General features: G+C 36.6%; 2 protein-coding genes across 3 annotated transcripts; one reads left to right on the top strand and one right to left on the bottom strand.

Annotated features, from left to right (window-relative positions):
- Positions 1-2,580: 2,580 nt before the first annotated feature.
- DNAAF10 (dynein axonemal assembly factor 10) lies at positions 2,581-35,152 on the bottom strand. The gene is made up of 8 exons (XM_044663393.1): positions 34,910-35,152; positions 20,532-20,632; positions 19,114-19,244; positions 17,863-17,964; positions 9,600-9,715; positions 9,080-9,214; positions 7,070-7,167; positions 2,581-3,586 (listed from the first exon to the last, which is right to left on the bottom strand). The coding sequence occupies exons 1-8, from the start codon at positions 35,090-35,092 to the stop codon at positions 3,379-3,381; spliced, it is 1,074 nt and encodes a 357-aa protein (XP_044519328.1). The 5' UTR covers positions 35,093-35,152; the 3' UTR covers positions 2,581-3,378.
- A 382-nt stretch (positions 35,153-35,534) lies between these two features.
- On the top strand, positions 35,535-50,963 carry PNO1 (partner of NOB1 homolog). Of its 2 annotated transcripts, XM_044660697.1 has the most exons (7): positions 35,535-35,766; positions 37,742-37,891; positions 42,366-42,449; positions 42,696-42,756; positions 43,467-43,584; positions 49,149-49,219; positions 50,372-50,963. In XM_044660697.1, exons 1-7 carry the CDS (start codon positions 35,560-35,562, stop codon positions 50,437-50,439), a joined length of 759 nt encoding a protein of 252 aa, XP_044516632.1. In that variant the 5' UTR covers positions 35,535-35,559; the 3' UTR covers positions 50,440-50,963. The 2 variants fall into 2 exon arrangements, with proteins under 2 accessions (XP_044516632.1, XP_044516633.1); XM_044660698.1 differs by lacking the exon at positions 49,149-49,219.
- The last annotated feature ends 3,215 nt before the right edge of the window (positions 50,964-54,178 follow it).

Consider the following 54,178-nt stretch of genomic DNA (forward strand, 5'->3'; position numbering starts at 1 on the left):
TTATTCTCTTTGACTGTTTTGAGTTAACATTTGTGAAAGGGAACTCTTTATTCTCTTTGTCTATTTTGAGTTAATACTTGGTTAATAGTAACTTAAGTAACCTTACTTAGTACCTCACCAGACACTAAGTAAAAGTGTTCAGGAGCTTTGCAGCCCATTCAAAACAAGTCATTTGGGAAATTGTGAATCCTTTTGATGAGAGTTTACCTCCAGAGGATGAGAAGTGGATCCCGAAAGACACTGCCCACCCTGGGCAGTGCTAGATAATTTGAAAAGCCGTGATTGGTCCCTATGAAGAGGGGAAGGGACAAGAAGTCACTATAAAAGCCCTGAATTTCTGGGGCTAGAGATGAGCTTCAGGAGTCATCCTCGACAGGTCATCCTCAACAGATCACCGTCTTTAGCTCGAACTGTCTCTTGGAGGGAACTTGGGTGAGTGAACCGCTGGCTTTCCTTTCCTGACTTCTGGAGAGAGAGAAATTCCAGAGGAGGGTTAAAAAGTCGTGCCAGGCTGAGTTGAGTACCAGAGAAATATTTAGTGTGATAGGCTAAATATCTTCTCTACCCTCTTTTTGTATTTCTTGACTTTCACTCTCTCCACCTATTTTACAAATAAAAACTATTGAAAGTCATTTGGCTTGAGCTATAATATTTTATATCGGTGACCGCCATATTATTTATAATTTTCATATATTTTAGGCAAACCCTTAAATTTCTTATATTCCTCTCAAGCTGGAAATCAGGCTTTTTTTGAGTGAGGTATGGCAGAATCCATATATTTCTGCTCATTCCATCTGCCTGCAAACCATATTTAGATAATCATTGGAGATACGTATCTTAGATGGACACAAAAATCTCAGACTCGTATCCTTAATAGTGACAGGCACAGAGCAGTTGTTTAAAAAATACTTGATTATTCAATCAATCAAAAGTATAAACTAGGTCTGAAAAATCCTTAATCAGTTTTAGGAATGACAAGGTTTCATCATTAGATGAAACTGGGTGATGACAGAAAAGAAGCATTTGGGGATTGGTTTGGTTAATTGGGGATTGGTATATGTATAGGTACATATGTGTATATATATATACATATATACTTATATATATATATGTGTGTGTGTAAATATATATGCAATATATGTATATGTGTTTACACACACATAGTTTGTAAGCTTGGATGCCAGCAATTGTTTTTGGAAGCTTCCCCAAAGGACTAGAAACATTTTAGAGTGTTTCACTTGAAGAAATGGGCAGTGAGGGATAAGGGGCATGGGAGCCAGGGAAGTGAACCACAGCAGAGTGTTACACTTACTCCTTCCCACTGATTAGGCAATGAAATTGTAAATTTAGAAAAGAATTGGAGCTCTTTGGAACAGCTTCCATTGCAGCACACCCCAGAAGCTCTGTCTGATGGCTCTATCTGCATCAAGAGCTGAGACACACAGAACAAATTAGACATAGCAAGGAAAAGCAGATTCAGAATCCTACAGGACCACAACTCTCCGAGCCCAAAAGAAAGCTACATCTATGGGGAACTTCATGAGGATTCCCCAAAGGGAGAACAGGATTTCCAGTGATTGGGATTTGTCAGTCTAACCCTCAAAATCTTTGCCCATTTTTCCCAGGGACCCTGTTTGTGAAAGGGTAGAGTAGCCCGAATTTTGGAACGTTTCTTTAACAATTGTTACTCTACCTATTTAGTGAATGACTCTTTCTGAAAACTAAGTATGGCTGGCTAATTGAAAATCAATGGGGAACTCATCAGTTGGGGCAGCCTTTGAGTAACACTACTAGAAAACCTTAGCTCATCAAGCTGGTGGTTCCTAGAACCCTGAAGGAAGAAGCAGTCATTGCTCTCTGGGAAGCTAACCTCTGAGGCCTGCAAGAATGAGGAAAGTGAGCCTTGAAGGATTCTTATACATGTAAAAACTAGATTAAAAAATTAATAAAGGCAAAAGCTACTGCTTAATAGTAGCTAAAAATAAGTATTCTCTGCTCAAAAACTGGCTGCCTTAATTCCAACCCAACACTAATGAACTATTCTAAAGAAGCTGATTATCTGGATAACTGAAGTATCTCCTATGAAGGAAAAACAACTATTTTTGATGGGTGTTTTCTTATAATGTGACATGCTTTCTTGTAGACAGGAGTTATGTGCAGATCCCACCAAATCTTTCCTAGGATCACTGTTATAAATATTGATGATTGCTCTGTAATAAAATGATGGGAGGGACAAGGTCCTTGGGTCTTGTTATGGACACATCCTGGATGGCTGTGTGACCTTGTTAAAAAAGTCACTGGACCTCTTAGCATCCCAGGAAAGCCTCCTAAGATTTATACATTGCCCTGAAGGTGTTGATCTGTGTTAGTTGGTGGGAATTCTTCACCATAAGCTAAAATAAAAAGAGAACAGTTTTCCCCAACATTAAGTAGTTCCAAGATATTCAAGATAGTAGACTTCTTTAATTAATTTTTACTCTTTTTCTGAGTAGTATTCTTCACTGTTTGTGCCTACCAGCATATCTGGTAACTTACCCCCTTACTATTATTAAGCTGATATTCAGGATCATACAGAGTCTCTTTACAATTTAGAAACTGGAAGTTTATTTATATATAAAATATATAAAAAAGCTTTGCCAAAAATCAACAGTCTACCCACACTTCATAATCTTGTACATCTTCAATAGTCATAAATGATTATAATAAAACAATGGAAAAGTCTTAGAAACATAAATGAAATCCTTATCTTTCAATAATAAGAGTAATTTTGTTAAATTTTGAAAAGTGATTTTTGCAAATCATAATGCTTTAGAGTAGATTTTAAGAGAGCATTGATGAGTAAAAAATAATCGGTTGGTTCTGGGTCTAATAAATACTGCAAAGAAAGTGACACTGAAATGCCAGAGTGAATATGTTTACTAAGGTTAATTTATGGCAATTTTCAAAGCAAATTCTTTTAAATAGATGATTTACAGTACAATGATGTACACATCACAGTGAAGTACAGTTGTAAAGAAAAACTGGAAATATAGAACACATTAAACAGAGGCAAAATTATAAAAAAATAGAGATGTTTTGTTGGAAATTTAAAAAATGCATTGCTTTGATCCAAAAGCAGTTCATTCAAAGAGCCCTACCACTTTCATGCTCTGTAGTAGCAAGTGAAGGCTCAGTCAGGTAAAGAAAGCATCGCTCCTTGGATTCCACATCCCCAAATCCCAGGCCACATTTCATGCTGGTTTGCATTTTGGGTACCAACCAACCTCAGCTCTGTTCAGTGAGCACCAGCAGACAGAAACAGAAATGTCATCCTTTTACACAAACATCTTAAATTCTAAGATGTTTCCCTGGAAAGTTCCAAGGTCCAAAGTTCTTAGATCAAACTTTATTGAGTTTTGTAACAATAAGCACTCTCACTGTTTGATCAAATGCACTGCAGACACAGAGACCCCTTTTGTCTGGGCTCCAATCCAAGCTGGAAATGGGTTGTGTTGACAGTGTTACATTCTGCAGCAGACTGACTGAACCTGCTACTCCCATCTCCACACCCTCAGAATCCTTCTTTGAACGTTGAACAGGGTATTCACTGGAAAGAAGACCAAAGTGAAAGTGTTAAGAACCTAAAAACAGGTGGAGTTTATGGCATTCACTTACACACATAGAAAAGCAGAGCACTAAAGAATTCCTTGACCTATTCACTTCAAGAAACTTTGGCATCTGGAGGCCTACAAAGGAAGATTCAATCCCCACCCTCAGCCAAAAGAAACTTTAGTAAAACATGTTTAAAGGGCATTCTGATCCTACAAATGCATGTCTTACTCTGACTGTTCCTTAGAGGCTATTTCCATACACCCTGTGCAAGGATGCAATTCTGAAATGCAGAAGTGACCCAGTTACTGAAGGCCAGCCTTAACACTCTGCCCAATGGAAATGATTTCTGTTGGGTTCGTTCCAACTCTACAAGCCTGATATGGAGACCTCTTGACTACCTTCTGCTATTCCTTTAGTTTGCCATGGCCTCGAGACCCAATCTCAATTTCTTTGTATGATTTTTTAAAAAAATCCTTATCTTCTATCTTAAAATCAATACCGTATATTTTTTCCAAGACAGAAGAGAGATAATGGGGGTTAAATGACTTGCCCAGGGTCACATAGCTTAAAGTGTTTGAGGTCAAATTTGAACCCAGGACCTTCCATCTCTGGGATTGGCTCTCAATCTATTGAGTCACTTAGTTGCCCCCTCTTTGTATAATTATTGACAATTTCCAGAGGTATGAACTTAGAAGACTCTTAGGTAAAATATTTTAAAAGATTATAAAAGTACTTTATTTGGAATTTAATTGGAGATATGGAGAAAAAAGTGATTTTGCTTCTAAATCTATTCTTCTGGCTAAGTTCAAAGTTACTAGTCAATACAAATTTATTCATCTTTGGATCATCTCCAAGTTGTGTAGGTGTCAACTATTTTTTTTCTATCAGAGGTTGATGGAGGCAGCATGATTAAGAGTCACATAGCAAATCAAAAATGGAGCAGGAATAGGTAGGGAAATAACCTCAATGCTCTGTCTTAGACCATATTGCTTCTCATTTTAATTAAAAGGAATAAAACATTCAGATGAACAAATCGTTTAAGTGGAAAACCCTTTGCTTAAGTGTCTATTGGCAAGAGCTGCAGCTGTTAAGTATTTAAAAGATCACATAAAGATGAAAAAAAAAACTTCTCTCCATTATCCATTAAAGTTTTTATGTGACTCATTAATTTTAATCCATTCTCATCAGTTAGACATTAATGGTCAAGGGCAAAAAAGCTCTGTGTATTGGGGAACATAATTTGGGGCCCAAAGTCCCACAGTTCTGTTCTCTACCTAGAGATGAATAAGTAGTGATGGATCCAAATTTGAAGTCATTAAATAGAGAAAAGACATCTATATAGAAAATGCCTTTTAAGTTAGATCAAAACTTAATTCAAGTCTCAAAGGTTTTTTCAAATCTCTAGAACCATTTCTGAAATTATGTGTAAATATGTTTATAAATACATCTAATACAACGTATAAACAAAACATGTATATTAAATATGTATGTATGTCTAGTTGTATGGTATACACACAAATATAGTGTAAAAGGCAGCATGGCATAGTGGACCAAAAGCAGGGGAGCTCTGGAGTGAGGGCCCCGTCTCTGACCGGAGACCAGTGCCCAGACTGTGCAATGGCCCAAACAACCACAACTGCGGGTGACTAAGACGTGGCTGTTTCCTCATTTGTAAAATGAGGGAATTGGATTAGATGGTCTTTAAATCAATGGAGGGAATTTCTAAGACCAGAATACTCAACAAAAATAAAATCAGTCTAGACTATTTCTAAATGCACAGTCTCACACCCACACATCTGTGTGCTGAAAACAGCAGATGATGAGTGCCCAGGGCCTGTGACTCGGGAGCCGAGCATGCGGGTGAGAACAGGGAAGGGCAGCGAAGAGGCCGACCTGATTACACCACCTCACTGTAGCCAGCCCGTGCTGAAGCTCCTGAGCTTAGAGCACGGCCCAATGCCCAGGCCTCTGCCCAGGGACACGCGGAACAGAAACGGACAGAAAGGGAGAGCCAGCCAGGTAACCAGACCCTGCAGAGACGCGCAGCTTTGCCACAATGAAGTCTTCCCCGTAGTCCTGCTCTTCTTTCTATCATGAGCTGCTAGGCTACTGCAGTTTACATAGGCATATGGCATGATTAATTGTAGCTTCTTATATTTCTAATCAAGTGTAATTCATACTTTTAAATCCAATTGTCATTTCCCAGACATTTCTGAGGCAATCAGAATGCTTACAACCTAGAGCAAACACAATTTCAATTTGGGGGAAAAATTATTTGGATTTTTGGCTTATTCTTTTCTATACAAATAATTCAGGCTAGTTTAAGCAAAACTAGTTCAGAAGCCTGGTCTTTCCTCTCTAGAATGAATTCCTGACTTTCCTATTCCCCCCACCTTACCTATATTCCTTCTTCCTCCCCCTTTAAGAGCCATCTAATCTGGTTCAATGCTCAGCAAGGGAAGGACAGCTGACTCTAACCAGTGAGAGAAGGACATGGGATGAAGGTCCAAAGAAGAGGGCAATTTAGCAAATCCTAGTAGTACTTATTTAATAAATCTGCTTGTCATTTAGCAAGCACATCCAAAGCTTTCTGTTCGAGCTTTCAAGTGCAGGCAACTACAGTTCTCATCTATGGGGGAAAATGATTTTGCTTCTAAATCTATTCTTCTGGTTAAGTGATTCAGAGGCAACTTTAGCTTTATTTCTGTCCCTAACCTTGATTGATCTGACAAGTACTTTCCAATTGCCACACTGCTTTTCAAAACTACTTCTAGCTTTTTATACTACTAATCAAACCTTATTTTTTGAAATACTGATCATTTCTTATCAAATTATCAATTTTTTTCATTTTGCCTTGGGCCAAATTTTAGAAAAAAAGATTTTTCTTCTTCCAAGTTTATTTTGCTTAGCTAAGGGCATCAGAAACAGTTTAAACTTTCCATTCTTATAAGGCTTCATTGAAAGGCTGCTGACAATAGAATTATTTGGTCTGGTTACTAGGGTGAAGAATTAAAATTAAAAGAATAAAAATGCCATTTTCTATGGTTACATATCCTTAAAATCTCATCACATGGGAATTTAAAGTTTATTTCTTGCTGTCAAAATAAAAAAAGCTAACAATGGTGATTATTAGATTGTGAAAAAAAATTGTTCCTTGCCATATGAATGTAGGTGGTACATAATCTGATCAAACATAATTCTATATCTTACAAGTCCTTTACTCCTTCAGGTAAAAGCTACCTTTGTGAATATAAGATGAATAATTACATATGTAAATGAAATGTAGGGGCATTAACATGTACTCAGCAAAAGGAAATTCCAGATTATGTTAAAAGGTACTAAACTGAATGAACAAATACAAAAAGGCTCAATTTGTTTTTATTTCATGTTCATAGACAACCTAAAAAAAAAACAACACATTCATGTCAAGGAAACAAAAACCAATCTGAATAACATGCATTAAAAAAAAAAGACTTACTACTTCCACAGATGAAGGCCCCCTGCACCTCCAGCGGTCATAAAGATCTCTCTGTTCTGGGGCAGGTGTCGGACTTGCCACACAGTAGATTTATGAGCCTAAAAAGAAACAATCATATCACTAGTTACAAATTAAAATGATAAATAAGAACACACTTTAAAAAGAATTCTACAAATATAAGTTTTCATAAACTGAAACTGGTCAGTTTTTTGGAATGTAATTAAGATGCTTTACTTTTTATAATGGTTGGCAGTTTTGGTAAAACTTTTTCATCATATCCTTTAAAAAAAAAGTCATCAAGAAAATAGGAAAATGAAGTAGCAATCATATAATACAGTGAAAGGACAGTCCAATTTTGAGATGAAGGATCCTAGCTCTTTTAATACCTGTGTGACCCTTGGCAAATCATTTAATCTTTCTGGTCCCCAAATTTCTAATGTGTAAAATGAAGGTACATAACAGACCATCTCTAAAGACCCTTTACTTCTAAATCTGTGATCATTTAATAATAAGAAATATTTTATAACATTGACATCAAGACATGGGATCAACACAGGTTATGCAAACATAGTTGCCATTCTGGAGATATATTTTTAATTATGTAATTTTCTAATCCATGTAATAATGAATTGCATTATAATTGGATTCTATTTTTTTTTTAAACCCTTACCTTCTGTCTTGCGGAGTCAATACTGTATATTGGCTCCTAGGTGGAAGAGTGGTAAGGGTAGGCAATGGGGGTCAAGTGACTTGCCCAGGGTCACATAGCTGGGAAGTGTCTGAGACCAGATTTGAACCTGGGACCTCCCGTCTCTAGGCCTGGCTCTCAATTCACTGAGCTACCCTGCTGCCCCCCCCCCCCCCGGATTCTATTATTTTTAGGAGGAAAGCTTAAGAGATTTTAGAAAGAGAAAGCTGTTGTAATACTAAATGTCCTTTTCCACTTTTCACAGTGCAATATAATTCACTTATCTTTTAATGGATTTAAATATTTAACTATTATTAACACACAATATTTTAAAAATTTATTTAGTGTAATGATATAATGAGTTCATAAAATAACACACTTTAGATAGGTTGTTGTCTGGAAAAACTGCAAGACTTGGAGTCCAAAAGAGTGAAGGAACTCTGTTTTCAAAGGGTTACAGACAAAGATGGAGAAGGCCAGCATGGACATCTAGGTCAGTCCCTTGTGGGAAATTAAGGCCTAGCAAGGATGAATGACTTACACAGTCACACAGGCTATAAAGTGGGAAAGCTGGTATTTGATAAAAATCTGAAAAAGATCAAGGTCCCATCTTTTTCTGTGTGAATGTAACCAAGCCATTTTCTTACCCTCTATTCCTTATCTATAAAACAATAATAAAAAGCTCTCAAATATGGTTGTTATGAAGGAAGAAAAGAAAGGTTTGTGAAAACTGTAAAGCACTATAGAATCTGAAATATATTATCATTACTACATTAAACATATTTTTGCCTATCTTTTAATTAATATCTCAAAAAAGAATAACCTCTTTGGGTAAAAAGTAGATAATTAAATTCTCTTGTTTTGTCATCATTTTAATACCATATGAATTGTTCAAATTTTAAAATGAAAAACATGGTAATTTATAAGATAGTAGAAGCTCTTTATGTGCAATTAAAAAAAGCAAAAACTGATCAATTGAGAGAACATTAGCAGTTTTTAGCACTTTTGAAAATAACCTGTAAATCAATCCTAACTTTCCTAATGCTGTCCTGGCCAATACCATGCTCCTAGGCACTCAGGATCAAAACCTAGGTGTCATCTTTGACCTCTCACTGTTTTTCACCTTTTATATCCATGTGTTTAAATAAATGCTTAAAGGTTATATCTGAATATGAGAAATCTACCTGCCTACCACTATCTATAAAACAATGTCTTCTTCAAAAAGGCCTGGAAGAATTTCAGAGTCCAACTGAGAAGTTATCTTCTTCAATCGAAATATAAAAGAACTCATTTTTAACAAAGATATTTCCTTCATACTCTACCTTTTCTGAAACAGATGCAAACCCTTTGGTGGGATGCTGCGTTCTCATGTCAAAAACATGGAATTTTCCTTCTAGTGATGTTGCTACTAGTTTATTCATATTGATGTCTTTCCTGTCAAACTCCACACTACAAACCTAAAAATCAAGAGTACATTCGTGAGGATGTCAGCATTAATATTTAGATAATTTTCTCAAAATGAACAAAGCTGCCTCCAAGTAATGAGCCAACAAGTCTCCATTTTATTTTTTTAACTAGTACAAAAGGCTCTTTTCCTTGTAAATTTTCTTTTCACACAATTTTTGATGCTGTATTCTTATGAACACAGGTAGCATCCTTATTTGTAGAGTCAGTGAACCTTTGAATCAGAACACAATTCTGGAACTTACAATGGATGAAGTGAGGTTATCCACATTTAAGGCTTTGTGCTAAAGGGGTTTTTTATGTGTGCCCTTTTCCAGCTCAGTGGCAGACATGGTTGTATAAAGATTCTGTGAAATGACCATGAGTAATATACATTACCCCATTTTTAATATTTGTTTCCCATCTCAAAGACATCTTTTTCAGATCAAATAGTTTAACATCCCCATTGTCATAGCCAGCACATACAACACGTTCCTCTTGATTGTAAGCATTGCCTGGAAATAGACATATAACATTTCAATTTACAATCATTATTTTACTAAAATGCTTCTACAAATTGTCCTTTTAATACAGAACTGAATGTTGACCTCCACAGAAACATAAACATGTAAACACAAGGAATCTCATTTTAATAATTTAGAGAAGTTATCAAAATGGATGAGGTGCATTCAACATTAGAGGCAAGTTCAGGAATATACAGCATTATTTATTTTTTACTTGCCACCTAAAGTAAATGTTAGGCATTTATAGAGCTAATATCAGACATTCTTCTGGTCCTAATTTCTTGGAGTCCAAGGAGACAGATACTGTAGTGCCAGTGTTTATCTTTTTGGCTATGGATATATTTCATGTCTATCACATTTGATTAAAATGATCTTATATATTTTTTGAAAATGCTATTTGTAATTTGAGTATTTTTTTAAGTGGGGGGTATAGCGGGGAGGGAAGGGAAAGAATGCAAAACATTCTCCCAGGTTTTAGTCTCTGAATTAGACTGAAAAGTAACTAGATAAATGATGAGACATTCTGGATCGTATATTGAACAACCATTTCTAAACTCTTCTGGTGAGTTCATATAATAATTCATAGTGCTTGACAGATGCTTGGAGGCTGAAATTAAAGAAATCTTTAACCACCAACTGCTTCTTGCCCAGGAGTTCATAGCTGTCATTGTTATTCATCCTTACTTTTTGAAAAGGACCAATGACATCATAAAGTGATGACTTGAGTGTGAATTGGATTTAAGTGAGGCAGAGTTACACAAAGTCATTAGCCTCAGTTTCTCTTCCAGATTAACTGAAATCCGGTGGCAAGACAAAAGTCAGGATGACTGGTGATGGCCCAGAATACACTGGATGACAACCACAGCATCCTCCATGTGTGACCAAGGCCTAAGCACTCCACATGCCTACTTCAGCTGCCTTCATGGCCATTGGAACAAACTGCTCTCCTCTGCCCATTCCATCAGGAGAAATCTTCACAGGCTGGGGGAGATGTCTCCCTAACTCACCAGAGGGGTTGAGGTTTGTTAGCCTCCCTTAACACCTGGTTTAGTTCATCTGCTGAGATGGTTTTACCAGGGTGTGGCCTCTAAGAATGCAGCTTCTTGGAAACAGATGAGAGCCAGGTGGCAGGCAGGAACCAAAGGTGGATGAACAGTCCTGAAAAGAGCTCAGCAAGTCCTTACACCTGAAGTGTTGGTCCTCCCTGCAGATCTTAGCCTTTATAATACAACAGTATCAGCATAATAGGGAGCAAGTACTTTTACTATCAAGGCTTCCTCAAAAATTCTAGTTAACACTTCATCAGCCTAAATTTTATTAGGAATACTTATCTTTATCCTACAATACTACATATGCTGTGCCAAAAGAATTTCTTCATTAAAAAAGAACTGACTACTAAATGGTGATCTTAAGAACATGTGCATAACAAATTTGTCTTTCAGTTAAGTGTATTCATATCTGCAAAAAAGTGTTAGTTTGAATTGTGCCAGATACAGAAAGAACTATTGTTCACTGTTAACTGTTAACAAGCCACTTATTCTTTAAGTTAACATACTTGAAGTTAAGCCTATATTTTGTGAGTAAAATAATAAAAGAAATTAAGTAGAATAGCAAGTTCATTTTTTTATGTTATTTTTCTATTTTTTTACTTGTAATATTCTTTTCTTTTAATTCCAAATACTCTCCTTCCCTTTAACCTCTAAACTACTTATTGAGAAGGTCAGCAATATATCATGTGAAACCATGCAAAATATTTTCATATTAGCCATGTTGCCAAAAAAGAAAGCAAGAAAAATAGAGAAAGTTAAAAAATTATATTTCAATTTGTACCCAGAGTTCTATCTTTAGAGGTGGATAGCATTTTTCATCACAAGCCCTTAAATTAACTGTCTTGGACCATTGTACAGATTAGATTAGCTAAATCTTTCACAGTTTATCAGTATTACAATATTATTGTACTAACAGTAGTGTGTAATGATTTCCTGGCTCTGCTTATTTCACTCTGCCTCCGTTCATATATGTCTTCTCAGGTTTCTCTGAAACCATTATGCTCATCACTTCTTATAGTGTAATAGTACAGTCTTCTGCCATAATCATATGCTATGACTTGTCCAGCTATTCTCCAATTGATGGGCATCCCCTCAATTTCCAATTCTTTGCCATGACAAAAAGAGTTGCTATAAATATTTTTGTAAATTTGGTCTTTCTCCTTTTTTCTTTAATCTCTTTGGGATATAGAGTTGTGGTATAGTTAGGTCAAAGAGTATGTGTAGTTTTATAGCCCTTTGGGCATATTTTCAATTTGTTTTCCAGAATGGACTAGTTCACAATTCTACCAATAGTGCATTAGTGTCCCAATTTTTCCATATCTCCAATCTAATAGGTATGAGGTGATATATCAGAGTTGTTTAATTTATATTTATCTAATTAGTAGTGAGTGATTTAGAGGATTTTTTCATGTGACTACTGATAGCTTTGATATCTTCTTCTGAAAACTGCCTATTCATATCTTTGACTATTTATCAACTGGGGAATGGCTTGTATTTTTATAAATTTAGCTCAGTTTCCTATATATTTGAGAAAGAAGGTATTTGAAAGAGAAACATGGAATAAATTTTCTGCTTTCCTTCTAATTTTGCCTGCTTCAGTTTATGTGTGTGTGTGAAAACTTTTAAATTTCATCTAATTAAACTTATACATTTTACTTATCGAGACCCTTTTTATCTTGTTTGGTCATAAGTTCTTTCCTTCTTCATAGATCTGACAGATAAAATTTTCCATGCTTCCTAAATTTGCTTATATTTCCCTTTATATATAAATTATTTTGATTATCTTTCTTTGTATTTAGGTGAGATGTTAGTCTATGCCTAGTTTCTGTCAAACTGCTTTCTGGTTTTCATAGCAAATTTTGTCAAATAGTGAGTCCTTACCCCAAAGGTTTGGATCTTTGGGTTTGTCAAACACTAGGTCAAAATATTACCACCATGTATTGTATTCTTATCTATTCCACAGCTCTACCACTTTATTTTTTAGACAGAACCATATTGTTCTGATGATTGCCACTTTGTATAGTCTGAAATTCAGGACTACAAGGTTTCCTTATCTCACAAATTTTTCTACTGATTCCTTTGATGTTCTTGATCTTTTTTTCTTCCAGATGAATTTTATTACTATTTTTTTTGAGATGTATAAAATAATTCTTTGGTAGTTTAATTGATATGGCATGGAATAAGTAAATTTAGGTAGGTAGAATTGTCATTTTTATTATATTGGTTCAATTGACCCATGAACAATTTATATTTCACCAGTTGTTTAGATCTGACTTTATTTGTGTGAAAAATGTTTGTAATTGGGTTCAATAGTTTGTGAGTTTGTCTTCGTAGGTAAACTCCCATATATTTTATATTGTTTGCAGTTATTTTAAGTGGAATTTCTGTAACTCTTCAATCTCTGCAACTTTGATGAAGTTGTTAATTATTTCTAGTTTAGTTGATTCTTTACAGTTCTACCATCATGTCATCTGCAAAGGATGATAGTTTTGTTTCTCCATTGCCTATTCTTATTTTTTCAATTTCTTTTTCTATCTATTCTTATTGCTACAGTTGGAATTTCTAGTACACAGTAACAGATAATGGACAACTTTGCTTGACTTCTAATCATATTGGGACAGTTACTAATTTATCCCTATTACAGATGCTTGCTCTTAATTTTAAATAGATACTAATTGATATTTTAAGAAAAGCTCCATTTATTCCTATGCTTTTTAGTATTTTAAAAATGAATGGGTATTGTATTATGTCAAAAGCTCTTTCTATATCTATTGAGATAATCATATGATTTTTGCTATTTTTGTTATTGATATGGTCAATTAAGCTGATAGTTTTCCTAATATTGAACCAGCTTTGCATTCCGAGTATAAATTCTACCTGGTCATAGTGTGTGATCTTAGTGATATATTGTTGGAATCTCCTTTATAGTATGTTATTTAAAAATTTTTAAAAAGTTTTATCTATTTTATAGAGCTTAAAAAATAAAACCAGTTTCTAGGTTTATTAGTTCAATGCTTTAAAAAATAAACTTTGCATTTTATTCAACTCTCCTTTTTTTTTAAAGGATTTCAAATTTGGTGTTTAGCTGGGGATTTTAAACTTGTTCTTCTAGTTTAAAAAATGGCAATCTAGTTAACTGTTCTTTCTCTTATTAATTGTTATGTTTAGAGATGTAAATTTTTCCCTCAGTACTGCTTTGGCTGCATCCCACAAATTTTGGTATGTTGTCTCATTACTGCCATTATCTTTAATAAAAAAGACTGTTTCTATAATTTGTTCTTCAACCCATTTCTTCTTTAGAATTATTTAATTTCAAATTAATCATCCCCAAAATACTTTTATCTTCTGTCTTAGAACTGATACTAAGTATCACTTCAAAAGAAGAATAGCAGTAAGGGCTAGGTAACTAGAGTTAAGTGACTTGCCCAGGGTCACACTATTAGAATATTTCTGAAGCCACATTTGAACCCAGGTCTGGCTCTCTATCCACTGAACCACCTAGTTATCTCTCCAATTAATTTTTAATGAATGCTTCTATAGCAATTTATTGAATGTAATTTTTATTACATAATTATCTGAGGGAAAGGTGCATTTAATATTTCTGCTTTTCTGCATTTGATTTTGAGGTTTTTATGTTCTAATGCATGATCAATTACTGAGGTGTCATGTATGCCTGAGAAAAATGTATACTCCTATCTATTCTCATTTGTTTTTTTCCAGAGGCCTGTCATATCTAACTTTCCTAAAAGTCATCTTGACTTCTTTCTAATTTATTTTATTGTTAATTTTCACTTGTTTTGAGAGGACAAATTTCAAGTTCCCCATTAGTATAGTTTTACTGTCTATTTTTTCCTCTAATTCATTGAACTTTTTCTTTAAGGATTCGGATGTAATGCCATTTGGTGCATATATATTTACAATTGATATGACTTCCTCTTCTATGGTATCTATTTTTGTAAAAACAGTTTCCCTGATGATCTAAGATAGATCCTGTGACCAAAACCCCTTTTCCCTTTCCCCTTTCCCTGCTGAGACCAATAGCCCTCTCATCCCAGCACCTGTCTAAACTGTGAGACAAAGCCCTAGTATAACCAGGCAGAACATTAGGACTTTGCTGTCAGGCCTAGACATGACCTCCCACATCACTGACCATCAGGCCTGAGAACTTCCCAATCCCAGAGACTGAGGTGCCCACCCAACCCTCTTAGAGACGTCTAATCATCTGGACACAAGTACCCCAACTTTGGTCAATTAGAGGCAACAAGGTTACCTCATCCCAGACCCACACCCTATAAAATACTGCCCCCTTCTCCACCCAGGTGAAGACCTTTAGCCATCTGCAGGTTTGCAGGCTCCCTGCTTGCTTGCCTTTTGTACCACACCTCCTTTATCACAATAAAACTTTGCTACATTACTCACTCTCTCTGTCTCATTTGCCTCAGGTAGGACCCTCATCAGTCAGATCTAATTTTGATACTGCTTTGTCTAAGATCAAGATCTTTAACCCAGGCCTTTTTTTTTTTTTTTTAACCCTTACCTTCTGTCTTGGAGTCAATACTGTGTATTGACTCCAAGGCAGAATTGTGGTAAGGGTAGGCAAATGGGGTCAAGTGACTTGCCCAGAGTCACACAGCTGGGAAGTGTCTGAGGCTAGATTTGAACCTAGGACCTCCCATCTCTAGGCCTGGCTCAATACACTGAGCTACCCAGCTGCACCCCCCCCCCCCAGGCTTTTTTTACTTCTGTTATGATCCTTTTTTTTTTTTTTTTTTTACTCTTTTCGGTGTCTTTCTGTTTCAAGTATATCTCTTGTAACCACACATTGCTGGATTATGGTTTCTCATTATCTGTTTCCATTTCACAGGCAAGTTTATCCCATTCACACTCACAATGATGATTACTCTATATTTCCCTCCATCCTATTCTCTCTTAATTATCCTTCTCTCTTTTTACTCTGTCCCTCCTCAAAAGACTATTTTGTTTTTGTCCCCCATCTTCCCTAATTTCCCCTCCTTTTAAATCCCTCTTCCCCCTCTTATGCATATCCTCCCCTTCTCTACTGTTGGCTAAAATAGGTTTTTATATCCAACTGAATGTAAATAAATATTCTTCCCTGTTTGAACCACAATTTTGAGGAGAGTGAAGGTCAAGTATTGCCTGTCATCCCATTGCTTTCCCCTAAAGTTATTCCTTTGTAAAGTAACCTTTATGTGAGATAATTTCCCCCATTTTTCCTCTTCCTTCTACAGGTACATCCCTTTTTCTCATTCGTTCATTTTTTTTAGATCATTCCAATATAATAGACTCCTATCCATGACCTCTCTGTAGACAACTTCCACCTGCTTTTATGATAAAATTCTTAGTAGTTACATATATCTTCTTCTCATATAGGAATATAAATGGTTTAACCTTATTATAAGTCTCTTATGATTTCACTTTTAGGTGTTCTTTTTGACCCTTTTCTTAAGTCTGATATTTGAATGTAAATTTTTTTATTCAAGTCTGGTCTTTTCATCAGGAATGCTTGAAAGAATTCTTTTTTATTAAATATCTATTTTTTCCACTATAGGATTATATTCCCTTTTGCCAAGTATGTTATTCTTGGTTTTGGTTCTAGCTTCTTTGGCTTCTGAAATAATCATATTACAAGCCTTCTAAGAAGCTGCTAAACCTTGTGTGATCCTGACTATGGCTCCACAATATTTGAAGTGTTTCTTTTTGGCTCCTTGCAATAGTTTTTCTTTGATCTGGGAGCTCTCGAATCTGTTTATGTTCCTGGAAATTTTTATTTTGGAATCTCAGGAGGTAATCAATGGATTTTTAAATTTCTATTTTAACCTCTGGTTCAAAGATATTGGGGCAGTTTTCTTTGATAATTTCTTGAAATATGATGTCTGGGCTGTTTTAGAAAAAATTTTAAAATTATGGGTTTCAGGTAGTTCTATAATTCTTCTTTTAAAAACCCTTACCTTCTGCCTTGGAGTCAATACTTGACTCCAAGGCAGAAGAGTGGTAAGGGCTAGGCAATGGGGGTTACGTGACCAGCCCAGGGTCACACAGCTAGGAAGTGCCTGAGGCCAGATTTAAATCTAGGATATCCCATCTCTAGGCCTGGCTCTCAATCCACTGAGCCACCCAGCTGCCCCCAGTTCAATCATTCTTAAATTGTTCGCCTCAATCTATTTCCCAGGTCAATTTTTTTTCTTTTTTTAAACTCTTACCTTTTGTCTTAAGAGTCAATACTGTATCGGGTTCAAGGAGGAACAGTAGTAAAATTGGGCAATGGGAGTTAAGTGATTTGCCCAGGGTCACATAGCTAGGAAGTATCTGAGGCCAGATATGAATCCAGGACCTTCCATTTCTAGACCTGACTCTCATCCATGGAGTCACCTAGTTGCCTCTGGGTCAGTTATTTTTCCAATGAGATTCATGCCTTCTTTCTTTTTTAATTCTTTTGACTTTTGTTTCACTATTTCTGGCTATTTTATGGGTTCATTAGCTTCCACTTACCATTTTTAGGAAATCATTTTTTTTTCAGTGAATTTTTGTGCTCTTTTTCTATTTGACCAATTCCGATTTTTACAAAGTTCTTTTCTGCAGTGAATTTTTTTTTGTGCTTCTTTTACCATTTGGCCAATTCTGTTTTTCTTTTTAGGGTTTAAGGTACAACTAGGAAGCCAGAGTAACTGGAATGAACAGTACAAGATTATGTGGCAGAAGATAAAGTATCAGGGGACTGGAAAGTTTTGAAGTAATCAATTGGTAGCACTTTGCCACTCTTTACCCTTTGTATCTCTTCTTTCTCTTTTTTGGTCTCCTTCTACTTGTGTCTGTTTTCTTTCACAAACCTGTCTACTTGGGTGACTAGAATCACCCAGAGGTATTGCTTAAAACTGCTTGTGGCATTCAGAGTTAAAAAATAAAAAAGGTGGCTGGTCCTTAGATCTAGGAAAATATTCTCTTTTTTAAAGAATTCTATATAAATCAGATAATTCTAAAAAGAGTATATAACCCTTAAAATTTCTTCAAGGGCTTTCTTGTGTTTCACAATCTGATATCTAAAAATGCAAATGTTGATTAATAATTTACCAAATGCAACAGTCCAACAGTCTCTCTTGCTTTCTCCTTGTACAGGTTCCATATTAGCAACAGGAGTATCTTTTTGCCTGGGATCCCATACCTTCACTGTTCCTATTAGGAATAAAAAAAGGATTGTTAAAATGAGATGGTTACCAAATTAGTTTTTAGTTTTCTTGTATCATACTCCTAAAATCACTTACTGAGAGGATAAAGTGTCCATGGTAATATTTTAGGTACCATGATACCTGAGAAAATTCACATATTTTCTGACCTATAATAATCTGGAAATAATGGAATAATGGAAAGGGCATTAGCTATGGAATCAAAGGACTTAGGAAGTAACTTGTGGGACTCTGAGCAAATCACATACTTACTTTAGTATACTCATCTGTGAAAAATAAGGGGATTAGACTAGATAATCTCTAATGTCTCTTTCCAGCTCGAAATCTGTGATTTTGTAATTTTAATAAAATTGCATTTACCATTCACAGAAATAATATCATTATAACCTGATTGATTTTTTATATTAATGAATTTTAATAAGCCATTCTGAAATAATCCATAATATAGGTTTCATTCACAAAGTACAGTTGTTATATATTTCAAATCACAGATTTTCTTTGTTCTCAGAGTATTTTGTTGCTCTATTTTGATGTTAATGTATTAAAAATGATTTCTATTTTATTCTTTCTCCCTTTTCACTAATGTTATCTAAGATATAAGTATGATATATAATATAATCAATTAATCAACAAATATTTAATAAGGGTCTACTACAAAACCTTGACTCCTGTGCCTTATGTGAGACTCAAACATATAATTCCTTTCTAAATCAACTTAAAAACTAACATAAAATGACTTACTTTTAAACTCTAACTTGCCCACTAGCAGAAACATGGCATAATGAAGAGAGTATTAGGCTAGGACTAAGAGTCTCAGTTCCACTACATTTCAGCAGTGGAAGCATAGAGAAATCACAGACAAATCACCCTCTCATCCTTGGTTTCCTCATTTGTAAATGTGGGTATCACTTGTCTTGCCTACCTCATGAGACTGTTTTAAGAATCAAGTGAGATTATAAATGACAAAGTACTGTAGGAATGTGAAATACTGTTATCATAAAACTTTATTTATACATAGTCTCAAATAAAGGAATGAATATAGTTAAAAGCAGGGGCCCAAGAAGACTTTTTTTCCTAGTTCAGAGTTCACAAAGATTTTCTCCAGCAAAGACTGAAGATAAAGAGTATACTGACTCACCATCTCGGCTTCCAGTTACAATTTCTGGTGCTCCTTCTCCAATTCCTAAGCCACCCACACCATCTATTGTATTTATGATTTCCTTATGGCCTTTGACAGAATATACAGGCATCAATGGAGCTTCCAAATTCCTATACAACAGAAAACAGTTATTTCAAAGCATGCCTTAGTCTTTCAATAAAATAAAAACAATGCTCAAGTTTTCATTTTTTTAAATTTCAGTCTTATAATTGATACTAAGTATTAGTTCCAAGGCAGAAGAGTGGTAAGGGCTAGGCAATGGAGGTTAAGTGACTTACCCAGGGTCATACAACTAGGAAGTATCTCAAGCCACAACTAATCTCAAGACCCTCTGCCTCAAGGCCTGGCTCTTTAGTCACCAAGCCACTTAGCTGTCCCTCAAACTTGCCTTTAAAATAAAGGTTCTGTTATGAAAATTTTCTATGACATATGTTAGTTTTAAAATATTTTGCATTTCACCCTATTATCATCTCTCTACTTAATATGCCAATTCTTACCCTCAATCTTTAGAGTCAGAATGCTAGGCAAGAAAATTATGGAGAGGAAACTTCCTGTCCAGAGAATCACCTTATAATCATACTTTCAAGTCATTAATATAAGTGATGCTTCTAAAAATTAAAAGGTCATAGGCTTTAGCATTAGGGCTAGGAATGATAGACGTTAGAGAATCCCTGGTCTAAAACCCTCACTTTACAGATAAGAAACTTAAGGCCATAAAAGTGAAGTGATTTGCCTCCAGTCACAAATAAAGGTGGTATATATCAATGCCTCAATTAGAACTTGGACTTCTGATTTAGTTTTGTCCTTGGACTTCTAATCTTAGTTTTGTTATACCATATTACTTAGAAATGAAAAGATATTCTGAAAAAAGAAACAGATGGCAAGATTTTGACATATTTATTATGGCTCCCTTTTATGGTAAAAGATACCTTAATTTATACAAGTTATATTCCTGAAAACATTATATAAATATCTGATTTCTAAAAACCAGCTTTCAAATTCACAAATTAAAAAACCTTTATTTAAAGAAACGTAGTCAGCGGATCCTTTTGTGAAAGGCATGCTACATTTGTCATTGAATATAAAATAATCTTTCAGTTTTATAATTTTGGATCTTCACATAACAAATTTCCTTAAAGTAAGGGTATAATCAGAAGTCAAGGGTCCTAAATATTAGCATTTAAAGAAATTAAGTCCTGTAGCATTTTCTCAAATGTCTATTCTCAACCTGCACTTGAATACAAATATTAAAAATAGGTTCTGAAAAGCATATATCTTAAAACCAAATTAAACCTGAACAAGGAAACTCTTTTAAAAATTATCTTTTCCTGAGGCAGAATAATAGGAATATGAAAGAATGTTAAAATGTCATTTAAATAGAGATTAAATAATCTTACCATATACTCAGGTTTCCATCAAAATCCCCAGTAGCTAAATATCTTTGCTGAAGAGATGCTGCACCAAACGTTCCACATTTAAAGGGCTTGGCCTTTTCAATCTTGATGTGGGGGAAAAGGGATACATTATTTACCTCAGCAGCTATATCCACAATATCTATGGAACTATTTATGGAATTTAAGTAAGATACACATTATGATATGTAATTAAAACACTTTCTGATAAAATGCTAATCATGTTTTCTTTTAGCTTTTTTTTCTCAATACATTACTGGAAAAAAGGAAAAGCAGTATTTAATAACTATTAAAATCTGTGCATTTGTTCTCCTTTTCTTTTATCTCTTTTAATGAGGCATTCATAGATTCAGTTCTGCAGTTGCTATTGACTTGCACATTCCTTAATGAAACCTTAATGAAAACTTTCTTGAAACCTAAACAAGGAAGTCAGAACATACTTAAATTTTTGTTTTTATAAAGTTATAGAAACAAAACAAAAAATCAAAATGTTTGTGTGCTTCTTGTACTTTTCCCTGTAGAACACGACATGCTGGGAAAGATTCTCTAGAGATCCTCTTATTTATTTATGTACCAGACATGCTTACTATTCCAGTTAACAAAATCTTTGGGATTTTTAAAATTAAAAAACAAAAACAGGAAAAGCTTAACTAACATTCAAAATTTTGTGGCACATCTGAAAAAAACTCATGCTATGCCAGTGTGCTGCAGTTTATCCTTTATGAAACACTATTACAGAACTTCAGACTTTCTTTCCCTTAGTTGGACCTTCTGACCCTCCAGAGTCTGAATCCTTTCAATCCCCCTCAGCCATATGCAAGGTTGAGCATACCCACTGACCAACTACAAAGGGTTCTATCTCCACAATCCATAAATCTTAAATTTTTCTGGAAGATGACATAGTCATGTCTTCCATCTTTCCCTGTGTCCTACTAAACCTCAATTTCCACTGCCACTTTCTGTCACTGCCCATCTTTGCTTTCCGGTCTCATTTTCCATCCTTTAGATCAGTGATTCCCAAAGTGGGCACTACCGCCCCCTGGTGGGTGCTGCAGCGATTCAGGAAGGCGGTGATGGCCACAGGTACGTTTATCTTTCCTATTAATTGCTATTAAAATTTAAAAAAATTAATTTCCAGGGGGCCAAGTAATATTTTTTCTGGAAAGGGGGCGGTAGGCCAAAAAAGTTTGGGAACCATTACTTTAGAACCTTGATCCTATCATAATATAATTATTTTATATTAAGTTTAAATTTTATACTGTCTCTGTCCTTAAGTCCCCTGATCTCTTATCTTACTAAGGTTCATCCCTAGAACACTCCCATTATCCACTTCCATTCCTATAACTGAATGTCCATTTAGGAAGTCAACCTTGTCAAATCGGTTTAGAATTAATCTATATTGTGTAATTCTGAATTGAGTACTTATTGTTGCACCTCAGTACCTTTACTATTCCCAGATGGACTCTATTGCATGACCATAGCTTTGGTTCTTCCCTCTTCAAGCTATCTACAACATCTCCACACTATCCCCATCTCCCCAGTAGAGGACCTTGCCTCATATTTTATTGAAAAAATTGAAGAGAGAAGCTAGGAGACTCAGTGGATTGAGAGCCAGGCCTAGGGAAGGGAGATTGGGTTCAAATCTAGCCTTTCTTTCTAGCAAGTCATTTAACCACCCATTGCCTAGCCCTTAGCACTTTTCTGCCTTGGAACCAACACACAGTATTGATTCTGTTAAAATAAAGATAGACAAAGGCAAACTTGCAAAAGACTTTGGGGAAAAAGCATGCAAGAACCTTGTGGAAGAAACTGCGAAGGCAGTCTACCGCACACCTGGAACCATTTGGGGTTGAATTCCAGAATGAGAGGGAAGGATGAGGAGGAGGACAGAGAGTCCCAGGGGGTGCTTTTGCCTTGGGACACTGTGAGTGGGAGAAAGAGAGACTTCCAGTGGTGATTTTGATTGGTTACAGGGGTTTTGGCTGAGCTCCAGACTTACCTGAGAAGATCCAGGAATCCAGAGACTCTTTTCCTGATCCCGACCCTCATCCTGATCTCATTTTAGTGCTGAGACCTGGTTCCTGGAGATTTCATTTGCGTGAGAGAAGTTGCCTGGACAGAATCTGTCTGCCATACTCTGAACCAGACCACATTCAGCTTAAGCCTGTTGGTTTCTATCTAAAACCTTATATAGTGATTCCCAAAGTGGGTATCTCCCCCCCCCCCATAGGTGCTGCAGCGATCCAGGGGGGCAGTGATGGCCACAGGTGCATTTATCTTTCCTATTAATTGCTATTAAAATAAAGAAAATTAATTTCCAGGGGTCTAAGTAATATTTTTTCTGGAAAGGGGGCGGCAGGCCAAAAAAGTTTGGGAACCACTGCCTTATAATCTGAACTTTGTTCTTAATTTGTGGGCCAGCTAGTCAGATTTTAGTTATCTAGAAGGATTTAGGGGAATAGAGTAACTAGAGTAGCCCAATGGAGTTGGGACCAAGCAGATTCTTGCATACCAGTGTCTGAGGAGGAGGAGCTAGAACCTGGTAGTTTAGGAAATTCCTACCCATCCTGCTATTTACAAAGTAAACATCTTTTATTTGAATAACATCAAACCTGCAGCCAGATTTTGTGTTAAACTTACAGAGGACTGGTATGGCTGACCTCTGGGCCTACAAACTAGGCCAGAGCCACTGTGTGGGTCATCACTGATCCATACCTACATCCACACTAAGGGACCTCTATTTAGTGGGTATAAACCCCCATTTCTTTCAACTCTAAGATGGAAGGCGAAGGTTTAAAAAAAATTTTGAGGCATTTCATCCCAAGTTCCATCATCTCTCTAATTATACTTCAAATCTTAATATCCCCCCTCTTCTTTACTTCTCTGCTCCAATCTTAAGACTAAGAAGTGAGTGGCCATTCTTCTTGCCAATGCCAATTACTGTTATGTGCAGATTTAAGCAACCATATTTGTGGGGGTGCAAGCTGACAGTTGCCACTTTAGAACACAGAACCTGGAAGAGGACCCAGGCCGGGTACCAGGGTGAGAGTTGAGGTGAGGGTATAAAAAAGGGTCCTCAAACCCCTGATGGGTCTTCTGGCTCTCAACTCGAGGGTTAAGGAGAAGGGTGGAAATTGGGCCCGGGTGGTTTGGGTAGGTTTGTTAGGTAGGCAGAAACTACCATAACTAGCCAAATTCATTAGCTCTTTGGCATAACCAACAACTTTTATTATAAACAAGAGATTAATTCAACTATCAAGTCATCAGCATTTGTAGCAGAGTTGAGATTTGCCCTCAAGGCTTTCTCATACTTCTGCACCTAGGAAAGATCAACCTGTGTTTCTAAAGCAATTTAGTGACAATTTAGCCAAGATCCTTTAGCTTACCTTCAATCACTTTCCAACTCCCATTTACCTAGTTCAATCTAATTAACAATAAACCCATTTTGACTTTAAGCTTAAACATTCTTAGAAGCCATTGCTTTACCTTATCAACAGGCATTTATCATCAGCAGTCAGATCTGAATTATAACCTTAACTGGCCAGCCTTATCAAACTAGTTTCATTTCAGGAAGTCTTAACCTCCTTCCTGGATACTGTACCAACTGTCCAATTAGATTGGTTCCAACCCCAAAGGGCAGAGGCAGAGAATCCTGAACTTAAAGGGGTCTTGGCCTTGCTGGTGAGAGAGTTTATTTAATTTTCATTCAGCTTTGGTGTAGGACCCCTCCTTCACATACCATCTTCAACATCTGCCTAAAGCCCCTTGACTGCTCTTATATCATCCACCTTATACTTTACTCTCCTCCATTACATTACAGTATTTCATTTTTTATTTCATCTCCTCCTGGGGATTTGTCCTTGTGTCCTTATCCTCTAATTTCCAATCTCTATTTACTAGCTCCTTTGCTAATACTTACAAACACACTAAGATCTCTCCCATCTTAAAAACAAACAAGAAACCCATTACTATACCCTACCATTCCCTCAAGCTATATTTCTCCTCCCTTTCACATCCAAAATACCAGAAAAATACTCTACACTCATTGCCTTGACTTCATCTCACATTCAGTTCTCAATCCCTTGCAGTGTAGAATCTGATTCTACTTCCCTAATGAAAATGTTCTCTGCAAGGTAATCAATGATCTCGTTACTGCTCATTAGTGTCCCTTTCTCACTTTACATCCTTCTCATCCTCTCTGCAGAATTTGACACTGTCATTGCTGAGTTCCCTCCTTGATACTTTCTCTCTCTTTCTTTTTTTCAAAAATGATCCTTCTCTGCCTTCTCTGTGGAACCTTTATCCGTGTTGCAACCACTTATGTGGCTATGATGGCTATAACTCAGGGCTTTATCCTAGGCCCTCTTTCCTTTTTTTTTTAATCTACTTTCTCTCTTGGTTATCTCCCGGTTTCCATGGATTAACTATCATCCCTTTAAGATGACTCCCAAATCAATATTCCCAACCCTCATCTTTCGGCCAGAACCTTGAGCATTTCTACTTGGATATTTTATAGGCATCTCAAATATACCATATCCAAAACAGAACTCACTATTTTCCCCTCTAAATCTAACTCTCACCTTCCCTCTTTGGTTGAGGGCACAACCATTGTAGTTATCCAGATTCACAACTTTGGCATCATCCTCAACTCTTCATTCTTCCTTACCGTCCCCCAATCCCTCCAATCAATTGCCAAGAATGGATTTTACCCAAATAATATCTTTCAAATCTGGCATCTTCACTTACTGCTCTTATTTTGGCTTTCAGCTTCTCCCACTGAGATTGCTGCAATAGCTCCCACCTGGTCTTGCTGCGTCCAAATTCTCTCTACTCCAATCCATCTCCACACAGATACTAAATTTCTATTTCTAAAAGCACAATTTTGACCATGCTATTTCCCTTTTAAAGATGTTTCAGTGGTTCCCTACTGTCTATAGCAGTGATGACAAACCTTTTAGAGACTGAGGGTTGTGCCCCTGCTGCTGCCTCTTTACCCTAGACAGGAAGGGAGGAAGCATTCCCATTGGGCTGCTGAGCAGAGGACTGGTCGTGTGAGAAATATCCTCAGGTGTGGTAGAGAGGGGGAGGGGAGCAGCTTCCTCTGGCATGTGTGCCATAGATTCACCAACAACCTATTGGGTTAAAAACTAAAATCCTGTTTTTTTCCCTGGCATTTAGTCCTTTCCCATTTGTCTTCTCTCTTTTCCATTTGATTGCATATCAGTCTCCCTCACCAACTCTATATTCTGGCCCAATGATGTCATTTGCTGTCTCCTGGACACTATACTTCACCACCCATCTACGTGCCCTCAGACTGGAATGATCTACATCCTCACCTTCTCCTCCAGGGCCCCCAGTTACTTCCAAAGATCAGGTCAAGTGCCACCTTCTACAAGAAGCCTTTTCTAATTGCTCCAGTTGTTAGAGATTATTTTGTTCATAGTTTGTTTTATCTATGTATATGTAGTTTCCCACAATAACCTAGAATTTCCTTGATGGGAAGTAATTCTGCTTTTTAACTTATTATATATGTATATATTATTACTGTGCTTAATACTACCCAATGAACTGAAACATTCTTGGAAGGGATTTTTAGAGAACAACTTACTCCGACTTCCTCATTTCACAGACTATGAACCTGAAGCTCTGACAAGCTAAATGATGTACTCAGGGACACAGAAGTAGAAAAGGGCAAACAAGCTGATTAGAAGCACAGGTGACAACTTTACCACATTTTTTCTATCCTTCTTGGCTTCTGTGACCATTGTTCCTCTTCACATTATTCTAGTCTCTTTAACCTCCCTTAGGTAAGAAATCCCTTTTATTTGCTGCTTTTGTTCTCAAGTCTCCTTCTCACATGTTGTTAACCTTAGCTCTCTAGCTTAGTCTTAGACATCCCACTTACTCTCAACTATTCTCTCAAGACCCTTTATCAATCATCCTTTCCACCAGTTATTGGTGAGGTCACATTCCTTTCTTGCAAATAGTTAAAAAAAATTTTAAATAACCTTCAAACACATCCTATTTAAAAGGAAAACCACAGTTTATTTTCTTGGAAAGTTTTCTTATAACAAAATGGACCCTATTTGCTCCATTATTATAAGTACAAAAATAGCTTTAAAACTTTATATAGACTGCATACATTTTCCCTCCATAAAACTCTTACCTTCCATCTTAGAATCAATACTGTGCTTTGGTTCCATGGCAGAAGAGTTGTATAGGATAGATAATGGAAGTTAAGTGATTTGCCCGGTCACACAGCTGTAAGTATTTGAGGCCACATTTGAACCCAGGACTTTCTGTCTCTGGATCTCAATCCACCCAGCCACCTAGCTGCTCCTGACTGCATACAAATTATATCAAGCACAATGGGAAATAGTTTTCCCTGAAACTTTTCTTGAGATTTCCCATGCTTGGAATAGAACCTCCCCCTTCATCTAGACTTGATAAACTTCTTTCCCTTCTCTAAGGCCCAATATCAGTTTCCATTAAAGCCTTTTTTGTCCCTCATGGTCTCATAGTACTTTGTAGGGATCTCTTTTACTCTTTTCAAATTTTTATTTTAGTTATTTCTATTTGTCCTATTTCTTATTAGCTCTCATGAGCAGAGATTTTATCTAATGTAATCTTTGTCTTCCTAGTGCCTAGAAAAGTGTGCTACATTGAGAGACTTAATCAACATTTGAATTGAAGATCTTTAGTTGAATATGATCTTTCTTTCCTCAGAATCATCATAACAACTTATCTTTTTCTAGATTTTTCCTTCCCACTCTCCTCTTTGATATAATACTTCCAATATATCCTATCACTTGATACTATTTCTCATCTCTTGTTCTATTCTATACTCTTACTGAATTAGAATTCAGAAGATAATTCGTGTGGCACTATTAGTACAATGGGAAAGGCTATACCAATTTTAATATATGCCATACTTGGCCTATCAGCTTCCAAATAATTAGTTCTTAGGCTTTTTGCATCATAGACATTTTTAGCATGCCCATGATAATAAAACCCAAACCCTTTCTCAGAATGTCTTTCAATGTGTAAACAAAATACATAGGATTACCAAGGGAACCAGTGATATTGAAAGTAAACAAAATATTTAAAAAGACAAGTTCACAAACCCAAAGTTAAGAAACCCTAAAGGTAATCATTATGACAATATGAATTTTATAGTTTTGGATTTTTAATTTGATAAAATTTTTAGTGTAGATCAAGGACTAAAACAAATTCTTTCATTAAAACAAAATTAGTTTTCTATACTGTTGTAAAAGAAAACAGATGAGACTGAATATAAAAACAATAAAGAATGTTACAAAATAGTCTTCCTTCATATTGGGCAGGTGGTCTGTAAGAAAAGTGAGGTAAATGATTATATCGATAGCTTCACTGACAAATTTACTAATAGAAGTAGTATTGTTCTAGAAAAGAATATTAAAACATTGGTCAAAATTAACTTCTTTAATAATAAAGGTATCATTTCAGTTATTGAATGCCAACAAAGAATTGGCTAGATTCTGATTTTAGCGGTGATTAGGTAGTATAGGGGCTCAGGTGCAAGATTTGAAGGTCAGGAGGCTGGAGTTCAAATCCTGCTTCAGACACTAACTGTGTGATCCTTGACAGACATTGAGACTCTCTCAGTCTCAGTATCTTCATCTGTAAAATGGAGAAAATAATAGTGCCTGCTTCACAGGGTTGTTCTTAGGATTAAATGAAATAATATTTGTAAAAAAATTCAAACGTTAAAGTGATAAAAATGCTAGGCATTAATATTATGCATACACAGGTAGCTTCCACATCAAAAACACTCAAAGCAGTCAAAAATAAAGGAAGAATTAAAGTACAGACAGTTCTTCTTTTATGAAAACCAGGCTAACCCAGGTTGGTATATGGAGCTCCACTAGAAAATAGGGAAGTCTGCAGAATGGATTATTTACATTAAGTAAGAACTGAATGTAATAAGGAGCTAGTCAGGATCATACACAATTTAGCTGCTACCACTATGAAGAAATGGAGAGCTTGAAATATGATGCTCCAAAAGACAAAGTATATATCAGGCTTATAGCCAAGAATTACTTATCCAACAAAACAATATAATACTACAGAGAGGAAGGGAAAAAAAAAGATATTTAATGAAACAGAGAGCATCCAAACATTCTTGAAAAAAAGATCTCAGCTGAAGAGAAACTTAAATTCAAATACAGGTGTTAAGAGAAAGATAAAAAAGTAAAGGGGAACAAATAATCTTAAGTGTCTAAATAAGGATAAACAATTTACATTCTAGCATGGGGAAAGGCTGCATATGTCATCTCTGAATCCTCTCATCTAAAGATGAGAGAAAGTATTTCCTTTAGAGGAAGTATAATTAGAGAGAAAGCCTGGGAATGGTTTTGTGATATCTTGATGATTAAAAAAGATAAAAGAGAAGGGAAGAATACACTAGGGAGAGGGTGGAAGTAAGGGAAACTTGGGCAAAACTAATATCTCACAAATCAACAAGTAGTTATCTATATTAACAAAAAGGAAAGGGTGAGGAGAGTAGCTGTTGACACTTAAACCTCACTTTCATCTTAACAAGTCAAAAGAGGGAAGAATATTCATTTAAACACAGTTGTGCACCGGGAAAAAAAATTTCACTCAACAAAGAAAAAGGAGGAAAAGGGGGAAATGAACTTTAGAGGGAAAGGAGATTAAGGGAGATTAGCCCTAAGCAAAACACATTCTAAGTTATACAAAAATATTTATAGCTCTGAGGTAGCAAAGAATAGGAATCTGGTACCCATCAACTGAGAAACGGCTGAATCAATTATTATATATAAATGTGATGGAATACAATTGTGCTGTAAGAAATGATGAAAGAGATGGTTTGAGAGAAACCTGGGAAGACCTATCTGAACCAATACAGAATGATGTGATCAGAACCAGGAGAATTATTTATACAATAAAAATAATATCTAACATTTATATAATACTAAATGCCAAAAACTATTATAAGTGATTTATAATTATTTGATCCTCTCAGCAACCCGGAGACTTAGGTGCTATTATTATCCCTATTTTACAGATGAGGAAACTGAGGCAAACAGAAGTTAAATGACTTGCCCAGAAAAAAATTAATTTAAAAAATTGTTCATTACTTACTATCAAAGAGATTTTTAGCAGTTATGGACTATCAAATTAAAATAAAAACAAAATAATCCATCTCTTATTAAGAAAGGTACAATGATAGACTTGACCACTGAGGTCTCTTCTAATTCTCAAATTTTGTGATACCATGAAATTATGTTAATTATTTTTACATGTTAATTTTGCCTCCCCAACACCTTGGGGGACAGGGGAAAGGAATGTAATGAAGAGTACTTAATTTGGAGTAAGAAAATATGAATTCAAATCCTGATTTTTGTTTACTACTAATGTGACATTGGGGAAGTCAACTAAACTCTGTCGGCTTCAATTTTCATCAATCGTATGATGAGGTATTGCAACATGGTGATCTATAAAGAATTTCTACTTTTGTTCTCTTAAATAGTCTGTAAACTCCCCAAGAGCAGGCATCTTCTTTTGTAATTCTGCATCTTGTACCTTGCACGGAGTAGGAGTAAATAATCTTAGTGAACTCAGAGTTTGATGATTTGACTTTTCTGAAGCCACTGAGAAAGTCAGAATGGGGGAAAAGGGTGAAAGTCCCAGGAGAAGAAAGGTAGTAGTAAGAGCACTAGGCACACAAAAGTAAAACTGAAGAACTGTCTTTGCCCTTGTGATGAGTATTTTATTTAGTTTCAATAAGAACAGGTTTTAGGTCAGAGAAAAGGTTTGTGACCTTTATGCTGTCCCCTTTAAGAGAGAGGAACAGAGAGAGCTGGTTTCCGGCCCTTTAAGGGTACAGCATAAAACCCAGTAAAGGGAGAATTCTGGGCTCTTGATTTCTCTGGCAGTCTCAGGGAACAGGGGTAGCTGTTTTTAGCTTTGTCCATCTGACAGTTGGTGGCAGTTGAAATGGAGATGAATAGACTTGAGGAGAGAGAAAGATTTATCATTAGAGTTAAGAGTTCAGTTACTGAGGGTTTTCCTCCTCAATTCTCTAAGAGACCTAAGTCTGAAACTCTGAGGCCTATTCTCTACAGGTACCAGAGAGGAAGCCAGAGAGCTATTTGTGGTAACTGACAGCCATTTGGATCTTTGGAGTTGAGGGAAAGAGAGGAGCTTCATTCAGTTTCTCTATGAAGAGAAACTGATATTTTGAGTTTTATAAGTTATTGTAAGAAGATAAAGATTCATTTTAGCTTAGGATAAGATAGAGTATTTATCATCTTTAGTCAGTAAAGTGTAATTGTCAGGTCTGCTCAGCAGACAAGAAGAAACTCCATGAGGAATTAGGCTTCAGGTTTTTTTATTTAGATATTACAGAATAAGGTAAATAGATATTATAACTAAACTCCTAGTTTCCATCCTTCTATTTCCCTTTTTCTACCTCAACCATAAATAAATTCGAGTTGGATTAAACTGTTCCTGACCTTCCAATTACCACCTGTGAATCGGTTTAACCACTGACAACTTTATTATACTTACAACAGTTGGGCATTACCAACAGTCTAGCAATACCTATATTCAATACCAATAGTAAGATCAATATAACAGCTTATCAATAATGGCTTGAGTTTCACTATACCAGCTATTATTTGCCCATGACACCCTCTAGAAGCTTAGAATCTAACAGGCTCATAATACAAGCAAATAATTAAGCAAATGCAAAGTATATAGAAAGTAATTTCAAGATTGAGAAATCACTATTAATTAAGATTAGGAAATGTTTCATATAGACAAGTGGCATCAGAACTGATTCCAATAAGCAATCGTAACTAGTGGAGACTGTATTACAGACATAAACTGTGCAAAAGATGAATGGAAGGGATGGAATTTCCTATATGAGAAAAAACAAAAAGAAAGAAAAGTTTAAATGGAAAAGAGCAATATGGAGAATAAACCTTGAAAGGGTCCTTTAATGGTAAGGTTTTATGTTGGAAGAAAAGCAAGGGATATCAATTTGGTGGCAGTGTGGAGGATTAATTCGAAATACTGCAAGTAAGGAGACTTAATTAGGAGACCAAAGGAGATGCTGAAGGAAAAAAAACAAAACAAAACAGAAGGAAAACTTAAGTAAATTTCCTCCCCCCTGCTTATATGAATGTGTACACTTTCACTAATCAAAGCAGAGGAGATGAAAAACCTCTTTGCTCTGATATTGCTACCTTTTAGGTTTTATTCTTCCTCCATTACTCTTCTCTTTTAAGGTTCATGCAAGACATATCTACTACATAGTCAAAATCCAGGCAGTTGTTGGTTACATTTCTTCCCTTCCTCAATGAAATCAGTACATGGCTCACAACTCTGCTCTCTTCTCCAACTTCTGCCCTAATATTAGAAAACATCAACATACATATTAAACTCTCCACAAACACCCCAGCTCCTGGGTTCCTCAATCTGCTCACTTCCCATAACCTATTCCTCCAATTCACTTCAATCAGAGGTGACTACATACCCTTGATCTTGTTGTCACCCATAAATGCACCACTTCAGCGCTCAATTTAGAGATCCTCTTATTTTACAATAATCTATTGGCTTTCAACCTTTTTCTGCCTTCCCTTAGCACCTTACCTTTTGTCCCCAATCTCCTGACTCCTAATTTCTCCCATGCTATCTTCTTTGTACTAGCCATTCTATTCTCTTTTCCCCATCTTGACTCTAGTGAACTAGTTCAATCCAACACTTATTTTCTCTTGAGTCCTTATTCCCATTATTATATTGGTGATTGTGCCCTGCCAAGCCTCAGCTTTAGATCACTTCCATCATGTAACACCTTTACTCCTACATATGCACTACTGAAAGAAGGTGGAGAAAATCATACAACAGTTTTGATCAGGTCCATTAAAAATTTATGTTACATTACCTCAACTACAGGTTTTCCAATCCTTTTCATCCCTCCTTAAGACTTGGTTCCTTGTTCCTCATTCTTTTAGCTGAGAACCTTGCCTCATATTTTACAGAAAAATTTAGATCATTTGCTAAGAGCTCCTTCAACCCTCTTCCTCATTTCATATTACTCTGATGCCTTCTGGCATTATCTCTATTACTGTCTTATGACATAAAAAGGTAGTTTTATTCCTTACCAAGAACAACCCTTCTATCTGCTCAAGAGATCCCATTTCATCTGTCTACTCTTGACTGTTCCTTCTGTCATCCCCACTTGTATAGCTTCTCTTCTTTTTAAAAATTTTTATTTAGAATATTTTTCTATGGTTACATGATTCATGATCCCCCTCCCCCCTCTCTCCTCTCCCTTCTGGAAGCCGACAAGCAGTTCCACTGGGTTTATGTCACATTTTCAATCTGTCCCTATTTTTTGGCTTCTTCCCTGCTACCTACAAACATGTCCATGTCTCCCCATCCTCAAAAATCTTTCATTAGATCCCTCCCATTCTCTCTAGTTATTTGGTCCTATATCTCTTCTGCCTTTCTGGGCTTAATTGCTAAATCTAATGCCTTTTTCTCAATCCTCATACTTCTAGACCTTTCTGCAGCCTTTATCTCTGTTGATCACTCTTCTCCTGAAGTTCTCAAGGTTCCTGTCTTTCTTGGTTTTCTTCCTCTCTATCCCACCCCTCCTCAGTCTCTTGCTGGACCTTCATCCAGTTCTGGTCTTTTAAAGATAGGTGTCCTACAGGGTTCTGTCCTGGTCCTCTTTTCTTCTCTTATGATACCAGTGATGGCAAACCTATGGGATGGGTGCCAAAGATGGCATGCAGAGCACTCTGTGGGCACAGGGCCAGCTCCCCTCTCCCTGCCCCCAAGAGTTCCTGACTAGAAAGGCAGAGAGACTTAGGAGCTGTTCCCCTCCCCCTCTCCACTCTGCCTGACATTTTTTTCACATCCCCACCCCTCTGCCCAGCAGCCCAATGGGAGTGCACAGGGGTTAAGGTGGGTGGTTCACAGGCATCAGGGCTGAAGGGGAACAAAGTGCTTGGGCCACTCCCTCCCCTTCTTCTAAGCTAGCTGAGGACATTCCTCACTTCACCAGCTCCTCCTTCCAGCAGCACAATGGGAGCTCTTCCTCCCTCCCCTGTTTGGGGTAAGGTGGGGGGGTGGGTCATACCCAGTATGTAAAAGGAGGAGGGGCACACACTCCATCTCTAAAAGGTTCACCATCACTACTCTATACCTTTTTACTTGATCTCATCAACTTTCATGGATTTAATTACAATTTGTATTCTGATGATTCTCCAATCTACTGAACCTGCCCTAACATCTCTGCTGACCTAGCCTCTCCAACTGCCTTTAAAACATTTCCAACTGGAAGGTGTGTTAGACATCTTAAACTCAAAATGTTCAAAACTGAATTCATTATTCACAACCCCTCCTTCCCTGCCTTCTGAGTTTCCTGTTATTGTAGTGGGCAATACTACTCTCCCAGTCCTTCAGTCTCACAACCTAGCAGTCATCCTGCACTGCTCACTCTTTCACCTCTCACATCCAAACTGTTGCCAAGTCTTGTCCATTTCCCCTTCCCTAAATCTCTCCCACACTTCCCCTTCTCTCCATCACTCTAGTGCAAGCCCTCATCGCATCACACCTGGATTACTGCAGTAACCTGCTGGTGGTGGGTCTGCCCGCCTCGTCTTTCCCCATTTCAATCCATCTTAAACCACTAAAATGATTTTCCTAAAATGCAAGTTTGATTATGTCACCCCTCTACCCCAGTGGCTTCCTATTATCTCCAAGAGCAAACACAAAATGTTTGGTATTCAAAGCCTTTCATAACCTGCCTTCTCCCATTTTTCCAGTCTTCTTACATCTTCCTTTCTTGGCTATTCTAGGAACAAGACACTCCATCTCTTGGCTCCTGACATTTCTTTGGCTATTGCCTATGCCTGGAACTCTCTCTCTCTTGTTCTGACTAGTGACTTCCCTGGTTTCCTCAAGTCCCAACTAAAAGCCCACCTTCCCTAGGAAGCCTTCCCCGACCCCTCTTAATTACAGTGCTTTCTCTCTAAGTTAATCATTTCCTATTCATCCTGTTTGTAACTTGCTTTGTTTATATTTGTTTGCGTGTTGTCTCCCGCATTAGACTGAATGTTCCGTGAGAGCAGGCATTGTCTTTTGCCTTTTTTGTGTCTCTAGCGCTTAGCACAGTGATTGGCACATATCAGGCGCTTAATAAATGCTTAATTGACTGACTGGCTGTCCCTCTCAGAGGGGCTGGAGAAAGCGATGCGGGCGAGATTGAGGGGCGAACTAGAGAGGTTATCTCGGGCTGAAGGGTAGCGCCGAGGACAGGGAGGGGAGGGCCGGCTGGAGGCACCCACCTCCCGCAGCAGCGTCGCATCCCCGTGCTGGATCTCGTAGAGCTGAATGACGCCAGTGCCCCGGGCATAGTTGCCCAACGTCACGAATTTGGCGCTGCAGGGTACCCACTTGCAGTCAAACACCGTGTAGTTGAGGCTCTTCTGGATGTGCGCGATGATCTGAGGCTTCTCGAAAGCGTTCATGGCAAGATATCTTGGGTGTTCAATCACCTACGCGTCCGTCGCTAACTGGGAGATATCCCTTTTCCGCTCACTCACAACCACAACGACCGTTTGGCTCTCCCGCTTGCCGTACTGCGTATCCTGCCTGCCACCGCCCCCAGCAACGAAGAAAGTTCATTTGGCCACTAAATTTAATGCCTGATCATTAATGTGATAGTCTGAGCTTCAGGCGAAAATCCACCTCTTTTATTCTCTTCCTAACCTTTGTTCACTAAATGTAAAGGTATTCCGTATAGGTTTATTTCAAGATTTCGGGTGCTGAATAGATGGAAAAACATAGGCACAGCACAGGACAGCCTGCTAGAGGACCAAAGGAAGAGGGGGTGGGGCTATCTAGTGACGTGTTGGATTTTCAAAGCGCGCCTGCGCCTTTCACCGTTCCACGTGCGGCAACCGGAAGCTTTTGGAGTAGCTACTGGTTGTGCAACATGGAAGAAGTAATGGAAACGCAAAACGCGGCGGAGGCTGAGGACAACTTCACCATGATTTTTCGCACGACTAGCAAACGGGGCAAAAAGCGGCGGGCGGAAGAGCAGCAGCTGGAGGGCCAGGATAGCGGTGGCCAGATGGATATTGAGGGGCCCATGCCCCAAAAGAAACCCGTTTTTCCTCCTTTGTCTGGGGACACATTCTCGGTATAGTTTGAAGGGGGCAAGTCGTGGCCTTATTTCTTGGATGGAGGTGGGGGGCAGCGGGTACAATGGTTGGGCTGATGAACCCGGGCAATTTAGTCCCTTTTCGGTACCATATATTTTACTCATTTGAAAACGTAAGCTTAGAAAGGGTCCATAGGCTTTTCCAGATTGCCAATAGAGCCCGAGACTTAAAGTTTAGGAGCCTCTAGTTTGAAGTGCGAATGCCACTAGGTTTGAAAATCCCTTCGTACCCCACAAACTAGGAACTATTTACGATTTTATTTGGTGGGAGTGTGTTTCACTGCTCCTCTGCATAAGCTATGCATCAAAGGGTTAATAATAGTAATAGAATCAGGGAATGCCTCTGTTTTGGGGGACTGGGACATAGGGTAATTATTTAATCGTTTGTAAAGAAGTTATACCAAAGTAACAATTCCTGCGAGTAGAGACAGGTATAAGATTGTTTTTTTCTTTAGCTGTTCTTGGCAAACCTGCATATTTAAGTAACAACTCCTGATATGGAAGAGAAATATATATTTTAAGGTCACCTTGTAACATTTTTTGTACTTTTTGAGGGAGTGACCTGAATTTTTTTCAATACAATTAGATTTGTAAGGGTTTGAATGGTTACTGGGAGAAAGACAGCATTATGTTGTTGATTTCCTGCCCCCCCCCCCTCCTCTCAATCAGCTAGGGGGTAAGGAAAACGAGAATCTGGGTCCCAGCAGGCCATTGGCAACACTAGATGGTGGATGGAGGGCTGGTTTCCATAATCTGGGAAACTTGAGTTTAAACCTCTGATTTAAATGTGTGGCCTGGGACATGTCACTTAACCTCTTAGTATTTTGGGTCCTTCTCTGGGGCTGTAAGTTTCAGGGGAAGAGCTGACCTGTACTGATAGAGAGCATTAGCTCATTGACAGTTCATCTTTAAGATTAAAAATTCAAGTTCCAGATACTCTCCCTTCCTTCTGTCTCTCCCAACCCATTGATAAATCAAGCAGTTATTATTAGTTACACAATTGAAGTTATGCAAAACATATTTCCATATTAACCATATGGCCAAAAGAACAACCAAGAAACAAAGTTAAAAAAAGTATTCTTCAATTTGCACTTAGAGTTCAGTTGTATCTGACTCTTTGACCCTATTTCGGGTTTTCTTGGCAAAGATACTGGAGCGGTTTGCCATTGCCTTCTCCACCTTGTTTTACAGGTGAGGAAACCAAGGCAAACCAGGTTAAGTGACTTGCCCAGGGTCACATAGCTAGTAAGTGTCTGAGGCCAGATTTGAACTTGAGTAGATGAATCTTCCTGACTCTAGGCCAGGCTCTCTATCCACTGTGCCATCTAACTGACCTTTGTATTTATCTGTTTTGTTGTAATCTCTTTCCTGTATAAAGCAAGCTATAGGAGGGTAAGGACAGTGTAGGATAGGCCGCACAATGGATAGCCTAAGACTGGACTGGGAAGATGATTCTTCCCGAGTCCAAATTTGGCCTCAGGCACTTACTAGCTTTGTGACCCTGGGCAAGTCACTTAACCAGAATCGCCTCAGTTTCCTCATCTATAAAATAAGCTGGAGAAGGAAATCCAAACTACTCTAGTATTTTTGCTAAGAAAATCCCAAATGGGGTCAGAGACTCAGACATGACTGAAAACCACAGAACAACATAGGACTGTCATTTAAAAATCTCTTAATACAACACCTAGCTTAGTGCCTTGCATGTACATAGTGGTCCTCAGATGACTGCATTTTTGAACCCTTCTCTGATAGCTGTCTAGTGATAGAAGCTACAAGAACTAGGTAGCTGGAACCTTCAAGAACCCAATATAACCTTTTCCACCTGTGGAGTGAGGAATAGGTTTTAATGGTTTTATTTATTTACTATGTAAAAATATAGTGTTTAATTTTTGTTTCACAATATAGATAGGGGATTACCCTTCCCTTGTTTCTCAATTTTGCATCTTTATTATAGGGTGTCCAAGGTGAAATGAGGAAAATTCCAGTGCCTGCCAACAGATACACCCCATTAAAAGAGAACTGGTTGAAAATATTTACTCCTGTTGTAGAACACCTGGGACTTCAGATACGATTTAACTTAAAGTCAAGAAATGTAGAAATCAGGGTAAGGGAAGTTTTTTCCAAATGAACATTTCTTTGTCTTGAGGCATGATTGATTTTTTTCTAATTATTATTGTTTTAATTATTTAATAACCTTTTTTCTAATTATTGATAATGTATTTTATCCTAGTTATTTTCATTTTGTATTTCTCCATTTTACTGTGGTTGTTTGGAGAGTGCAATATTCTCTAATTTGTCACCTGATGGTTTCAATAGGAAAGATGTGATTTGGAGGATCTTGTCCTGTTCTTTGTAGAATTTCTCTTTATCCTTTGCAAAATATGTTGTGGAGTTTTTTTGTTGGCACTCAAGCTTTGGATTTGTTGCTTTAGAGTTATATGATGAAACAATACTTTCTTCATTTTAACAATGAACCATCTTTCCATTTAATAGCAACTTCCTTTGCCTCTTGTGGTTTTATTAATAGCAATAATTTCAGTGCTATTGTGGTTCAGTTCTTTAGGTTGCATATAGTTAAATGTTCTAAAAACTGGTTATTAGGATCTCCTGTCCATTCTTTTTCCTACACATTCTACATTCTACATATATCCCACACAACTGTCTGGACCCTTTAAAGAGAATTTTAGAGAATTGAGGGCTGTTTTTGTTTTTGCTTTTTATCATGTCCAAAGAACTCATCCCTTGGTGGCCAACTTCTTCATGATCAGCCTTTCTTTACCTAACTAAGTTGGACAGGTGCTTGTGCTGGTATATAGCCTTCCAGAACCCGGGATAACCTCTAGTGAAGCACTTGTGACTTTTGGATGTATTTTAAAATATATAAACATTTTTCTATAAAGTATACTTTTATATTTATGTGAAGTATACTTTTAGATATATAAAATAAAATAATTTTTTCTTTCTATTGTCATTGCTAGGGTTTTGTTTTTTGTTTGTTTTTTAAACATTATTTTGAGATTGTTCTCTGGATCCTCTAGTCTCTCATAACATTGCTACCATATTAATCTTACTAGGATTATTCTGCTTTTATTGTTGTCACTCAGTTGGTAAGTGGATCCGAAAAATGGTTTATTAGGAAGAGTTGAATGAAATTGCTGTGTTCAGTCTGCTTTTGTAGCTAACCTCCTTGAAAAGGCCTATCTCTAATAAGGACCTCTATTTCCTTTCCTCTCCCTTTTTTCTTTACTCTAGTCTTTTCTCTGCCATTATTCAGCCCAAAATGCTCTCTCCAACATTTTACTGACATATGTTAATTACCAAATCTAATTGCCCTTTTCTATCCTCCTTTTTGACCTCTCTACTGTCATTGGCATTTTTGGTTACTTCTTCTGATGACTCCTTTTCCATCTTCTTTGCATCTCCTAACTATGGGGGTCCCACAGAGCTCTGTCTGGAAACTTTTCTCATTTACCTCTATACTGTTTCATGATGTGAAGGAATATTACAATAGCAGTCTCTTCAACTCTTATAGTTATCTTACTGCTTATGGTTCTCAGATCTTGTTATCTAGTCCTATTTTCTGCTGATCTCCAGTCTTGAAATTCCAACTGCCTTTCAGACTCTCAGACTGAGTATCCAGAAGACATTTTAAACACAGCATATATAAATCTAAACTCATTAACATTCTCCCCTAGACTTTCCTCCCTTCTAATCTTCCCTTGTACTGTCCAGGTACACCAAACTCCTTGTCATGCAGACTTGCAACCTAGGGTTATCTTCACCTCTCACCACCCATATCCAGTTTGTTACCAAAGCCTGTTTATTTTTACTTTTGTATCGCCTCTCTTGCTTTTCTTTCTCACTTTTGGCACTGCCCCTCATCACTTCCTACCTGGACTAATTTCAATAGCTGCTGGTTGGTGTGCCAACCAAAAATCTCCACTCCCGGCCACCCTTCGCTCAGCTGACAAGATTAGCTTCCTAAGTTCCTCCCACCTCTAGTTGAATAAACTCCCTATTACCCTGGCAATTCCCTGTACAAAGTGCTCCATCTCTTTGGTTCTGAGTATTTTCACTGACTGTCCCCATTTCAGGATTGCTCTTCCTCCTTATTTCTACCTTCTGTCTTTCATTTAAGTTCCAGCTAAAATATCAGTTTCTATTGAAAGTTATTTCCTATCCCTCTTAATTTTTCTTTCAATAAACCTTTACCTTCCATCTTAGAATCAATACTGTGTATTGGTTCTAAGGCAGAAGAGCGGTAAGGGCTAGGCAATGGAGGTCAAGTGACTTGCCCAGGGTCACCCAGCTAGGAAGTATCTGAGGACAGATTTTAACCCAGGACCTCCCATCTCTGGGCTTGATTCTCAATCTACTGAGCCACCCAGCTGCCCACCATTTCCCTCTTGATGTTTTGCAATTTGTATTTTGTAAGCTTTGTACATACATGGTAAGAAATTGGTATGTTTTTAGAAGTCAGACATACTCATATAGAACCCATATTTTCTTTTGTTAGTGAATCTGCATCACTTTTTTAAATGGAATATCACAGCACTAGACTAACATTTAGTAACTTAAATATTGCTTTCTTTTCAAGTGTGTGATTCAATTTAGAGCAGGGGTCAGCAACCTTTTTGGCTGTGAGAGCCATAAAGGCCTGGGGAAGGAGGAGGATGGAGGCAGAAGGCAGAAGGCGCTGGAATATGGGGCTGGGGCTGAAGGGCCCCCTGGGGCACATCCTGGGGCTCTGCCTGGCCTGGCAGGTCGGGAGGTGGAGCCAGATGTGGTTCAAGAGCCATACGTTGCGGACCCCTGATTTAGAGAGTAGGAGAAAAGAAAAGATGTTTAACTTGCTTTGTTTGCATGATGGATGCTCATCTCAAATGTTTTGAATACCTCATACTTCCTTGAACCCTCCTGCTTTGACTGGATTATGCTGTATTTTCTAGGCCATTATTTTTGCTGCATCTGCCAGAATAATTTTGTGAGATCTTGGCTTCCTATGTATACTCAGCCCCAGGGTTTGATTGGTGTTCTATTGCTTTGGTTCATGAGTTGTAACAGCTTCTTTGTGTTGCCTTAAGCCTACTCTCAGAAAGTATGAGCTATCTGCTTCCGTTTCTGTTAGGTGCTCAGTGGTTCTTCCACTGAGTGTGTGTGTGTGTGTGTGTGTGTGTGTGTGTGTGTGTGTGTGTGTATCCCAGTGTATTGCTTCACACCTTGACTTGTGGACCAAATACTTTATATACTCCAGGATGACTTGCTTCTTATGGTATGGCTTAATTCTGATCAGGTAGCAAGATCTATATTAATGATGGTTCATGGATAGTGAGAATAAGAGAAATTAGGGCAGAAGCAATACTTGAATTGTAAATTGGTTACATTGGGCCACTCTTCGATGCTTCAGGACTGTGGGAAAGAGCTGAATTAAAGGAGTCCAATGAAATTGAAAGTCCAGTGGCTGGTGTATCTTGGATTGACCTATCCTACCTTGAGGGGTGAGAATGTCAGCATATTGAGTGCAGCAAAAATCCTGATTTAGACTGGAATTTGTGACCCATCTAAAACACTCTTGGTGTTTGGTCCTGGGCCTCTTTTCCAGATGTCCTTATCGATGCTGTTTATGGGTGTCTGTGTAGGGATAGTAATAAACCATGCTCATTCAGAGCCCCCATGACACTATGTGCCAGAAGCTGTGGTCAGATTTAATGCTCCTTCTCCAAATTATGCCAGCTAATTTTTTCCTGGTTTCCTGTCCCCAGGGAAGGCCCCTGTGCAAATGAGCTTGTGTAACAGTTAACTGTGCTTCTATGTTTAAAGTTCTAACAGTAGAACAGGGCATTTTTATGTTCAAAGCAAACTTTATTTTGCAGAAATAAAGAAGTGCCTATTTTTTAAGAATGCACACTCCTCTGTTTGACATTGAAATCCTTTTTCAGTCTGGCTCCATCCTGCTTTTCATGTTACTATCATCTACATAATCTCTCCTCCCAAGAAATTGTTTTATTTACAGTACCTCGAGTATGACATTCCATATCCCACCTACATGCTTTTTCACAACCATCTCTTCTGCCTGAAATGCTCTCCCTCTTCATCACTGATTTTTAGAATCCCCGATTCCCTTCAAGGCTCAGTTTAAGGGCTGTATCATATAAGAATCCTTTTCTGCAGTTGTTAGTACTCCCGTGCCCCTCCCCCATTTTGTCTTTATTTTTCCCATATCCTGTGAGAAGGATAGAGAATCGACTTTGAAGCTGGGAAGAGCTGACTTCAAGTCCTGCCTCTGACAGATAGTAACTGTGACCTAAGGCCAATCACTCAGCCTCTTAGCATCCTAGGTATCTATCTTTGAGTTGCAGAGAAGGTGCTCACCAGCCTTAGTAGAAGGAAGGGATTAACTTACATGAGAGTTCCCTATGCCAATGAAAGTATAGGTCTAATCCTGTTAGCTTCTCTGTGACCATGACCCTCTCAATAGATTGAAGGCAGGGAGCATCTCCCTTTCCTCTTTGGATCCCCAGTGTTTAGGAATTATGTACACATTATTTTTCATCCCTGTATTTTGTGTTTTCTTACAGACTTGTAAGGAAACCAAGGATGTTAGTGCTCTGACAAAAGCTGTTGATTTTGTGAAGGCTTTTATTCTTGGATTTCAGGTGGAGGTGAGTGATCTCATTAATGGTAATATATCTGAACCTGAAGTTTTCATGGATTTGGGGTCCCTTGTAAGTTCCTAGTTTAACTTTATTTGTGGGTTAGGAATTTCATATAATATAACACTTGGAGAAATAACTGATTGATAAGTTTTTTTCACTTTGAGATCTGTATTTTACTTCTTTATTTCTCTTCCCTATTCTCTAGGTTTTTTTTTAATATAAAATTAACTTTTCATACTTCTACATTTTTAGGATGCACTTGCTCTCATTAGGTTAGATGATCTCTTCCTAGAATCTTTTGAAGTGACAGATGGTAAGTGGTCTTTTTCTATAGTGTTACCTTTATGAACTTTTAAAAATTATGTTTGGTTTCCTTGTATGTAAACCTGTTCATAAATATTATGCTACTTTTTTGAATTGTCTTTTAGCAGTGAGATAACAATTAAAAATAAATATTGCAGTAAAGATGGAATGTCTTCTTTCCTGCCTTTGTTCTTTCTGCTTACATTGTTCACTTAACCTGGAATGGCACCTTGCCCTTCACTTTAATCTCTTGCTATAGAAATTTTACTCATCCATTTTTCAGAGCCCAGTTCAAATGTTCAACTTCTTAGGCTATGATTCTAAGAGATCTTTTAAATTGCACTAACCATGCTCCAAGATACCATAAGCTATCTCCTGTCATTTTTTATTCAGTGTAGGCATTTCATTTCCTCCCACTTGGAGGAATGCTTTCTCTTGCCTCTGAACTCAGCACTTTGTCTATATCCTTCTTACATATTCAATTTCATGTATAATTATTTGTTGTATATATCTTATCTTCCTAAATGTATTATTAGTAAGTGTCTGATTCTTGAAGGCAGGGACCATATTTTCTGTTTGTCTCTTCTAATATGTAGAGCTCAGCACATGTACCTTGTGGGCACTTAAATGTTGAATGGATAAAAAATAATGTAATTAGATGTTGCCTAAGATTGGAATCTGTTGTGAATCTCTGCTAAACTTTTTTTTTTTTAAATTTAGTAAAGCCTTTAAAAGGAGACCACCTTTCAAGGGCAATAGGACGAATTGCTGGGAAAGGAGGGAAAACTAAATTTACCATAGAAAATGTGACTCGAACACGGATAGTTTTGGCTGATTTGTAAGTATAAAATTTCAGGAGAAAAAATTATTTTATGACCTGTACTTTTCTGGTTCAAAAGAAAAAGTTGCTTAAAAATTTTTGTTTTCATGTATTAAGTTGTTTATGGAAATGAACATTAAAGCCCAGAGTGAGATTTGTTTCATTTTTGAGGAAAATGTATATAACCATGATTCTTCCTTTTCTATTTAAAAGTCAACATTTCAAATAGCCTTAGGGGAATTTGATATGTAGGTGTTTTAAACATAAGCATCAGATTTTGTTAAAGAAAAACCCTTAAAAAATAGCTAGAAAATAAGCACCTATATTCAAAAAGAAAATGAAAGAACTTTAAAGTATTAAGCATGAACTTCAGATTAACTCTAATTAAAGTTAAAGCTGATCTACTTAGATCAGCATCTTAGTGATGGCACAAACAGATGGCACAGAGGTTATACAGTGTAATGAAACCACAAAGTAAACTGGATGATTGTGAAAAGAACATTTGCATTAAAAAATATCTTATTTAAAAATCACTTTGTTAGTTTGGGAACATGCTTCCAAGTATCTTTTGTATACTTTGGCTATCTTATAAAATTATATTTTGGTATTTAATATTTAAATAGTTTATTTAAATAACATTTATTAATTTAATTTACTTTTAAATATGTTGTATAAAATGAATCCAGATACTGCTGAATTTTAAGGGATTAGTTTAGGGAAGATGTGTAGAACAGAATTCTAGGCGCATAATAGGTACATAATATTTATTGATAAATTTTTCTAGTTTTAGTAGACAGCCTTGGAACAAAATGACAGTAACTTATATTTGCATAGTAGTACTTAATAGATTACAAAGCTCTTCCCCATATATTATCTTTTTTGATTTTCAAATTAAGTTTGCAAAGGTTATTTTTTTCTGAGTTGCTTATTTTCTGTGACTATACATATAGAAGCCACAAATAGGTGATAGGATATTAATAGTGGTGTGATGTATCAGAAAATGGTATAAAGGATATTAAAAATTACTGACTCAATAATCATCAGCAAAGGCAATCATGAGACCATAGACGTAGTCCTGAGAGGGACCTTTCAGGCTATATGGTCCAACCCTCTCATATCTTACAGCTAAGGAAACTGAGGCTAAGAGAGAGGCACACTTATGGTCACACATGATTTACAAATAAAGATTAAAATAATTGAGTTATTTTATTAATATAAAGTTGTTACTTTATATAATACTTAAGTTATATATATATATATATTTATCCTTAAGTTATAACTAGCTAGGTTGCATAGTGGGTAGAGCTGAGTTCAAATCCAACATCAAACACTTAATGGCTGAGTGACCTTTAGCAAGTCATTTAACCTGTTTGCCTAAGCTTTCTCATCTGTAAAAGATTATATCATGTCTCAGGTATGTACTTGAGATGACATTTTTAGTAGGCACTCTGTAAATGTTAGATGATATTATAGTCAGTAAACAAAGTATTGCAGTTCCTTGTGTCCTTGCCTGTAGTTCATCCACTTATGACTGTATACAAGGGAATCAGTACCTTGTATATATTTCTGGTTCTCAAGATCTCATTCTGTACGTGTTTGTAGGTCATAAAAGACATTGAAGACAGATTATGTCACCAAAGAAGTAGGAGTGTTAGTCTTATAGTGAGAATATAATAAAAGGTTAGCATTATAAGGGCCAAAATAGGAGTTTTGACAAATTAAGAGAGCAGCTTTTAATAATTTAAGTTTTAATGAGAATATTACAAGTAGAGTTGTAAATTAATATTATCCCTTTAAGCCAGAGAAAAGAAAACTTTTACAGCTTTTAACAATTAACAATTTAATTAAAATAGAGATAGTAAAAGAATATAGTATGTTAATCTTATACCCTATAAATATACCTAAAATTCCTAATAACTACCTAAAATTTCTAAAAACCCTACTTCTGTCTTCTCAGGACAGGTTCTTTTGCCTGGCACACCAAGCCTACTCTACCCTATCTATAAATGATTCACTAACTCTAAAATAATGGATAGCCACCACTCATTCCTTAAATCAGTTCTCTCTATAGCAACCCAACTGTCAGTAGCCAACAGACAGCAGATCTTTGCCTATGGGACAGACCTCCTACTCTCTAGACATCCCAGAGGCAAAAAGTCCTTTAAAGGCTAAAGCCAAAAGCCCTCTCAATAAGCTCAGGCCCACCTTTATATAACTGAACATCAACCCACACTACCAGCAACCAACCCCCAACAACCAACTCACCCCGCAGCAGCCAACTTCCTCCCAACTGCCAGCCCTCACTGATAGCAACTGCCAGCCTGCAACTTACATTTGCTCAGCAGGGGGCTCCCTGGTTTCTACTTCCTGTTGCAGTGGGCTGGTTAATCCCTACACATCTATGGTAAGAGGACCTCCAGATCCCCCGTTAAATTAAAAAAGGAATAAAGAATTCCTTTTTACAACATTTTTTTTATTCATATCCATTATTAGTAAAGTAACAAGGAAAGTTTCAAGAGAAGTCACTAAAGTCAAAGAATCCTCTGGGAAGGTTTTATGAAGGGAAAAAATTAACAGGATTAGGTTCTATGAGGTTGTAGATACTAGTCAAATGAGGGAGCCTTCAAAATGTGTTTTTGGGAGATGATCCCTCCTTAGAGTCAACCAGGTAGGGCAAGCACTCCTTTTTAGAAAGGAAACTAGGGAAACCCCTGTCCCTCATATACCCCCCCCCCCCCAATTCATTGAATACAGTTTTTAACATGTGCAAATTTTTTTTGAGGTCACGGACTTACTTTTCGTCTCTTATCCCTCATAGTACTTCATATAATGCTTTGCATATTGTATTTCTTGGATCAAATCAATATTTTCTAAGCTTAACATCAGCTATATTTCTTTATATGTTGGAGGTTTGCCTCCATTGAGCCAGAATTTTTTTTAAGTGTTTATTTTTTAATCTAATGCAAAAATATACAAGGATACAATAGTTTCACATAGGTGGAGCATTCTGAAACAATTAGAATCACGGATTGTGTTATGCATAGAAGGGCTCTAGCTAAATCTCATCTGCATTCCTGGACCAATATTTGAGGATCTGAATTTGATCACTTAAAAGTACCTTTAAAATCTTCACCATAAAGCTGGTTTTCTAATCGGTGCTAGCATTGTTAATATTTCTTTATGAATTTTGGATCCATGAGGTTTGTAGCAACTGGAACATACTGATTCTCAGTAAAATCTTTATTGTCTTCTATATTTGTAAGAGAAGATACTTAAGATTCTGAATGCTTCATAGGATCATGGATTGAGTTGGAAGTAACCTCAGAGTTTGTCTAGTGCAATGACCTCATTTCACAGATGAGAAACCTGAGACTCAGAGAGGTGAGATGACTTTCCCAAAGTCTCACAGTTGGTAAGTAGAAAGGTCAAGATTTGAAGCCAGGCCCTTCATTAAACCCAGGGCTCTTTCTACTGTATGCTGCTGTTAATTTTTAGATCTCTTGGTAAAGAATTAACTGAAAAAAGAGCATAGACTGATTCTCCAACAGTGATTTGCTGAGAAAATTGAACTTCTTTTTGAGCCTCAATGGTATGAGTACTTGTGGGCTCCTTAATTTATCGCTATTTCTTAAAGATCACTCTTAGTAGTGAGAATGGTGGTGGAAAGGGCCAAGCATTAGTTTCCAGATAGAATGAGAGTCTTAATTTGCTAGAGATCTCTAATTTCTTTTATCAGCAAACATTATATATCTTCCCTGGATCAAAAAACGTGTTTGAAGTATGTACCATGTCAGAGGCTTATATAAGTATGACTTCCTCTAGGGAGCAAGGAGTGAAGCTGTCATCACTTGAATAATGAGAGGTCAGTGCCTCCTTACCCTGGAGCCTACTTCTGTAGGACTTACTGACATGCATGATGGTATTACTTTTTGGGTCTCTGCCACCAAATCTGAGAAAATAATATCTCTACTTCTCTGTCACCATTGAGCACTCAGGTAGATTGGTATTTCTGCTGACTCGTAGGCCCCACTCCAGAAACTGTTTCTCCTTTCATTCTCACCAGTCAGAGGACTGAGACTCCCAACTCTTTCCCCCAAAAGGCATTGAATTTAAAAATATCCTTGGATAAATCACTTAAGAAAAAAAATACCTCACCCTTTTGTTAGAAAGGTAGAGAATGATGGGTATGGAATATTGTATGTGCTGCCACACCTGGTCTATATATTGATTGGTTTTGCTTATTTTTATTTTTAAAAATTTTTCTCTTAGAAGGGAAGACTTGAGTGGGAAAGGAACATAACTAGAAATAATTTTATGTAAAAATAAAGAGACATCAATACAACTTAAAAAAAGACATCTCAGCTGTCCTAGCCATCAAGTATCTAGAGATTTAGGTTTCTTACTACTAGAGCCTTAGATACCAGGCCCTTTTGGAGCCTGAATACCCATTCTGTGTGTAGGATGTCCTTTGAAAATGATTTATACTCTACTCTCACATTAGAATGAGCACTTATGAATGAGGTGATTGGAAAGCTCTTATTTCTTCTAACTAAAGATCTATGGTCCTATGATTAAGAAACCCACATGCATAAAAAGCACTTTGATTTTTCTTTTTACCCTATGATGGTGGAAGAACCCCTAGGAGCAGAATGATTTTCATTCTTGCATTCAGAGTTGTGTTGTCTTTATAGAATTTTAAGAATCTGATAGTTTACCAAAAAACCAATTGCATTTGTTTTTATAATTCATTGTAGGGGAATAAAACCATATAGCAATAGCAACATATGAGTATCTTTTAATTTTTAAAATGTATCAATACCTTTTGTTTTGATACATCAAAATGTTACTTATTCTGTTGTGTATGAGAATGCATCCTTTGGTTTTATAGTACAAAGTATTAACACTATAACCCTTCTATTTAGCATAATCTTGATTATGGTCATACAGTTTTAAAAAGTCATATTCATGTCAAGAAAAAATATATAATCATTCCTAAATATAAACAAAGTTCTTTTAAGGTTTACAAAGTCATAAACTTGTCAGGTTATCTTAGGGAAGGAAAGTGATTTGTTGATTTGTTAAATAGCTAGCCAGTATCGGGATTTTGGATTTAGGTTTTTTCCTGACTTTGTCAAGAAACCCCTTTCCATCATACTGTACTGGAACCCTTTTTTGGTTGACTTCTCTGGTGTTTCAGAGAAAAAAAGCAACAAAAATCCGTGCAAATATTGTTCCCTTCACTTTTGGGGGGTTGAGGAGAAGTTGGAGGGAAGAAGTGAAAAGCCTTACTTTGTATTTTGACCAAGATGGATACAAATGATATGGCCTGTTGAACTTTTTTTTTTTTTTTTTTTTTTTGTGGCCTTATGTTATAGGAGTTAGATGCATCATATGAATTGTTGATTACCTGAATATTACAACATACAATTACAACTTCTGTCTTTTGTGTAGATAGACAATCTATATCATGAATCTTTAATCGCTTAGATAATTTTGTAACCTAGGTCTTGTTTTTCATTAAGCTGTGTACTTTTTTAAAATCTTGTTTTTTGTTACAAACATTTCCTTATTTTGTCTTGTAGGAAAGTTCATATCCTTGGGTCTTTCCAAAATATTAAAATGGCAAGAACAGCCATCTGCAACCTCATTCTCGGTAAATGTTACTTACTTTGTTCTTTGGAAACATAGGGATGTACTAGAAATCTCTTAACTTCATTATGTGGTAAGAAAAATATTTATTAGGAAGCAGGAAGTAAAATTTAGATTAAGTTTTGGTGATATGGAAAATAATTTCTCTTCTTTTGCCTAGTTGGAGAACAAAGGGATATTTCATCTCTTTGCAGTTTAAGACTTCTTTTTGATCTTTTTCCTGAGGTCTTTACTAGGTTTCAGAAATTCAGCTCCTATCTGTTTAGGTATATACATGTTAGTAATTTATTCTCTTAAAAAAATAAAATAAGGAATGAATTGCTGAATAGTTGGGTCTGTTATAATTTACCTGCTTGCCTCCATTTTAACACTTATACAGAAACCAACTGATAAGTACATGGCACTTTTACAAAGTGTGTACATACTCATTTGAACTTCACTTTAGCCTTGGAAGATAGGTTCTACAGGAAGCATCCCCATTTTTACAGATAGAGGAAACTGAAGTTCACAATCACTTGCTAAGTCTAGTGTGATTTCCTCTATAACACCCTTCCTTTCTTGTCAGATGTCATTTTTTATAACCAAATACAAGAGCCAGATAAAACAAGGGGGGGATACATTCCCAGAACTACCATGAATAGCTGAAGCAGCCCAGTGATATAACCAATAAACACTTCCTGATTCTTACACTTGCACCACTCCCCTTGGGGGGGGGGGAACCCCTTTAAAAAGTGAAAGTGAAACTGCTGTGGGCAGGCAGACCTGTGTAACTAGAACCCTGAAAAGTAAAACTGGAATGGGGGCCCTACTGTAATATCACCACAAGTTTGTCTTAAAAATAATTATTTTAGAATTTCTCTTTATTTCTGGTACAGAATGAAACTTACATATCTCATTTTGCCTGTCTTATGGTAAAATGGTTTCAATACTATTCTAATCAGGATTTCTTGAAATTTACTGTATAGGATTGATAGGTCATTTTTTTCTAGTTTTGTATTGTATAAAACTTGTGTAATCAAGTTTTTTTTTTTTAAGTAAATTACCTTTATTTTCATTTTAAAGAGTTCTTATTTTGGGAACATAGCTTAGATTGGAACTAATTTGGTGTGCTTTTTATGTAAATTTTGTAGTCTTATATTTTTTTTTCCCTCTGTAGGAAGTCCTCCATCCAAGGTCTACGGTAACATTCGAGCTGTGGCCAGCAGAGCAGCAGATCGATTTTAATTTCAAAATCAAGGACTTCCTTTTTGAAGGTGGAGATTAGACTACAGTGAGAAGGCAGCAAGTGTTGAGCAAAGAAGCAATATTTGTTGTTAAGCCAGAGAAATCTTTTTCTATCCTCATTCAGAAACAAAAGGAAAGCCATTTTTCTACAGTTACTCTGATACCACAGACTTAAAATCTTTATATTTAAATAATATGAAAGCTATTAACTTATCTTTTTTTTTAGGTATAATGTACCTAATTGTCTACTCAGTGCTAGAGTAGACCCCCAAATGGGTTTTCCAGGCACAGGGCCTGGAGTCAGTCAGATCTGAGTTTAAATTTGGCCTCAATACATTTTTAGTTATGTGACCTTGAGCAAATCACAGCCTGTCTGCTTCAGATTCCCAATTGTAAAATGGGGATCATAATAGCACCTACCTCACAGGGTTGTTGTGAGGATTAAATGATATCTTTGTAATGCCAAGTTCCTGGCAAATTGTGTTTTATTTTAATAAATACTTTTTAGTCTCCCTCCTCTTCAATTTTGAAGGAAATTAATCTCACTAGAGAACAGTTCTGGTAGTTGGGTTCCTTCTTGAATTTTTTGGAAAGTTACTAGACCAAAGTAATATTTCGTTAATAACCAAGAAGTTGATAAGCTTATGCATACATATAGTGACTACTTTTTGAATGTTTCACAACCTTGTACCATGACCCAACAGAAATTAATCTCTTCAATTTGTAAAATGAAGAAAAAACTATCTAAAAGTTATTGAGGAAAATGTATTAAGCACTTTTCAAATGGGTTTATATTTCCAATGCTGATGTTTTAGCAATGAAAATTAAAACATGTAAGATTCATTCTCTTGGATCAGCCTTTTCTGGTGTATTGAAACTAAATCCTAACATTGAACACTCATGCATAAAAATAGTATTTTTGTTCATTTTAGTTTCAATTCAGTAAGTGAAGGAATCTTGGAAATGAAGTACCCCAGGATTTTTTTTTTTTTTACAAAAAGAAGAAAAAAGGTCCAGAGAATAGTAAAATGACTTGCTGGGAGGTCACACAGACCACTGGTGGTACAGCTGGTTCTAGAAATTCCATTAGGCTGCTTTAAGTGAGCATACTCTTGTTTGAATTCTCTTATGTTTTCCAATATAAGGAAGAATTTTACAAATTCACCTAAAACCCTACATTTAGTGTCCCAGGAAAACTTATGGGTATAAAGAATTATCAGTAACTTTCATAGGGCTGAACAATAGCCAAATGTAAATGGAATGTAAGCAAGGTAAGTTTGTAGGAAAATTTAGGATAAGGATATACAGGAGTTTGGTATAAAAGGGAAAAAATCATTAAAGCTATACATACACAAATATTGGAAGGGTTTTTGAATTGTACTGATGCATATCTCACTGGATATATTGTTTCTGAGTGCAGGAAGTAATTTAGAGTTATGTTGATGATTGAGATAATGTGATTTTCTTCCCATGTTGAAGGCAGGAAAGGCTAATGAAAAATTGGGAGGTTCTAGATGGATGAAAAGAAGACAAAAGAATTCAAGAGCTATGATATTGGGGACCAGAAGAATGTGGTGAGGAAAAGTAAGCTCCATTTTAGTAATTTCCATTTTATTAAGTTTTAGGCACATGATGTCCAAGTGAAAATGCCACATCTGAAGGTAGAGGAACTGGGCTATGATCCAATCCAATAACTTGCGTAGCATTTGGAGTTTCTAAGGTCCTCTCCAAGACCCTTTCTATAAATACAATACTACTACTTCCCTGGCCAGTTTCAAACCTAGAGACCTTAATATGTGGGTGGGATGGAGGATTGTTACACATAACTGAAATTAACTTTTTAAGGATAGCTTTTGTCTGGCTGGCCTAGAATCCATGTGAAAGTTCAGGACTTAAGTGCAATTGGTTATTTAAAAAAATTTGCTATGATTATATGAATTTTCAGAATCAATTTCTATAGTTCAAAAAAATATTTCCCTCTAGTGACAAAGAATTAGGTAATTTGATATCATCTTAGATTCTCAGTGATAAGTACCATTCCTGTCTCTGCATTCCCCAGTAAAATACATCACTTCCTTTAACATGGCTTAGAACAGTAGAGATAGTGTAGATCAATTAGTTAACAAAGATCACTTTGAACACATGGTATCAAGTTTCAAATATTTTTTTATTCATATAGTATGAAGGTTCCTAAAGATCCCACACAACATGATGTAGCATGCAGAAGAAAAACTAACATTCAACATAAACCATTCCCCCCCCCCCCCAACACAAACTAAAAAACGACCCTCCCACCCCCCAATCTCCCAGTAAGGAAATATTTGCACTATTTTCTATAACGCCAGCCAAGATATGCACAAGCAAGAGAAATAGAAAGCATTTGCTAAAATATCTGTAACAAATACTTATGTACAAAAAATTCACAAAAGACTAGTTCCCCCTTGAAGCAGAGCACATGGCAGTTGACACTGGAACAGATCAAACCACTGGCTGGGATTATAAGCCACGCACTGATCCAGAGGAAGAAAGTTACATGTAGTGGAGATTTTCAGTTTGAACATTAACATTTACCAAAGTTTGGCAACATTATCTTTTTAAATTATGCAAATTATGTAAACAAGAGGTACATTTCAAATCGATCTACATGCAAAACTCCATGTCATGCAAGGACACCAAGCACCTGGATTTCTCTCTCACAGACAGAGCCCATGATGTGCAGCACTCAGTTGAAGGAACAGCTATGGCAGATAGATGCTCAATTTGAGAAGGTTCATACAACATTACTTTCCTGTTGCTGATTATAAAACCAGTGAAATAGAAAAATTAGGAAAGACTGTACTGCCCTAAAAGTTTAAATAAAAATTTTTTTCCAGCCAATAGTACCATTGCAGAAAGGGAAGGGTAGTTGTTAGAACATGATTTACTACTTTTATGTCACACAAATATAGCAAGTTAGCATCCGTTACAAATTATTTCAGCAAATATTTAGACCTTCTGTTAGAGATAGTACAAATTTAGATAATGGAAAGTTTCCTCTTTCTATGGCATAGGTTAACAAGATTTTCCCATTGTATGAAATATACGTGTATAAATATGTGTACATAATACATATAAACACGCATTAAATATTCATTAATTAGACTACCTACAATAGGTTACATTACCTGCATTCTTCTAGTGCAGAAGGGAAACATGATTCCAACATTAAATTTAAGGACAAACATTTTCTCACTACACAATATATCAAAAGTGAGAGAATTCTGGATAATTGCATGATATTCTCAAATTCTTCTCATGATTAAGCAATGCATCAAGACAAACCTAGCTGTTGTATAAAATAAACCCATTGCAGTTGATAACTTACATTGCTTAGGGATATTTTAATAAATGCAACTGTTCCCACAGTTACTAAGTTATAGAATGAAGTGGCTAACAAGCATTGCACAATTACTATATGAACACAAGGACTAGTTCTTGGCATTAGCATTTAAATTACATTTTTTTCCCCATTCATCAGAAGTGTATTAAAAGCTGCTTAGCAAAGAGACACAGTCCCTGGTAATATATTAACAGGTATAAATAAACTTGGACTCCTGTGTTACAAAAAGTAATTAAGGTAAATAGCAGGAAGTTGACGATGCTTTATCAATCTGTCAAGAGACATCTGAGTATCACAGGAAAACAGTTGACCTAACACCCAGTTTAAATTTTACAGACTTCTACTATACATATAAAACTG

The sequence above is a fragment of the Gracilinanus agilis genome, chromosome 2 (genome assembly GCF_016433145.1).
Source record: "Gracilinanus agilis isolate LMUSP501 chromosome 2, AgileGrace, whole genome shotgun sequence".
NCBI lineage: Eukaryota > Metazoa > Chordata > Mammalia > Didelphimorphia > Didelphidae > Gracilinanus > Gracilinanus agilis.

Coding starts and splice junctions, on each gene's coding strand:
- DNAAF10 (XM_044663393.1), bottom strand. CDS start 35,092: ATGAACGCTTTCGAGAAGCCTCAGATCATCGCGCACATCCAGAAGAGC. Junction 20,633..34,909: donor ATGCGACGCTGCTGCGGGAG/GTGGGTGCCTCC, acceptor CCCCACATCAAG/ATTGAAAAGGCCAAGCCCTT. Junction 9,716..17,862: donor CTGTTGGACTGTTGCATTTG/GTAAATTATTAA, acceptor GTCTATTTCCAG/GCAATGCTTACAATCAAGAG.
- PNO1 (XM_044660697.1), top strand. CDS start 35,560: ATGGAAGAAGTAATGGAAACGCAAAACGCGGCGGAGGCTGAGGACAAC. Junction 35,767..37,741: donor TGTCTGGGGACACATTCTCG/GTATAGTTTGAA, acceptor TCTTTATTATAG/GGTGTCCAAGGTGAAATGAG. Junction 42,450..42,695: donor TTCTTGGATTTCAGGTGGAG/GTGAGTGATCTC, acceptor CTACATTTTTAG/GATGCACTTGCTCTCATTAG.